At 41.3% G+C, this 72,089-nt stretch overlaps 2 protein-coding genes across 4 annotated transcripts in view; one reads left to right on the top strand and one right to left on the bottom strand.

The window, feature by feature from the left end:
• Positions 1–4,561, bottom strand: part of LOC119698605 — a 10,481-nt gene extending 5,920 nt beyond the window's left edge. The window contains exons 1-8 of the mRNA XM_038130708.1: positions 4,474–4,561; positions 3,524–3,651; positions 2,715–2,858; positions 2,039–2,122; positions 1,329–1,496; positions 1,163–1,259; positions 849–1,072; positions 1–112 (exon numbers count right to left, since the gene is read on the bottom strand). The exon at positions 1–112 is cut by the window's left edge and continues 42 nt beyond it. Coding sequence (XP_037986636.1) covers positions 1–112; positions 849–1,072; positions 1,163–1,259; positions 1,329–1,496; positions 2,039–2,122; positions 2,715–2,858; positions 3,524–3,651; positions 4,474–4,561 — 1,045 coding nt within the window. The remainder of the gene's footprint in view (positions 113–848; positions 1,073–1,162; positions 1,260–1,328; positions 1,497–2,038; positions 2,123–2,714; positions 2,859–3,523; positions 3,652–4,473) is intronic.
• A 19,869-nt stretch (positions 4,562–24,430) lies between these two features.
• Positions 24,431–51,734, top strand: KCNS3 (potassium voltage-gated channel modifier subfamily S member 3). Of its 3 annotated transcripts, none has more exons than XM_038133630.1 (2): positions 24,431–24,582; positions 42,474–51,734. In XM_038133630.1, the coding sequence occupies exon 2, from the start codon at positions 42,523–42,525 to the stop codon at positions 44,002–44,004; it is 1,482 nt and encodes a 493-aa protein (XP_037989558.1). In that variant the 5' UTR covers positions 24,431–24,582; positions 42,474–42,522; the 3' UTR covers positions 44,005–51,734. The 3 variants fall into 3 exon arrangements, with proteins under 3 accessions (XP_037989558.1, XP_037989557.1, XP_037989556.1); XM_038133629.1 differs by lacking the exon at positions 24,431–24,582 and adding an exon at positions 24,593–24,851; XM_038133628.1 differs by lacking the exon at positions 24,431–24,582 and adding an exon at positions 24,593–25,077.
• Positions 51,735–72,089: the final 20,355 nt, after the last annotated feature.

The following is a 72,089-nucleotide window of genomic DNA, read 5'->3' as shown; positions in this document are numbered from 1 at the left end:
TTTCCTTGACGATAATTTGTTTGGTTAGTCCCCATTTGTTGTCTTCCCACTGGTGTTCCAAGAACACGTTGATGGTGTATTTTACCCCAAGCTGTCCATTGCTCACAGAAGTCTAGAATTCAAATCAGTACCCTTTAGTATGGCTTGATTTTGCATTAAAGTTATGTTGGAGCATCTCAAGGTCAGCTAAATCTACAGCCCCAACCAACTGCCCTTTTTGCTCAGGAATCCTGAACTCTTGTTCTGCTTAGATTATCTCAGAATGCTCAGAAGACTTCCTTTGGAAAATGATCTCCCATGCCCTAAGATTCAAAGCATCGGGGGACTATTTCACTGTGAATAGGGTTGCTTATGCAACCTCACCAGAAGCTTAGTTGCTACATTTGCCCAGGACGCAATTCACCCCAAGCAGCTAAATTTAGACGTGTAGTCCCAGTGCATCCCAAGAGCACATGGTCTGCTGGACTAATGGGTTATTCCCATTCTCTTAAGTGGTTTGTGTAAAATACAACAGAACCCATCAATGCTTTACAATCCAGTTAGAACCATCTCAGAGGAGTATGACATCAGGAGTAAGAGGTGAAAGCTCCACGTTAACCTCAGTAATTAATGAATCAATAGTTCTTGCAAGCACAGGTAGACAGAATCCTACACAGAAAACAAATCCTTCATAAAGTGGTGATTACAAATGCTATCTTTGGTCAAGGCTTCTGAAGTCAACAAATCCTTTGTTCTCCCTCACTCCCATCTTTCATTTGAAAGGCACAAGATGAAGAATTATTCCTCATCAGAAAACAAACATACATCCCAGAATATTGCTTGCCTGGCGCCTAATATAAGTCACCAACCTTGTAATAACCACCTTCTGCACCTATTGGAATCTTCATTGTAATTGCTGTTAACTCATTCAATAACACATATTTCCTGGAAGCCATTTCCTTGGCAGAGAGTTTGTGTAGATCCACACCAGCTTCCACAAGCACATCCTTAAAGCTAGTCATTCCAGCAGAGAGTGGTGGAACATACTTTGGAACAGTCCAGGTGATTGTTTTGTTCGTGTAGTCCACACCATCTTCAGGACAAGACATGAAAGCTGTCAGCTCACTAGTTGTGAGTCTGTCCCTGTGCATGTTGGGATTGGAGCATGGTACACACTCCTTACCTACAGGACATGCCACAGCAGTATCCACCATCAGGATCACCCACTGGTATTTGTAAAATGTACTTGATCTCAGCACAGAAAAGGTAATTCCCTCATCCTGTAAGGAAAGCATCTGGTTAGAACTGCACAGCCTGGCAGCCTGTTGGGCCAGAAGGAGCACACCAACCTCGACCAGCTGAACTTGGGCAGCAGTGTATGGCACTCGCAGCAGAACCCTGGAATCTGTGGTGTTGAGTCCATAGCCTGCACTCCAAGCATTGCTCACAAGCAGAGCCCTTTTTTCTTCTGGCTGATGAAATACTATTTGCCATATTGAGGCTTCTTCTGCCTTTGCCTACCCAGAGAAATTCATCAATAGTTTAAACATGATGTTCAAAGTAACAGGTTTATTGCATTGAATGATTTACTGTGTTGAATTGCCCAGAAGTTTTGTTGCCTTACTTTGAATTTTACTAGTGGGATATCCCTCCAGCATTCCCCACCTCATGCATACAGAAAACTTTCCATGTTAAGGCCAACAGAGAATAACTAATGGCACTAACTGCACTGCTGCAGACTCTGCACATACAGAGTCCAAAAGAAAAAAAACCTCTTCACAGTTTTTTTCAGGGCCATGGGATTTTAAAGAGGTTTTTGTTTGTTTTGTTTTTTGTTTGCTTGTTTTTTTGCCTGGGGAAGACTTGATTTCTTCCTTGGAGACACAGCCTACAACTGTCTGTACTTCTAATCTATAAAAATATACCAACACCACTTGCTACAGAAGTTCTGTTATTGTTATTTAAGTACTTTTGAAAGTACTGCGTGGTTAATGAAAAGAAAGATGGTTGTGTCAGAGGTAGCCCTGACTTTTGCTAGAAAGAAAACCTGTAGTTTTACTTCTGGAAATTCAAGAGTCCAGTCCTCAGGTTCATCTTGAACAAAGTCTTCTATAGTCTGTGGAACCTCCCTCCTGACAGAAACCTGAGGAGAAAAAACATCTGTAAGGGGTTTGCTGATAGCATTTATTTCCTTGTCTTCAACACCCTACAAGCCTTTTGCAAGGGAAACCAGAATTTCCTAGACAGAGATGCCATCATGCCTGGTGATTCACCTATAGTCTGCTTCATTGCAGCTTCTTTTTGTTTTCCACCTATCTTCTACTTTCTATTTCTACTTAAGACCAGAGATTGTTCTTGATTCTAACGTCCTCTTCCAAGAGAAGTCCATTTCCCCTTCTGCATTCCTCCCCAGCAGGGAAACTTCCTTCAGGAGGTATACATTCTCTCTTGTCTCAAATAAGAGTTATTGGGGCAACATTCAGTGAGTTCAATCTAAAAGCTTAACCTTTTAAATACGATTTTACAGCTTTATTAGCTATTACTGCTAATATAGGTCATACACAATATAAATGTATCACTTATTTCAAGATGCATATTGCGCACTCACTAACAAGCTGCTCAAGATGGGGCAGTCTGAAGGTGACAAAATTCTAGGACTATGCATTGGAAGCACAATCTAAGAGCATCTTGCAGTACCTACCTCTTTATTTCTAGCACTTTCCATAAGTACTTACCTCCATGTAGTTATTTTCACATATTATCTCTCTGGGACTCCATGGACCATAATGGCAACTTGCACTTTTCAGATGAGTTGCAGCATTGCTCATATCAGGAGTATGAGAAGCTTTGATTTGTATAGTTACTGTGAACACATCTTTCTGCATGGGCAAATGGAACATTTGCTTGTTAGACTGTTTTCCCTAGCTGGGTACCACCTATCCTTGTGACCTTAAATTAAATTACAAAACACACCCACCAGCCTCTGCACAGAAGAGCAACTCCATACTGAAGCACTATCACTTTCAGCTTCATTAACTGCACAAGATATATGCACATAAGTGTATAGCTACACAGCAACATAAATATTTTGGGCAGCAGGTTTTGCACAGCCCCAGAATTGGACAATAAGAAAACAAACAAACCTAAGAGATAGCTGATTTTGTGTTTTATGACATAGTAGCAGTGAGCCAGCAAGCAAAGTTTTAGTTTTTACTGTGACATGTCTCAAGACACTTAATGTTGTTAGGGCAGAGTGCAACACAGCTGCCGGATGCAATTCCCTATTGTAATCCACAAGAAAATAGATGCTCTTTAAGGACACATGTGATATACTTCATGTGTTCATCTGTAGGGCCTCCAAATGGCAGTACCATGGAATGCTCTCAGACCTCTGGATACATTTGAAGAAAATTATATTATTCTCTGCTAACAGATACTCAACACATTCTGACACCTCAGTTAATGCCCATTAATAATTCAGTAATTTCTCACATAAAGTTAGTGTACAAGAGCACTGTAGTCAAAGTGTCTGTAACAGGCTTACCTCTAAGTGAGAATGGCAGCTCAGGGCAGAAGCACAGAGCTGAATGCCCCTCCAGGTGGTGTAAGTTACTGTATAGCCACACTGTGCTGCCATGGCCTCATCAAGCTCCCAGGCTGTGCCAGACTGATCTACAGGCAAATAGAGAGCAAAGAACTGTATTAGCAAGTGTAACCCCTGCTCTGCTAACTCCTTGAGAAACCTGCTCTGGCATAAGAGTGTTTTTGATTATGAGTGAAGATGTCTGAACAAAGAACACATTTTCAGTTGGTTTTGACGCAAAACCCACTTTTAGAAAAACGGATGGCATGGAAAGCTTTTTCAAGGTCAAATTTACATTTATACATATAATCTTAAAGCAGGTGTTTATATCCCAAAAGTATTGTCACTGTGCCCTTCCAGGGCATTCTGTGATGCTTTTCACAGAAATGTACCACTTGCTGACTACTAAGTCCCTAGCTAGAGGGCTCAACTAATTTTTCTTAAACTTCATTAAGTATACGCCTCCACCAAGCTGAAGCCACTAGTACAAAAATAATGTTGTGCCAGCTTCAGCTAGTAAATTTTCAGAACAGTATGTGTTGTTACTAAAAAAAAATAAAATTCTTCTCACAAAGAAAATCCATGAGATTTTTTGCGAGATACAGCTTTAACATGCCTAGAAACTACCATGTGCATTTCAATTTGAGCCCAAAATCAAGTCTGATCATGGCTAAACTATCAAAAAAACAAGTCAACAATATAGATTACTCAGAAATCAAGGCAGCAATTGGGTTTACTTACAATGAGATCCAGCCTACTAAGCTCTATATTAGTAGAATAATCTAGTATTATATCTAGGTAATTCTAGTATATAAAGTATCAAGGGAATTCTAGTGTTACAAGCACCTCAGAAAATTTTAAACATTTCACCATATGCAATTCTCTCACCAAATTCTTCTACATCAACTTACCAACAACAAAAAGAGATAAGTATTTGTCTTCAAAGTATTCTGCACTCAGTGTTATCCTCAGAAGGCTCCCCAAGCATTCTGAACTCATGGGTCCTGTGTTGGATGTATTGAAAAGCTGGTAAGATGGGAATTCAAAATAAGATACAAATAAATCTGCTATTTCCCAGATTGCTTTATAAAGTCAGTGTTGTGACAGTCATACATCTCTGGTCAGGAGAGGTGAGAGGTTGTGTTTATACTGGCAGTAATTCCAGGAGAAAAGCTAGCTCCAAAATTAGTATCCTGTTAGTAATGGTGTTTGATGATTTGGCAATGCTGCCCGCAACAGCCGGTCATGGAAATAGGATTTTGGGACATGGTCATAAAGGTACTGCATTGGCTGCCCCAACCTGAACACCTTAGATGAAATAAAACAGAATGTCAAAGTCACACATGTCCTGAAAATAGAAAAAAACCCCAACCTCTAAACCAAAAAAATCCCAACCAACAAAACCTTACAAACCAACCACAAAATAACCAGAAACTTCCACCTGTACCTCTTTATTCATAAGGGCCAAAAGCCAGTTTGGGTGGAGAGCAGCCACATAAGCTGTGTCCTTCCATGAGCCTACCTTGGTCACTTGCCCAAGTACCAGTACCAGAAGCCAGCTGGCTCATACTGGGAAAGGACCACACAGGAACAGAGAAAATGGCTTGAGAAGCTCCAGTCCCAAGCTATCACCACAGCATAAACTAGGCCATGGCTCCCAAACCTCTTCCAGGCAGGAGGCAGGTACACACTGTCTTAAGTGCAGGACTAGAGACCAGAGAAGGTTTCTCATTTGACATGCACATCTAATAAATGAGGATTTGTTGCTTCAACAGGAGTTTCTATGGCATCATGAGCTATCACCAGCTAGACCTTTTACAATAATGGTGCATTTTAGGAGAGGATTCTTTTTCCTTGAGACTTCAGCACCATAGGCTGAAATTTACTAGTGATGCAATTGCCACGTCAGAGATGGTCACACTAAGGAGCAGCAGACAGATGCTGGTGAACACGACCCTGTTACACCCACAATCCAAGCTATCAGCTGGATTCAGTGCAGAAGCTACATAATTACCCCAAGCTGGATAAAACCTTCTCCAGTTTCTATTTACTTTGATCTTTGGGGATGGCCAATGTGTTTTATACAGCACCCACAGTGAGTAGGGTAGACAGTCCTAGAAACAGTTCTCTGCATCTGCTGCTCCAGGACCAGCTCTGTTTTGTAAGGAAAGACTTTTGGCTAAGAAAACGGTTTCCTCTGAGACGAATCACAGCTATCTTTATAATATTTTATCTTGATTTTGTCTGGGATAGAGTTCATTTTCTTCCTAGTAGCTGGTACAGAGCTGTATTTTGGGTTCAGTGCAAGAATTATGCTGATAACACACCAAAGTTTTGGTTGCTGCTGAGCAGTGCTTAGCACCAAGCCAAAGACCTTTTAAAGGGCTCGTGCTGTGTCAGGGAGGAGGTACACAAGAAGCCAGGAGGTAGCACTGTCAGGACAACTGATCTGAACTGACTAAATGTATATTCTATACAATAGACTGCCATGACCTTTCTATACAATAGACTATCATGACCTATATATAAACTGGGGGCAATTGGCTGGAGGCACCAATCACTGCTCAGGGACAGACTGGACATCAGTTGTAATCAGCAATTGTTGTGCATCACAATTTTTTCTTAGGTTTTATAATGTTAAAAATTAAAATTATGATTATAGTTAATATTGTCATATTTTACTTGGTTCCAATTATTAAAATACTGTTTTCAATCCACAAGGCTTTTCCTGAGTTCTCCTGGGGTGGGAGGGGACTAGGAATGAGCAAACAGCTGCCTGGTACACAGCTAGGTTAAACTATGATAAAAGACCTTACATACTATATGGAGACTAACAACAACTACACTCAAAAGAACAAAAATAAATTCCTTTTTAATTCATCAGTGCTTGTTACCAGAGCGAGGGAAGGTAGAAACATTTGCTTAGTATAGTGACACATGAAACTAAAGAATGTAGTTTCCAGCAAATCCTTGTACATTTAAAGCTTCACAGAAGAACATGCAAGTAAGGCTGCCACAAGAGCTTCAGACTCTTCTGAAACACACACATAAGCCTAGATAACACCTATGGAGAAGCCTGCAAACTGATGTGAAATCACTTCGTAGCAGCATTACCTGGTGTCTCTTGAGTCCATACCCCAGAGAAAAATATCACCATTAGTAACAACCTGTAAGAGAAGACAGGGATTAGCAGCAGTTTCAGCTGTGACAAGTTGATAACAAATTTCTTGCTCAGAAAGTTCTCCTCAGAATATTAAATTCGCTTTAAGTTTAGGCCAAGAGTTCTAGACTAGGTAATTGGAAAAATGAATTTTCCTTAGTCATCACTAGAAAATTAGGGAAGATAAACCAGAAGAGTTAATACATTTAATGGCTTAAGTAAGATCACTTATGTTTAGTAGCTACAGAGTTCTCACCTCTGCACCAAGCTCAGCTTCATTGTTCATTTGCTCAGCCCCTATGTGTGGGGGCTTTATAGCACCACACCAAAAAAAAACCCAAAAAAACCTCCTTCCTCAGTTTTATATAAAAATGAAAGCCTTTGTGGGTTTTCAGTCTTAGGTTAAATAGAAAGGCTGCCACATTTATATTGATGAGACCCTTTTTCAGCTGTTTATCCTCCTAATTATGAACCTGTAATTCACATCACCTGATTATTTGGTTTACTGATTAAATCTGCTCCTACTTGGTTCACAGGTCTCTCTATTTTTATGTCTGTCAGCGCCTAAGTATCAGGTTCTCAAGACTAATTTGGTTAGAGCAGGTTGCTAATAATGCCCAAATTGTGGGTTTGGTTCTCCTATGGGCCATTCACCTAAGAGTTGGACTTGATGATCTTTGTGGTGCCCTTCCTACTCAGAGTTATTCTGTGATCTTGTGAAAGTGGTGCTGCTCTGATAAAGCATGAGTGGTCCATCATTTTGCAGCTACTGTGCTCTTGTGTGGTGGGTTGACCTTGGCTGGATGCCAAGTGTCCTCCTCAGCTAGACAGGGGAGAGAAAATATAAGGAAAGGCTTGTGGACTGAGGTAAGGACAGGGAGAGATCAGTCACCAGTGACTATCTTGGGAAAAAAATTGACTTGGGGAAATTAGTGTAGTTTACTGCCAATCAAATCAATGTACGATAAAAAATAAAAACTAGATCTTAAAAGTACTTTCCCCTTACCCATGCCTTTTTTCTCCACTCTTCTTCCAAATTTACTCCCTCTTCCCCACCAGCAGCACAGGACAACAGACAATGGTGGCTGTGGCCACCCCTTCCTCCTCAGGGGAGGACTAAGAATCCCAGAATCACCAGGTGGGAAGGGACCTTCAAGATCATTGAGCCCAACCCAGCCATAACACCTCGACTAAGCCATGGCAACAAGTACCACATCCAGTCTTTTTTTTAAATGCATCCAGACATGGTGACTCCACCACCTCCCTGGGCAAATCACTCCAGTACTTTATCACTCTTTCTGTAAAAACTTTTCCCTAACCAAATTTCCCGTGGCACAGTTTAAGACTGTGTCCTCTGGTTCTGTCAGTTGCTGCCTAGAGAAAGAGACCAACCCCCACCTGACTACAACCACCTTTCAGGAAGTTGTAGAGAGTGATAAGGTCACCCCTGAGTCTCCTTTTCTCCAGGCTAAACACCCCAGCTCCCTCAGTCGTTCCTCACAGGGCTTGTGTTCCAAGCCCCTCACCAGCCTTGTTGCCCTTCTCTCGATGCACTCAAGCATCTCAATGTCCTTCCTAAACTGGACTCCTCACAATCTTCCCCCCCTGCTCCAGTGTCCCTCCCATAGAAAACTATCCTACATGAACTTTTCCGATGTGAGTCCTTCCCATAGGTTGCAGTTCTTTGCAAACAGCTCCAATGTGATGCCTCCCATGAGATGCAGTCCTTCAGGAAGAAACTGTCCCCCACAGTGACACAAGTCCTGCCAGCAAACCTGCTCCAGCATGGGCTCCTCTCTCCACGGGCCACAGGTCCTGCCAGGAGTCTGCTCCAGCAGGGGCTTCCCACAGGGTCACAGCTTCCTTCAGACACCCACCAGCTCTGGTGGGATCCTCCTGCAGGTGGATCTATGTGATCCCAAGGATCTCCAGGGGCACAGCTGCCTCACCATGGGCTGCACCAGGGACTGCAGGGGAATCTCTGCTCTGGCACCTGGAGCACCTCCTGCCCCTCCAGCACTGACCTTGGGTCTGCAGGGCTGTTGCTCTCACATGTTCACTCCTCTTTCCTGGCTGCAGTGGCATAGGGCTTTCTTTCCCCTTCTTAACTCTGTTATCCTAGAGATGCTGTCATCATCCCTGATGTGCTTGGCCTTGGCCAGCACATGTGTCCTGGAACTGGCTGGAACTGGATGTTGGAAATGAGGGAAGCTTCTGGCAACTTCTCACAGAAGCCTCCCTTGTAGTCCCTATGCTATGAAAAGGTTGCTACCCAAAGCCAATTCTTCCTGTCTCCTCTGTGGAGGATTTTGCATAGCCTTCCCTGGCCAGCTGAAGTCTGCCAGAAGCAAATGTATGAAATGCAGTTTTAAGGCAATTGGGTTAACAAAATAGGAAGAAACTGTTGACCTCTAAAACAAGAGGTCAAAACCAACAGTAAAAGGGAACATAGCTAGAGGGTGATGGGTGTCACAAACTAAATGAATAAACTATCTTATTGGGGGATGTGTAGAACACCTAGAGCAGAAGTGATCCTCAAATTTGGAGAAAAATTAACCCAACAGAGAAATTAATCTGAGCAGAAACAGATCTGAGAAAAGGACCATGCCTTTGCTGCATGTTGAAGACAGAGAAGTTACACCTTGAGCCTTGAGTCCGGGTGAGTGACAGTATCCCGCCATGTGAGCAGGAGTGCACTGTGGTGACTTGATGTGACCAGGTGAGTGATGTGTGTGAGCAGGATGCTCCTGGCGCCGCTGAGCTGAGCTGCTGATGCTCGGAGCATGGCCAGGTCACATAGTGAGCAGAGGGGTTACTGTGGTGTCTGCTCACGTTGTCTGTAAGTGCTGAGCACTCCTGGTGCTCAGCAGTGTTTCCTTCGGAGTGCTCAGAATTGTCTGCATCCCTCTCTCACTGCGTTTCGGATCGGAATGAACCTTATACTGGGGACACTCCTGTCCTAGGCTTATGCCTGTGGACATTCGGGGTTTGCTCCTCCCTTTGCTGATGAGAAGGCTGCAGGAGCTGCAGAGCTGGAGGATTTATTTGTAATTAAGCCCGATGTCCTGGAGAGGGAGCCGGAGGATCGCCCGGCTGCTCCCTCCGCTCCCGGCACCTCCCCGGGAGCGCAGCCCGGGAGGCGGGCGCTGCTCAGGGTCCGCTCTTGATCCTAGCAAAGATTGGACAGGATCGTTTCAAACTAGCGTGGTTTTGTGCTGCTGTCACGGGTATCCTCACTGAACCTCTCCCACATCTTCCAAGAGTATAATAAAAATTAATTGAATGTGATACCTAAAGTTTCCCGTGCTCCAGAAACAAATGTTATTCCCAACTGGTTTGTGTTGCAGTTGTTTCCTTCTGAAATTCCCTATGTGATAGATTTTTAACTTTAGAAGGTGTTTTCCTCAGAAGCACTATCTACCAAGTATATAATATAAATAATGAGTTCCAATAATAAATAAGCCCGTGACCAGGCAGTCAGGTCTTAAATATTGGACAGTATGACCCTGTTTATAATTGTTAGAGCTGAGACCATTTGACTTATGGATTTATTTCACTGCACAGTGTGCTTTTACAATATTATGGAAGGGTTATTCTATTTTTCCCAAACTTGATCTTAGGTACCAGCAAGGAACACCTGAGATTTTATCTAGTTTGCATGAACTCCACTGGACATTTGAAGATCAGCACTGTTGACAAGCACATCACAAGTCATGGTAACCTTGGCTCAGGGCAGTGTCCAGGTTGCTTGGTTCCAGCCAGGTTTCCTTTAATTCTTCAACCTGCCTTCAATTCTTCAATTCTTCACATGTAGGCTGAGGTTATAGGGCAAAATGGCATTCTAGAGGTGTCTTATTCACTCCTTGCAGTTTAAACAGTATCACAATAACTAACAACCATTTACCAGAATGGAAGAAGACTTGCAGTAGGTCTGCTACAGCACAACCTTATTCATGTGTTCCTGAAAACATCATGCAAGCTAGTTTATCCACACGGTCACTCTCAGTCACTCTTTTTTTTTTTTTTTTTTTTTTTTTTAACTCATCAACTGTAGATTAATTTCTGCACACTTTTATGTTTCTGAGTTGTGGAAGAAAGCAAGAAGTCTTGTCTGTCACAGTTTTAACTGCTAAAGATCAAGAGAAATCTGGAAGGCTTTACTCAAACTGTATGGTCAAAATGTCCAGTATAACAGAAAAGGCCTTTTGGCCTTTTGGCCTTTCAGTCTGCATCAGGACAAGAAGAGGGAGAAAGGATGTGGTGTTATGCACACTCTCAATGCTAACAACTATGTACAGCATACATCTCTCAATGCTAACAACTATGTACTATCTTAAAATTACCAGCCTTTCAGCTGATAACTGGCAGCTCTCCCACAGCAAGCAGGTGAGCAAGAAGGAAAAAAGCTGGTCCATACCGTTTGGCTGTTAAATAGACCTTCAAAGTTATTCTAACTGCATGCAAAAATGCACACTAAATTAACACCAAAGATGATTCTGTGTTAATAGGAATAGTAAAAGTGAGAGGTCTTTTGCAATCTCACCCTTATAAAGTGACCCTTGTAAAATGTGCACCAGGAAACACATCACTCATTTTCTTCATAGGGTTGCAATGCAAAATAATATATTCAAACTACTACTCCATCTGTCTCTCTCTAACTCCTCCTCCCACAATTCTGTTCCTAGACATTGTGTTTATGTGCTAGCCATTTAAATGTTTTCCATGTAAAAAAAATGGGGAGACAGAAAACACACAGTTCATGTGCAAGCAAAATCTCTAAGAGCAGACACATTAGATAGACTCAGGCCATTAACTAAAACTCAGCAACTTATGCTGGGCTGTCTCTGCTGCAAGATATGCCTCCTCTGGGGATACAAATTATTTCATAAATCATCACTGACTTGATTTGCAGTGAAGCATAGTCCTGCTGTGGGAGTGCAGTAGTTCTAAGACCTCAGAGAGTCAGGAAAGTGCCTGTGTCAGAGTTATGAGTGGTTTTCTTAGAGCTCCCCTGTAGCCCAGGGCAATAGGTGTGATGATTGACAGAATTTAAAAGGACAGTGGTTCTGAGTTAAAGCTTTAGAAGGCAGGCTATGGCAGTCCTTTCTTCTCTGAACAGGGAACAGCAGGACCTTTGAAGCAAGCTTCCTCCCAGGAGTGTTGGTCACGACCATATAGTTCACACAAAGCACACATGAAGCCATGGCATCACCCCTCCTCCTTCCGACTCGTGCTTTCTTCCCCTCCAACATGGAGCAGTGGATGCCCTCCCCAGAGCCAGCACCATAACCTAAGTCATGTACAATGAGAACACGAGTTCTCAATGTTTGTCTGCATCAATAAAACTGAGGCAAATTAAGCCAAGGAGTTATACCAGGAAGTAATTTGGCCCTTGAAGCCTAGATGGTATTTGAGAATAGGAATTTATGTGTGGAGGAAAGCAGTGTGTAGAAATGCCTGGAACCAAATGCAAAGCAATTTAGATTACTGTGATAGCACAAAAGCGCTTTGTGTAGACGATTTAAGACATCTGCCCATGGTCCAGACATCTGTGTGCAATGAATACCAGTTCTGAGCTAGCTCTTTATTTATCATTCAGTAATGTCCATTAATAATTGCTGCCCCCACACAACCCTCTCTTTGTCTATATGTAGTTATATATGGTTACTTGATGAGTGTAATAAACAAGGAAAGAATGACTCGTTCTTAAATTGAAAATACAATCTATGATCTAGTTCCATTTCAAATATAGACAAACACATTTTACTCTTCCCTCCCATTCTCTCTCTTTGTCTATATTTAAAGATGCTATTGCACATTTATATCCCTCAAAGTAATGGACACATAAAGTAGCTCCTGTCATACAGATGGGTCACACAGAGAGAATCTTTTAGTATTTTTAGCTCATCTTCAATCCTCCTCCTCTTCAGACAGATTTCCTTGGTGACTATCAATACCTCTCTGGATTTATACTCATATTTCACTGATTTGGAAACTTGTCTTTATTTATGTAGAGTCTTGGAGACCTTGTAATATCTTTTAGTTCTCTAGTAAGTCTTTGGTGCTGTAAGAAAGTAGAAAATTTTCTCTGGTGCGCAACCATACACCACTACTAGTTAGACTTTGTAGCAACAGAGACAGAGTGAAAATAGTGTGTAATTATCTGCAAATAAACAGATTTGATCCATCTGTTCCAGTAATTCCATTTCTTCTTAGCAATTCAAATGAAAATATACATAAGCAAGTGAAGAGTAATCCTCCTAGAGTGTCTTCATAAAATGTAACTTGTAAGTCTAACTGTAATTTATTTAAATACACTTTTGTGCTTATTTGTTGAAGTCTTATGTTTGATGCTAAGTCTTGAATGAAAAACAATCTGATCCTCTTTGATTTTGGTGACTTTCAGATTAGGGTCCCAAAATATGGAGGATGTGTTCCTAGCACACCGTAATCAGTGAAAAACTTGGGTTTAATGGTTGATTTCTTTTGAAAATTTGAATAATTTGAATAACTGTCTTCAATGTCATCAGTGTTTATCTGTATTGCATTGCTTACAGAGCTCCATATTGCTTGTGGGGAGAACAGAATTCTAAATTTAGATGATGCATCTCCTGTCCCTGGAACTGGCAGCTGTTCAGGGTTAAGTTAAAGGTTTCACTGCGTTTTCTCATGATGGTTAGGAAACAATTCTGTCTTTTTGTCAGATTTCCTTCTTCTGTGGAAAGAGACTTTAATAATAAAAGCCAAATGATGAATAACCTGTATGCAGGACCATGAAACACATGGATAAGGTGTGGGAATATCCCCATCTTGTCCAATGGAAACTGTGAGGAACCAGTCTGATATATGAAGTGTCGTAATACGACACGAAAAGACGACACGGACACTGCTGCTCTCTAGGTGAACAAAAAGAGGGACCTTTATTTTCTGACTCCAACATTTATAGTTTTCCAAAAGTGACAGTGGATTGGAGGGTGACGGTGCCACCTCTCCAATGACACTGGACAGACCAAGAGTCCATCAATTCTCTCCTCCTCCATGAAAGAATGCAAAACATAAGTTGTTTACAGAACTGTGTGTGAGAAAGTTCGTTACAAGAATGCAAACATCAGAAGGCTTAGCAAAGTCTTAGAAAATCAGGGTGACATATGAAGACCACTTTATGAATAAGGCCAAAATGGTAAAATGGTCTTAACCTCCAACTGAACTCTACAGAATGTGGGAAATACTGTGCTAATCAAAAGCTTGTTGGGTCTTCTAAACTCTTCTTCCATTTTTTTTCCTCTCTTCATCTTGAGCAGTAAGACAAACCAGGAGTCCATGTGCTGAACTAGAACATTATGAACTAGAACACTGAGATTTGGGCATTCTGTTTCAGATTTTCTAAGTGATCTTGGAAGTCTCATTAGACACCAGTATCTACATTCCCCATTTACAAGACAGGGATAATAATGGTTCACACTACTGCTAAGCAAGATACAAAAAGAGTTTGTGAACTGCTCTTACACGACGGAATACATGCATCAAAATGGCCAGGTAAGAATGGAAGATCATTTGTGATCTACAGCAGCATCAATATTTTAAATTGAACAATCTGGATTTACACTGTATTTGAGTGAATACAGGGGAAATGTGCTCTAGATTATGTATTTTACAGGAAAAAGTTTGTGACCTAATGAGATACTGGTCACATCTGTTCTGTGTTTCATATACTCTATGGATTCCACAATAAATGTCATTGAATGTTCATTAGTTTCAGTCAAAAAATGGCATTATGTCCTGGTAATAAGTTTGACATTTGTTTTACTCAAAAACAGAGACAGAGAGAAGAAACAATGAAATACTCAGCAGAAGAGAAAGTTCAAAAGGACTGAACTTCAGGCTAGAGAGAAAAAGAATTTAGAAGAAATTCAATCTAGAAGAATCTAGGGGTTTGTTTTCAGGTTGCTTAGATGTTGGGCCAAAATCTCTGAGTTTCTGGATATAATTTGGAGATTATAGACTAAATGTCTTTAGGATTGGACTTGCTGATTGTAAAGGTCTTTTCCAATCTAAATGATTCTATGATTCTGTGATCTCACATCTCTCCATAGCAGGCCAGATTCCCTTGCCAGACTTCCCCAGCTGCAATGGGCTGTGATGTCTTGATGAGTAACAGTCTGTCCTACATCCTGGAAGTTGTTGCATGGCATGAGACTCCTCTCCATGGAGAGAAACTGAAGAAATTCAGCAACTGAACCACGGCTTCCACAGGGTACCATGGTTCGTGATGACAGAATGCCAATACCAATAATTTCAGAATTCCATGGACCCTTAGTAGTTTTGCAGTGTCCTGGTTCTGGCCAGGACAGAGCTAATTTTTGCAGTAGCCAGGAGGGAGCATGGCAAGGACTTGGAGGTTATTCTACCATCTCAGGTCACTGCTGGGAGCAGGGAAAGGGAGTCTCTTCCTGGGAGAAGGGGTTCCTTCTGGTAGAGCAAATGTAGCGGGGGAAGCTGTGGGGTAATGCCAGTTCTGAGGTGGAAGGAGCAGCCGGGCTGGCATGGCTGCAGTTGAGTCAGACTGAAGGGAAATGGGGAGGCTCCAGAACACTTGCAGTGAATTGACCACACCATCATATGGGGCAACACTACAAAAGAACTTTTTGAGAAAGGGGAGAAGATAATCCAGAGTCTCCTGAAGGCTGGTATTGCAATAAAACAAAGTAAGGTCAAGGGACCTCCTGACGAGATTCAGTTTTTAGGAGTAAAATGGCAAGACTGGATATTGCCAGACTCCAAAGGACATGATCAATGAAATAGCAACTATGTCGTCGCCAATCAAAAAACAGGAAACACAAGTTTTCCTAGGCACTGAGGGTTTTTGGAGGATGCAGGTTCCAGAGTCAGATTGTAAACCCGCTCCATCATGTGGAATGGGAGAAAAATTTTAAGTGGGGTCCTGAACAACAATAAACTTTTGAAAAAATTAAACAGGAGGTTGTTCATGTAGTAGCCCTGCTGGGGTTTCACCCCAGCCAGCAAACAAGCCCCTTGCAGCTGCTTGCTCACTCCCCCATCAGTGAGATTGGGGAATCAGAAGGGTAAAAGCTGGAAAACTTGTGGATTGAGATAAAAACCAGTTTGATAGGGAAAGAAAAAATCCATGCCCACAAACAAAACAGAACAAGGAATTAATTCACTGCTTCCCATGGTTGGGCAAGTGTTTGGCCATCTCCAGGGGAGGAAGGCCCCATCAAGGTAACAGTGACTTGTGAAGACAAACTCCATCACTTCAAACATCTCTTGTCCTTCTTCCCCCACTTTATATACTGAACATGATGCCATATGGTCTGGAATATCCCTTTGGTCATTTTGGGTCACCTGTCCTGGCCGTGTCTCCTCCCACCCTCCCAGGTATCCCTCACACCCTTGACAGCATGGCAGTACAAGAAGCAGGAAAGGCCTTGGGTCTGTTTAAGCCCTGCTCAGCAATAACAAAAATAGATTTATGTTATCAACCCTGTGTTCAGCATGAATCCAAAACACAGCCCCATACCAGACACTGTGAAGAAAATTAACTCTACTCCAGCCCAAACCAGCACATTCCACCTCTTATTCCATACCATTTGCATCATGCCCAGGTCCCACACTGTTCAATGAAACTTCATTACACACCCCCATCTCATCCTTTGAGTGTCACAGTCTCCTTCAGGTCAAGTTCCCACTGGAGTTCCAGCCTGCCCAGTACAGCAGAACTAAAGAGCAGCAATGCCCTGCCCAGAGAGGGTCTCCAGCTGGGGAGTACTGGCTTGATGTTTTCATGGTACCATTGCCATGCCCTAAACAATATAAAAATATGCTATTCTGCATTTTATACGTACTAGAGACAAGACTACTACAATAAAACAAAATCATTTTACAGTTGGTGATATAACTTAATATTACATAAGGTGAAATCCCTATCTAGTACCATGGTTAAATTAAAGAGCAGCACTCTGACATCTGTATCAGAGTAAGGATGGAGCTTTCAAAACTATCCATCAGCCTGATAATATTGCATGTTAATCCAAATGATATCCCAGATTTTAGAGTTTCTGTGTGTAGCAACTGAATCCTGTGTTTGCAAAGCAGTTTGCTTTAAACTCCCTTGCCATCTCTTTACAGCTCAGCATTGGGAAGCAGCACTGATGTTTACTTTCTTTCAATGTGCTTTGAATATCTTCATCCCCTTAAGGTGATAAGTGTTGGGGTTTTTTTTTAATCTCATGAAGTCAATGAGCAGTGGCTGGTGTTCAAGTAAGTATTAATAAAATAACAGACTCTGCTGCAACTATTTTAACTCAGACACCTGGGAAAATCCAAATGTTATAGGAAAAATATTTTTCACACACTTGTAGGGTATGAAAGCTCATGTTTTGATACTGTATTAGAACCTTCATAATTCATTCAGATAAATATTTCACTGAGTTCTGTACTATTTATTGCATTTGTACAGGAGGGTGCTACAGTGCCATTAAACCCAAGCTCACTGTGGGATTAATCTATCTTTCCATTAAGGAATCAGGTTGCTCCATAGCTGATTTATTGTTGGCCTGCCTGGTTTGACTTTGGTAAGACCAGTCTCATCAGATGTATTGCTTGCATCTACGTTTATCTAGTGCTTTCACACTCAAACTGGGCATATAAATAGATGCTTGTTGCTGAAGGAAGCAGTTCTTAAAGTACCTGATTTTAACCAGGACAAGAAATTGGATACAGCATTAAAAGCACTTTTGATCATGTTGACAAATCACTTCCTTTGTGCAAATGTTAAATGCTGCTACTTTAGATTGGAGATTTTCCACATTTGCTTGCAGTGGTATCCTTAAAAATCTCAGAAGTTTATGAATCCATAAATCCCTCTACTTAGTACCCCAATATTCTAGGCAATCCCCATGACAATCATTTTCACCAGGTTCAAAAAACCCACTCAAAAAAACCATCAAAGTTTTCTCCTCCCCCAAACTCTCTAATGAAAGAATGTTCCAGACCTTTATTTCATTGGGATTTGGAAATGTTGTCATTTTTATCTAGACTGGGTTCTTGAGCAGTTTATATTGATTCATTCTTGTACCAGTACAATTTGTGAGTCCAATTTACTCTTATTCGCCTCCTGATTTTTGCCCCATTTTCAAAAGGAGAACTCATATTGCTACTCTTCATTTTGTGGACTGAAGCAGACTAATTTTTCACATCCTGTTTTACACTTGATTCTCCATTCATCTGAACATCCTAGTAGCATGTTTCTCTGTAATAGAGTTCACTAGAACACAGATGAGGTTTTACCAGAAGAGCGCATAATGATAGGAAAGTTTATCTCTGCTGAAGATAGCCTGGGATTTTTATGGTCATGTTCTGTTCATGGCTCATAGCCATGGGGTGACCAGTTACCCTCATGACACCTTTCTCTACTCTTTCAAGTCTAAACTCTGAGCAGAAGGGTTCCTTAAAAGGCCTTTCCACTCACTGCATTTGAACTGCTGCATGCCAATTAGTTCCCACCTTGAAGCAGAACAAAACTGTAACAAACATTTTATATGCTGTGCTAAACATAAAGCTATATGAAATGTAGCTTGTTTACACAAAAAGGGACAGAGAGGCTCCACAAAAAAAAAAATGTGCACTATGAAAAGTAAGCCATAAGTACTTTTGACCACCAGCCTGTGCCCTGCTTATTCTTTGGTGGGAATTCGACCTGAGTTTAAAGCTGGGGTTTCAGAGATGTTCATGTCCTGGGTTCAGGGAGATTTCTGGGGAGGCTGTAAAGCATAATGCAACAGATTATATTGTTGTTTGATGAAAAATTAGATAGCAGCCAAAGGAGACTGGCAAAGCAGAGTAAGACACCCCATTTAATCCACTTTCTCCACTCAACATCTACATTTTTACCCTGTTTGTAGATACAGTGATGAGGGTGGTTATCAATTCTTTTGAGGGCAGAACAAGCATTCCCTTTTGAATGCCAGTGTTTCTTTTTTTGTCATCAAGAACGTGTTACTGTCTCATCTGCAATGAGCTGTGCAATCATTTTGTTGATTTTGCCTTTTTGGAGAGTGCTTCTTGTGCAACTACTTCATCACAAAAAAAAAGTCATATAAATATCTTTTGTCTAAACCAGAAAAAGATTTCCCTGTTTTTTAATCACATAGAACGTGATTTCCTCTACGTTACTTTTAATGCTTTGATTCTAAGCTCCTAGTCCAAGCCATTAGGTTAAAGCTTGTCCTGTACTCAATCACACGAAGATGAGAATCCCCCAAAAAAACAATTCTTCTTATCAGGGGCATGTTTAAGATACATAGAATACATCAAACCACTTATCACTGACAAAAATAAGGTCCTATTTATCTTAGGTTGAAGACCTAGCCTTTGAAGGGATACAAATAGGAGAACTTCTTATCATTTCACTAAAATGCAGTGTCTCTAGAACTGAAAGACTTCTGTATCAAACCTCTTTGGAATTTCTATAGTAGTGGTGTCAATGGTCTGCATCCACAGATTCTTCAGAATATAAACTTTCCAAAATGGGGACAAAATTCTTACCTTTTAGTGCTCTATTTTTTTTACCAGAACACAATAAGTGAACAAAGGATGGAAATGAAAATGTAGTAGTCCCTTCATGTTCTCCAAAGATTTTTTTGGCTAGCCCATCCTCACAAGAATGGCATGATTTCTTTCATTATTCATGAGAAGAGCAAGGTAGAATGCTTTCAGATGTAAATACCCTTACTATGCCAGTATAGCAATATTGATTTCTGGCCCATTTTTCTCTGAAGTACTGAAGAAAATCTTTGCAATCCTATTTTTCACCCATACAGGTGGTGACAGAAAGTCGGAGAAATGGGCATGTCAAGGACATTGGAGCTGAGCATAAATGCAAAATAATGAAAAATCCCCAAAAGAAATGAAAAGAAACTAGAACTAGAAGAAAAAGTAGTATAGATTTGAAGAGAAATAAAAGAAAATAATTAAGGAAAATTGAGGCACTGCTATCGCTTTACTATTGTTCTATTCATTTTAGCATTATCTTGCCTTCCAAACCCTGATCTTTAGTTTCTTCTATGGCCCTGTCTTATTCAATCTTCAGAATCTCTTCCTTTGTACTTGACTGTATCCCAACTATCCAAATGAAATTATGTGCCTGGGCTGAGGTTCCTGAGGGACTGCCTTAGTAATACCGAATAGTAATGGAGTTGAAAATGGAGAAGAAAGACAGCAAAGGAGAAAAGAAAAAATAAGAGAAAAAAGGTTGACAAAAGAAGGCCCCACCTTCTGCTGCAGCTTCCTAAGCACACACACCTACTCCTTCTCCTGCCATAAACTTGTAATAGAAATTAAAAGATTACATACAAGCCATTTTCACCATTCTTTATAGACATCCTTTTCCCCTTGAAATACCTTGTCGTCTTTGACCTCAGGAACTATGTTTTCCCATTATTTTTCAAAAAGGCACAGCTCTGTAAACCCCAGTGTATTTGTTGTAAACAAGAATTCAACTGTGACAGGCAAGCCAGGATACACATCTGAAGTGTAATTACTGTATTGGTAGCCTGTGTAATGACAGCTGCTGCATTCAACATTTCCACAGGAGTTGTTTATACATTGTGCTCACTTTAGACACATCCTGCTACAGGTCACATTGTAATTTGAGATTGCTTTGAGTTAGAAAATGTACCAGGAATTTCCTACCTACTTTGCTGAGTAGTGATTCAGTAATTTACTGTTCATCTTTTGTTAAACAAGGTTCTGTGTTAATATGTTTTCATAATTAATGGAAAAAATAATTTTCAGAAAGGCAATATGTTTAATGCCCATGTATAATTTGACTTATCTTTCTAAGAACTGTGTCAATAGCCTGGTAACCAGTGAGCTGACACTGATAAATTTCTTACCGTCTGCTTAATTGAAGATCTGTTGTGGTTTACATATTCCTAGCAACACTTGCAGATGCTTTTAAATTCAAATGCAGTGTTCTGCTCTGACTATTCATACTTTACTAACAATTTCAGCATTAAAAAATAGTAAAAAAACCTCCAGAGCTCTAAGTTCTGTTCCTGGCACTGCAGCAGATGCAGTTTTTCCTCAAGTTACTGGATCATGCTGCCTCACAAACCATTTAAAACCCTTTGACTTTCTTCTGGTAATACTTTTTTATTATTAGAAATATTCTATTTGATGAATTGAAGGCACTAGGTTGCATTATATAAAGTTATTTTCTCAGGATAATTAAGGAGAGGCCCTTCCATTCACAGATAAAGTTTATCTTCTTGAACTGAATAAAATGAATTGAAAATTCCCACTGACTTTCTTAAATCAAAACAGCATAAGACAGTCCCCAGGTCTGGAATACAAAAGCAAATACAAAAGGGTTCAGTTTACCTCTGTTTACCTGTGACAATGCAAAAACAAAATACTGCAACAGTAGTAACTCTGATTTGCATGAGAGGCAGGACTGAGCTTTTGGAGATAGTGCAAACCCCATGTACAACTCCATTGAATGAGATAGTTTTAATCCAGACAGAGTGCAAATCAAACCCAGAGTTCTGCACTGAGGCACATGTAAGTCAATGGGAGTGTGAAAGGCTGTGATTTGTATCTGGTTTTGTGCAGCAAGTGGAAACCCCTGTGCTGGCTGCTGTGGTGGCCGTGGATGGTCACCAGCAGGCACTGCAGGGGCTGCAAGTGGTGCTGCAGTCCCTGTCCCATGTGTCCAGAGCAGGTTGGAAAGGAGGGGATTGCAGCAGGCAGAGTAGAGCAGATTCAGCTCTCACTGACTGAGGGTTGCCATTCTAATCACCATTTTTTTCCTTTTCCCCCCAAGAAAGTACCTAAGGCAGAGTCACTCTAAATTTGTCCCACAGCTGTGCAGCTTAAATTATGAGTATTTCTTCAGGAAGAACATTGAGTCCATTTGTCTTTAATCGAGTCCCCCTGGTGTAACTGCTGACATATTTTGGTTGGATGAAGGCAATTCAGGGAAGAAAACAAATAGGGGGGGGATAATGGCCAGTCCCTAGGGATGGAAATGTTACACAAACACAACAAACACATGCACAACAGTGCCCAGGCAGGGCACTGCTGTTTCCAGTTTAGATTAGCCAGTGGCAGCTTGACTTTGGATAGGCCCACTGTGTGCTTTAAAGAGCCATAAAAAGGATGTAAGCTATTTTATGGGGGGGTCACAATCCCTTCCGATGTAGCCATATGTTCACTCCTCACTCCATTCACTCCACTGGTGAAAATCTTCTTAAGAGAAATTTAAAACAACAAATTTTGTCTTGAGTTAACTTATTACTAGCAACTTTGAAGGAGTTAATATTTTTAAAGACTAATCTGGGCATTTTGTAATTATTTGTTCCTGAATAATATTTCTGGTTGACCCTTGGCTAGAGCACAAGATACTACGAGCCAGCCTTGTGTATGCCACTTTCCTTAAGAGTCTCTGTCTCACAATCCTTTTAAGCTGGTGAGCAACAGTTAACACCATTTTGCAATATTATAAACCACTGCAGGGCAAGGAAGATGATGGTGTTATAGCTTAGATTTCCTTTCAATTCTTTTTCTCACTGCCAGGAACTAGGCTCATGCCCACCATAAAAAGCTGCCAATAAGTTTTTCTGCATCAGGAAGACAGAACTCTCTCCTTCTCCAGATGATTGAGTCAAGCAAATTCCAGGGCATATTTTAATATGAAGTTGCTAAAACCTGCCAAGAACCCACAAGTCAGCCCTCCATGTAAAAGCATGATCACAGCTCTGGGCAGTTGCTGTGTTTTAGAGGAAGCACATGAAAAACTGCTTTGAAAGGGAAGATGTTTCTTCAGACATCTCAGTGCTCAGACACTGCTTATGTAAAAAGAAACCATGATGCATCAAATACAAAAATAAATGCAATTCCTATGTTTTGTGGTATTTCTTGATGCAGATAAAATAGAGAAGATGCCTGGGTCTGCAGAACACTGGCAGGAACTGGCTTTTCTAAATGTGCTGCCCTCAGGGGATTGGGTCTGTTGTTTAGAAAAGAGCAGTGCAGGATGATGCTGATGTAAGGAGCTCTAAGTTATGATAATGCAGATTGCAGCTTGACAGGCTTGATGAGCAGCCAAGACAGCATGTTTCTGCCCTCCTGCCAGGCAGAGCAGCACCATGGGACATATCCAGTGCCAACACAGGCACTGAGCACAGAGTCACCAGTGTCACCAGCCGTGTTGACACAGGCAATAAACCTACCTTTTCCCCCTCTACAGATGGCACTGTGTGTTAGAAATGTGCGTGTCCTTGCTGCCCAGGCAGCTGAAGCTCACCTTCCTGGGCAATTTTCGGCACCTCACATTCTTGCCTGTGATCACTTGAGGTTGTGTAACCATCTGATGAGCTGCAGTGCTGCAGTATCATTTCCAAAAGTCAGTAACAATATTTCTGCAGGATCTTTCAAATTTTATGCTGAAATCTCCAAATGACCCACTAAGATGACCTCATTCATCTTCAGGAAGTATTCTGTTCACATTCTTGTATTTGAACAGTTCTGAGGAACTCACTTTGCACTCAGGGCATGGCTTTCTCACGAACTTTTTGTAACTAAATGTCATTCTGTACTCCTGGTTAATTATGGTTTTTGAAAAAATGAGTAGCATAAATGTATATTGCTGTGCACAACATTGAAGGGTTGATGTAATATCTGGACAAGACATATTCTGCAGTGATTAAAACTTCTGTGATTAATGAAAGAGAAATGTGATAAAAATTTAATTTATTAATGCTATTATACACCATAACATGTAATAAAATGAATCCTCTCTGCAGAGCAATAGTATCATAAGGGAATGAGAGTGAACACAGAGAGAAATGTATTCTCATAGGATCCTTCCTCTCCTCAGTCTTCACAACTGAGGACTCTTATAAGACTGAAAAATTATTACCACAACAAGAAGACATCAGCATAGTAAGTATTTGCATTGCCTCTAAAAAATAGGTTGTTAATGATTCTCCTTAAAATATGCAATGAATTCTAAAAACACCCACCACAATGAAATCTCCCACAAAAACAGAGGATAATTATATACAATATTTGTGCAAGATTTTTTTCAAGCTAAAATTGATTAGGAAAATAATTGGCAGAAATAGTTATGAAACAGATTTTTCCCCCTAATCTTGCAGTTAATGATGATGATGATGAGGATGATGAGGATGATGATGATGTTTTGGAATACTTTTTCTAAGTGAAAAGTTTTGAAAAGTTTGGCGAAAGTGCAGAAAATACTTTACACTGTGTCAAAATTTGTAATGAATGGATAAACTTCCCCGTTCATTATCGGCAATTTTCAAAAAGACGCCACTGAAACAGACAAAATGTTTAATCGTGGAACGCTGGTGCAGTCGTGCTTTCGAGTTACACTGGGAGCTGCCCTCGCTTCCCATTGCCCTCTGACTTTAACCCGGGCAGAACTGAGCCCTGACACAAGCAGACACCTACTCTGGGGCACAGCACGGAAAACAAATTACTTTCCCCGGCAGCGTGCGGAGGACACTCCGCATCTCAGGCTGCACCGCCAGCTAATCAAGCCGCCTATGTGCCGCTTCAGCACAGCGGCGCTGGGAATCGATGGCAGATCAATCCCTGGGCGCTGACAGCTCAGCGCGCAGCGCCGCACAAAAGCGGGACGGGGCGAGCCCCGCAGCCCAGAGCGCGGCACGGGCGGCGGGGCCGGCGCTCGCTCCGCGGCGCTGCCGCAGCCCCGGGCGGGAGGCGGCCGGCCCAGCTCCGCCTCGGCAGCATCGCCCCTCCGCACGGGCTGCCCCCTCCCGAGCGGCGGAGAGCGGGGACAGCCGGGGCGTGCCTGGTAGGTGGCTCCGCGAGGCGGCGGCGCAGCCGGGCCCGCAGGCGGGCTCCGGGCACGGGGGCCGGGCGGGTGCGGGAATCCCCAGGGGAACCGAGCGGGACCGACGGGCAAAGTGCGGGGACGCTCCGGGAGAGAAGAGGAAACCGTGGGGGTGGGACTCCGCCACAGAGCGGGATCCCCGGGGCGTGGAGCGGCACTTCAGGGGAACACCGACCCGGGCGTGAGCGGACCGGGACCCCCCGGAGGCAAAGCGGCACCGCTCGGGCACGGTGCGGAGCCACGGGAGCGGAGCGCGGCCCCCGAGGGCGCTGCGGGACCCCAGGGGCACAGGCAGCGCCCGGCCCGCTGCGCGCCGCGACGGGAGCGGGGCCGGGGGATGCCCGGGCCGGGGAGGGGACTGGGCTGAGCCCGCCTGCCGCCGCCTGCGCTCCCCTCCCACCTCGGGCGGCCCCGCGGAGCCGGCGGAGCGCGGCGGGGCGGCGGCCGCGGCTCCAGGTAGGCAGCGCTGCCCCGGCTGCGGCGGGGCGGCCCCGGGGCGGCGGCTGCGGCTCGGAGGGGACAGCGCGGAGTCCGGAGCGGTTTCTTCGCCTTGCGTTTCGCGAGGCAAACAGTCGGGGAGGAGGAGGAGGAGGAGGAGAAGGGGTTCACAGGAAGCCCCCTGGGGAGGGGGAGCCTCTGCGCGTTCGCTGCCCCGCCGGAGTCTTGCCCTGTCCCGTCGGGCTCGGGACGCGCAGCCCCTCTGCAGGGAGGCGGCTCCGGAGCGGGAGCGCGGGCACCGCTCTGGCCTCGGAGGGGACGCGTCCTGCCGGGATCTCCGCGGCTGCTTTGTAATGGCCTGTGCGGGAGAGGGTGAATAGCGATGCCTCTTGAGTCCTTTCGCATTGCACAGCTCTGCCTTGTCCTTTAGAAACTCGTTTAAGTTAAAAAGTAAACTGGATTTAAGCAGCCGTGAATGGCTACAGTAGCCTCTGTGGGAAAGGAGATGTGGAAGAAGTTTCTTCACTGTGCGCGTCCTGTTTAAAGTAGACTTTACTAAGTTGGGGATAGTCAACGAGATTTTAGAACTAAGTGGATTTTGAAGGAACTTTCTCTTTTTATGAATGACTTTTTAACTGTTCATGTGTAGGACAGTGAAAATTCTCTGTGCTTATTTTCTGGATTTTCTTGCCTGCGAGATCGCTGTGTACTGTTTATCATTTGCCTAATGCAAAGCACAGCTGCTGGTTATTCTGGGAGCTGAACTCAGTGTGTCTGCTGGGCAAGGTAGACCTCAAGATCTGAGCAGCGGCAGTGTATTGATTCCATTAGCGGAATTTACAGATCTGCCGACAGATTCCTTTTAACACAGTGGCTTTCCCAGAATTAAAGTTCTCCTCCGAGCGCCTGTCACTGGTCTAGGCCAATAGATGGCATAAGGCACTCAAGCTATCGTCCTGGGGGGACGGAGGGAGCAGGCATGCCTTTTGTAGGGGAGCCAGGAGTTTCAGAGGGGATGTATGAGTCAAGTTCTGGGTGTCTGACTTGGGATACCTAGGGCAGACCTCATTTTCAGAGACATGTCCTGGACCACTCATTTTTACTTTCCTCAGTCAAAAATTGCAGCCTTTCCCAAATTCTTTCTCTCCTATAATCAGTTAGGATTAAATAACCTACAGTTTTGGTAGAGTTCAATTGGTCTGAGTTCATATCCTAAGCCATGAAGTAGAGGTGGCTTTTCAACTTTGCATGATGTATTTAATATCTGCTGCTGGGGGGGAAGCTGCCCATAGCAGCAGTGGTGAAACCAGTAGTCATTTGTGGGAATGAAAGACGATTATAAGGCTTGTAAGGAAGAAAATTTTTAGTTTCTGTATCTAAATTTCTGCTGAGAGAGCACTGTGGGTAGACAAAAATGATTTTATGTTTTGAAATTGTGTAAATTATTTAAATACAGATAGGTAGCTAAATGGTGATAAAAGAACTTTAACTGATAGTAGTCATACCTAGCTTTTACAAGGGTGCTTCTTAGCTGTAGATTTCAAAACAGTTTTCTTTAAAAAGAGGCATAGTATCATTAGTTTTTTATTTCAATTTCAGGAATTAAAGTATGGGGACTGTTCAGAAATAATATCAGATTTTCTAAATCATGGTTCTTTATTTGCCTGTTAGATCTACTTTATACTGTCTGGACAGATTTAGGAGGGTCTTGCAATTAAAAAAAGAGTAAATCTATATGTATTCATAGCAGAGGACATTAAAGCTCTTTTAAAATAGACCTTCTTCCTTGTCTGTAAATGTCTATGTCTTGTTACCTGTCTCAGCACTAAGGCAACCCGCAGAAGTTTTAGCAGCCTTTCAACTTCCTATTTGTGAGTGTGGGCAAAAAAAAATCAATAATCAGCTTTCAGCTGAGCTGATACAAACTGCAGTGTGACCCCTAGAATTGTTCCTGGGACAAGTGAGGTCAGATGTTTTACTAGAATGTCCTTTGTAGAAACAGAGAGGTCCTGAAAGTGGAGCAGTTCTTTGCTCACCCTCTCTACAACTTAGCAACTTTCCCAGGGCAAGAAGAATAAAACCACCTTAAAGCTGAAAAGATGATAAATAGCTGTTTGGCCACCAGTATCACCTTAGCTGTGCAATTACAGCCGCAGGCAGGATAAAATCAACTACTAACACTCAGTGCCAAGACCATTCAGCCTCAGTGCAAAACAAGGTTCTGCAGTGACTGAGCCAAGCTGCAGAGGCACCTTAAACTTGCCTGGAGAGTGAGGCAGCTGAGCTTTCTGCACTCAGCCCTGGTGCCTCTGCCAGAGGTGTGCTTTTTGTTCTGGCTGGGCCCCCGGCCAGGCTGGTGTTGGACACGTGTCCTGCCTGTCCTGCCTCGCTGCTGGGATCGCTCCAGAGACCACTGCCACCGCTCCCATGGCTGCCTGCTGTTGGCATCCCCGTGAGCCCACATGCTCTCAGGTGAAAAAAGTGCTGATTACCAAGGAGGGTGTGTGACAGGCAGGGTCTGGTGTGAGCTGTGAGTTGGTCAGAGGCAGTCTGTGTCCTGTTGGGCAGTATCTGTATGAGCAGCCTGACCTTCAGCTTGGTTACTTGAAAACAGGTTGAGACCATGCTTTTGGTCTTAGCTCCTGAAGTCCCTGTCTAAGCCCATTTGTTTGCAGCATGTCTCCTGTCCAAAGACTCTTGATTTAAGGAACTTGTTTACTTCCTATTGGGGCACATATATTAAAAAGATCTGCCCAAGGCTAATGACTAGAAACAAGGCTCAAGTCTCTAAACTCGCATCAATATCTGCCTTGCAAATTTTCAGTTGTGGGACAGCTGCCAAGGACACATAATAAAACAGAGATCATGAATAAATAAAATGTACTCCACTAATCCGTGGATATTTTCTTTTTATTTTGCCTTTGCCCCATCCCTTTGTTTTTATTTATTGTTCTTCATCTATTTTTTTTTTATTTCTGTTAAGCCTTGCCTTTTAATTTATGGCATCATCTTATTTTCTTCCTGTGATGCCTCTTCACTTTCTGAGAGGGAAGGCACCCCAAGGAAACCATGCAGGATGCTGTCATTGCCATTGCCTGGTTCTGTGTGGAGGACAAAATCCTCAGCTGACAGAAACTGTCCTTGACCTGACATTGTTCCAGACAATGGTTCTGCACCAGTTAATGCCAGGGGATCGTCTTCTTCAATATACTACCTCAGTATGTTGCTCCATTCTTTACCATTTTTTCTTTTTTATACCTCATTTCCTTCTGGTCTTTTTCATTTTCTCGTATTTTGCTGATGATTCTTTCCTTATTACTGTACTTTCCATTTTATGTGAATGTGTTCTGCTCATCTTGTCTCTTTCATATTGTACCTGATGTCCAACAGCAGCGTGTTAAACTGCTGTCATCTGTCATTTGTGGATAACTGGCTCGTTTTTCTTGCAAGGGTGTTCTGTATGTGACAGTTGCTTGTAATGGTTTTCTTTTGTTTTTTCATTCTATTTTAAAGGAGATGACTTCTAAAGTATTTATCTCTCTTGCAGAGGGAGATGATGTTGACTGTGTTAGTGCTTAGTTTCTGAGGGAGGCTATTCCACACTAATTTTCAAGAGACATCTGTTCTGGCAAGATGAGCTTTATGATTTGTATTAGAAGGTCCCATTGTGGTCACTGTTCTTGTTCTGTTTACTGTGCTGCACATTTGGGGCCATTTGCTATGCTACAGGTAAAGCCTGAGACCTTGATTTTCATGCACTGTTCAGCAAGGAGCTCAGGTAAGTCTGGAGTAAACATGTTGGTCTCTGTGTGCTGGTAATGTTGATAAAAGGGTGTGGAATGGTTCACTCATTTTGCCCTCTCTAAATTATTTCTGTCACTGCTGTCTGTCTGCTGGGTATTCCTGATGTCCCTAATCATAGCGTGAATTTCAGTTTTCCTTTCTTTTATCCATAAACTCTCCAGCTCATCTTTTTGCCCTTCACGCTAAGGTGTCTTACCCATTTTGCCTTCCCATCCCTGACAGGTAAGTGGGGACTGAGGTGAGGAGTCTTGTGTACCAGCTCTCACAGCTGCTGAGGAATTTCTGAGAGGGGGCTCCAAGACAGGCCACTATGGCTCAGCCCTTCAGAATCCCTTTTGTTCAGAGCAGCCACCTGCCCTGGCTGCAGATACCAGCCTGACTTTGGCTTGCTCGGTGTCTGTTGCCATCTCCTCCTGGCAAATTTATGTCTTAAAGGTTGATCTTGGGCAGGCAGAGCTGCTGGACTGTGAATCCAGAATCAATCTGCGAGCCGACGGTGGCAGATGGGCAGCCTGGCACCATCCTCACCTGTGCCAGCAGCAGCAAGAAATGCAGTTGTCCCTTCTTGCCCTGTGAGGTGTTGCGGTGCTCCTGTGCAGCTGGAGCTGTGTATGCTCTGAACAGGGAAAAAGCTAAGAAATTAACTTCTCTTTTTTCCATTTTTTTTGAAATTTTTTGGTCTTACCAGCCTGTTGGTAAAAACCAGCAAAAGTCACACGGACAAAATGGAATGTGGAAGGTTTAAGGAGGACAGGTTATTTATGATCTGAGGCAGAATTTTGCTTCCTCCTTTTTCTTTCTTTTTTACATTTTTGTCCTTTGTTCATCAGCTTAGACAAGCAGTTTAGATGCCAACTGATATCTTAAAAACTGGTTGATTCTTCCATGTGTTTAATCATTCTAGCCCAGTGCTACTCTAATGACAGGCTCAGAGCTCAGCTTGGGCAGAGGATTGCTTGTTTATTCCTCAAAGCAATGGCAGACTTCTTGGACTTGGGAATGTTGAAGTAGAACATGTTGATCTGCTACATGACATTGAGAAGGTCACATCTCAAGTCTCAGGTTCAGCTTCCAAAGCATGGAGCTCAAGGCATCTGCCTCACAGCACTTAATAAAGTGTCATGAGATTTATGGACAAAAACTATCTTGTACATCAATCTTGTAAAACTTAGTTTTGGCAATTTTGTGCCCCATATAGAGTTTCGTATTTCTCTGTTTTTTGTTGTTTGAGCCTAACAAATTGACTGTTGATGTTCATATAAATACAGGCAGGTTACCTGTGGGAGGCAGATAATCAACTCAGGAAAAATCTATAACAGCTTTGGTTTGCATGGAGGATTTACAACACAGCCTGGGTAGTTTCATAAAAATTGTAAGCACTTCTGATTGCTCTGCCATGCTCCTTGGTTCTCTTCTGCCTCCTCTCCTTCAGCAAACAAGAGGTGTTGCTGCTTCCAGTGGTGTTAACTGCTGTGGAGGCTTCAGCTCTAAAACCTTTTTGGTACCATGGTGGTGTGTGTTATGGGGAGCAAGGGGGTTCTCACTCCTGGCTTCAGTGAGAGAAGAATCACCCTCCTAGTTTGTGAGATGCAATTATAAATCTACAATATTAATTTTGTGGACAATTGTTGTCAATCAGTATGTTTAAAACAGGGGTGGTGGAAGACTGGGTATGTCCCAAAGAGGACTCCTTTTTATTGAAGGCTTTATCTTTACATATATATATATATATATATATATATATATATAATATAAACATATTATATTTATATTTTTATATATAATATATATTATATATGTATATATTTATATAAATATATAAAATTCTTCAGTTACTTCAATCAGTTACTGCTGATTTAATTAGGTTACGATTCCAAAGCTGCTTGGTAATTTTATGAACTCCATTTATTGCCCATTGAGAGAAGAGCAAATAGAGCCATAAGTTAGGTTTTCATTTTGAAAACACCTCACTCATTACTGCAGCGCAAATGTAAATCAGTCCTCCATGGTTTAGCTGTAGCTAGTGACAAGCATTGAGTGATGGTTTCAGCATGACATTTTAGGGGCAGACACCTTTTCCCTCGAATAAGCTGCTGAAAATGATGCAGCCTTGTATATTCTTCTTAAGCTGAGAAGATCTGTGTGTCTTCCTGTCCAGTGCAATGTTTGCTCTGAAAAGGGCAGCCAGCATAGATCAATACTGCTCTTTTAATTCACCCATGAAAGTGGTAAAAGCTTGGTCTGGACAAGGGGGATAGAATGAGTTCTTGGTGGTATTTTAGCTCAGTGCTATTAGTCTGAAAACAGTAATGGTATTTATGTTCTCATAGTAAGCTGTTATTTTCAGGGAGTCATGATTTTGTTTTACAGTTTGCTGGATATTAGGCCAGGCAGAGAGAAGTTTTTCCCACTTACTTTGATTAATTTGTTACGATGACAGAAAAGAACCAAACAAAGGGAAAATCAGCTCATAGCATGTTTGGTGCTCAAAGAAGAGTTATTGTGGATTCACATTGAAACCTGTGAATCTTGAAAGTGAGAAAAGCTTAATCTGCAAGCACTTGCTGCTAGGCGAAGTGCTTGTTCCTGGCTCTCTCTCCATCTATTTCCTGACCATGAAGCCAGTCTTTTCTGAGGTCTTCTGTAACTGCTAGAGGCAGGAGATGTGTTTCAGTCTTCTTAGGCTATCACTTATCCTTGGAGCTGAGCAGAAGCCCTGGTTTGAAGCAATACTCAAGAACAGTTTTATTCATTAGCTTGTGAGAGGTCCAACGTGACTTGAAAAGTCTCCCTTTGCTTGTGTGTATTCAACTCTATCTGAAAACTTTGGACCAAGTCTCTGAAAACTTTGGACTCAGCTGGCACCTTTAAAAGCTCCTGGCCCTGAGTCTTGGGTCTTAGGCAATCAGACATGTTCTCTTAGATAAGTACTACTGATTTCAGATGATATCAAGGGTTTATATATTCAGATACAAAGTCTGAGGACTGTGGTAAAACTGCCTCACAAATGAAGTGAGAGGCAGAAGTTGTCATTTTTCTCTCCAGAGTTTTACTGAGCACATACTGAAGTACTTCATTCAAAAGCAGACAGAAAGAAAAAAAAATTTCAAGTATCGTCTTTTTCTTCTAGATTAGCACTGCCCTTAAGACCAAACAAGTTTTTGCTTACAGTGATGTTTAGTGGTGCTTTGCTTCAAGCAGCAGCTTATAAAGGGAAACTACCAACAACACCCAAATCTGTTTTGCTCTTAGTTTCTTCTAATGCACTGAAAATGCTTAATTAATTCTAATCCTTTTTTGGGAAATGTGTAGTTAGGATCTCAGATCTTCCTCTGGACCTCGTGGTGTATGGTGCCTTCAAAATCCTGGGGGCTTGTTGTGGGAGTTTATGAATCTATCTAACTGAAATTTAGCCCAGGCAAAAAAACTAAGAAATCCCTTGTCCTGTTAAAATCTTCCACAAAACATCTGCTAATTTTGTGGGATTAGGATTTATGCAGCCACACCCCTTCATTTTTCCTTTTCTGGACATTTGTGTGGGTCATCTTAAAAGTTAGAAAAATATATTTGTAAGAAAAAGGTGGGAGAATTAAGGAGAGAAAGGGCTGGATTCTGACTTCTGAAATTTCTTCTAATCTGGTTGGGCTTTATATCTGTTCCAAACTTTCTGTCATTGGAAGACAATAGTGAAAATGGCACCAGAGTAATTTTATAAGGTCTGCCTTTGAGTTGATTAAATGGCTGTATTGTTGTGGGCTGTGCAAACACATGTACTAGCCAGAATCCAGCCCACACACACAGCACCCCCAGTACCTTACGGATTGTGCCAATGTGTGATAGTACTTTGCATATGTAAATCCAGGTGATGGTGTCTACTCAACACTTCCTGAAAAAATAATGGGTAATAATACTGACAACTGCTGAAATGAATTGCACTGGTTGGAACTGATACTTATTTTGTGAAAAAACTTACTTGCTGGCTGTTCCTTTTTGTGTGCAATGACAATGCCTCAGCTTTTGTGAATATTCAGTTGAACAGTGGTGCAGCGATGCAGTTCTCATCTTAGCCTGTCACGTCCTCGCTTCACACATTTTCTGGCAAATGTCCTTTCTTGCTGAATGCTTTGTGGGCACCGCCTGGTTGAAATAAACAGGGAAGCACCTTTGTTTTATAAGGACTGAGATGACTAATAATACACTGCTTGACTGGTGGGATGCTGTTAAAAGGACAGTCAGCATCCTGGGTAAGCTCCATCTGGGATGAAGTAGTCCCATGCAGCAGTTTAGGGGGCTGGTTGAATGGAAAGCAGCTCTCCAGAGAAGGACATGGGCATTGGGTAGGCAGCATGCAGAACACAAGTGAGCACTGTGCCCTCCCAGTGAGAGCCAGCTGCCTCCTGGGCTTTGTCAGCAAGGCTGTAGCCAGCAGGTCCACAGAAAGAATCACTGAACCCAGATTGGAACAGAACAGTGTTTAACTAGGCTTTAGGAGAAATATTATCCCCATAAGGGGGGGTCTGACTGGACCAGGTTACCACAGAGTCTGGGAAATTTTGATGGTAGAAAAAAATCAATTGGCCCTGAACAGCCATCTTTCATTGAACCAGCTTTGACACTGGGTGGGACAAGATGACCTCCAAAGCATCTTTTCACTACAAATTAGTTTGTTATGCTACCTGGAAAGTCAAGAGGAGTGGTGTAATCAAATGATATCCAGCATAGGAGCAGTGAGCAAGTACCGAAATCTGAGTGCTCCAAGAAATGGAGGCCTCAGTTGGTGGGTAAGGTTTGTAGTGTGGCTCTTGCAGATATTTTTTCCAGCTGCCTCCACATATCCTTCCTTAGTCTGTGGCCTCAAGTCACGCATACCAGAACATTGTAAAAGTTACTTGGATGCTTTGAAAGTGAACGTTGAATCACAGCAGACTGCAGAACTTGTAAGTAAGTGAGATTTGGAGCTGTGCTTCAGAGTTGTCTGAGGTCAAGAGAATTTATATTGAACAGTACTGACTCCTTTAGTGAGATTAACATGCTGCAAACACAAGTGTTCTTACAGATTCAGTTGAAGGTTTCACTCAGAATATTCACAACAACAATTGCTTGTGTTCTTGTTGCCTAAGAGACTCTGAATATCTTCAAGAACTTCACTGTGGTCAAGAAAACCTTTGTTTATCTCTGAAATTAATAGAATTTTTTCAAAACATAAAAAAATAAATACAATGTAACTTTATCTACTTAGACTGCCGAGTAAAATTAAATATACAGCAAAGGAAGGAACTGACTTGTTGTGGAGAATTTGTAGATAGTTTGTTTCTGCTGTCCCTCCTCAGTGATTCCATTCCATTCCAAATCTGCTGGACATGTACACATCCATAGGCCTGGACTTCAGCACAGTGTGCTTAAATAGATGTTAGGAAAATAATGTTGGGAGAACAAGGGCATTCAAGCACTGGACCAGATTCCACAACCTCCCTGGAGAGGCTTTATCATGGGACATGAAATAAACATCTGCCAAAATTGTTCTAGAAGTAGCTGATCCTGCCTTGAGGAGGGGGAGAAACTGAATTATATTACTCTTCAAGGTTCATTCTAAGCCTGTTTTCTGTATTCAGTGGTATGTTACTAATGTAAGCATCTTACCTCTAAATAAATTAAAAAGACTCTAGCAAATGGGCTGAGGTACACCCAGAACAGTATTGCAGCGGGATAATTTTTTTTGTTCAAGCACCTTATCCCAAAGCCAGAACTTCTCAGAATGGATGGATTCAAAAGTCATGTGTGGCCAGGTGAGTGCTCTGCAGCTGAATTGCCCTTTTAGCTCTGCTGCTCCTGTGGCTGCTGCTAGTGAAGGTGTTGCTGGTAGCACAGACAAGACTGGTTTCAGGTCTCCTTACAGTTTTTACTGCTGTAATGTGTTGCAACATAATCCTGGTGTTTATGTTAATGTCTCTTCCCAGTTTAAGTAGGAAAAGTCCTACTTTATGTGGGGCACAGATTTTAGATTGTTCAGAACAACTTTTTCACCCAGTGAAACTGACTGTTGTGATTGGATTTGTGTCCTTTGAAAATACTACCTTGCTTCCAAAAATGAAAATAATAATAATAAAAAAGTAAAGCAATTAGGGGTGGGAAGAGATAATCTGGGAGCAGAAATGATCAAGAGCACTGCCATCTGTACTAGGAATAGGAGGACAGGTCCTCAGACTCCAAAGTAAGAAATGAGGATAACTGGTTTTACTTTGAAAATGTAGGATGGACAAACAAACAGAAGATTTTGACTATCAGATCAGTCTTCTTGGCAGTGAGCTAAATCCTAATTTTAACACTCTGTACCCCTTCCACAAGAGATAAGAATATTCTGAATTGCACCAAGGTCAGCATTCCTTTCCTAAACATGGAAGAGTTATGGCTCTGTGTGGGTATAATTTGCCACTGTGCTTGTGAACCATTAACACTCTCCTTAAAAACTCAGGAAGGTCTTCAATGGTTCATGGACCTGTGTATTAGAGAAAATATATCATGTCTAATTGTTCATCCCTTTATGTTAGGCAGGAAGGAGTTGTGGTGGGATAGATGGGGCAGTTTCTCACCTCTGCCATCATAGCCCCTTGATACAACCATGGACATTGAAACTGCACTGTAAATACGGCAATGGTATTTAGATTTTCTCTGCTAGATAAATGTTGTTGTTGTTGTTTTTTATTGGCTGCTATAGGGCTGAACTCTCAGAATGCATTTGACTGCTGGCTCAGGGCCCATATGTCTCAGGGTACCAGTACCTGGAGTGGTGTGTGATAGCTTTTGGGAGACTGTGAAGGAGGTAATGGTGTGAGAGGGATGTGGGCTTGTTTGTGGGCAGCTGATCTGGTGTGTCACTTCAGGGGCACTGCTCTCTGTGTCTGGGTATCTGCATTATTTTCCTTGCTTTCAAAATCAAACAACATTTATAAGTGAATTACAGTTTCACCGAGGATCTTCTTAGATTGTAGACTAATCAATGATTGAGAATGCAGAATTATTTTTAAGAAGTATATTGATATATTTTTATTCTGCGTCATTTTTTCCTATATGGAAGTATTTGACGTTGGGATCATATATCAAATATTTTTGACAACTAGTGGTACCACAAATTACCCCAGTAAGTGTAACAGTAGGATTTTATGTTCATTGTGATCACTGGAGGAGTACTTGAATGGAAAAAAATTGAGAACTCAGTGGAAAATGGAGTACAAAAAATAATTTGAGGAAGGGATCCATCGAAATTGTGCTCGTTACAGAGGTGCCCAGACCTACAAGTTGCAGTGTCCAGTTCAGATAGTACTTCATGTTTTGAAGCTGTGCTCTTGCTGGGTGCCATTAATACGACCTGTCAAACAAGATTATTGCCAAAATAACCTGGAGAGAAACAATCTATTTTACCATCAACACAGCAATGCTGATCTGTTTGTAACAATGCCTTTGGTATCCTCTCAAATATTTCTGTGAACTTCTGTCCTTGGGATGATAGAACACAAGGAACTGCTTAGGCTGGTCAGTTGTCTGTCTGAGCTGTCTGTGGAATAGGTTTGGTAACAGAAGCATTCTAACTGCTTCAGTGGTGGGGATCTGCAGGTTGGTTTTCAAGCCAGCACATTTTAATCTGTCACTTCCACTTAGTTGCGGATAATGATCTTTTAATTTATACGAACAGAATATAAATTGCAGAGCCTTTGGGAAAGGTGCAAGCCTTGTTAACTCTCATAATGTGTGTTATCTCCAGGGCCTTTTCAAGTCAGAGAAAGAATAACTTTAATTTTTTTTTCACTTTAATTTTACAAGGTGTCATTCTGATAACTGGGTGGTATTAGGTGTTGCTACTTGTTTTTATATATATATGAGAAAGCAGTTCAGATCACATACTGCATTCCCAAAGAAGCTTCTGTCATGTGCAGGCTACAGCTGGTGTGTTTTCCCTTGTCCCTTTCTCATATCCAACCCTTGGCATATTCTCTCATCTTCTTGGTGGAAGTAGCAGAGTTTCCCTTTGGGAGGATTCATTTTACATTGTATTAGTCCCATGGAAGTTACACACCTTATGGCACTACTCATAGAGGCTGCTTACCCAGCCATAGCAGAGGTGAGCCCCACCTCTGCTGATTCACCCCCCAAAACCTGTGCCTGGCTGAGTGGTGGGAACCATGGGCTGGAGGTGCATCTTCTTCTATTCTCGCTTGTGTTCTTTTACTCTCAGTTGTAACAGCTTCATTTCTTCCTTATCAGACTTTTGGAGGAGGTGATTTTTTTTTTAACCCCCTGTATTTGAAGACTGTTTTTTTTTGGCAGGCATGAATATTTAAATAAACTGGGAAGAATATTTAAATAATTTTGCATTTGAATGTCAGTAGTGCCTCTAACAGCTATAGTTGTTTACAAATGATGATCATCTCTTTCTGATCTGCACTGTATTGCAAAATTGCACCAACATTTGGCACATGCTCAGTTTCTGGAACAGCACAGTAGAATTGTACTGGGGTGAACATAGCCAAGCAGCTTCACATGGGAGTGGCATCAGAACAAAATTAAACTCAAACTTTATTTACCTGTGGTCTTCTGGGAGGTTGCACTGAATCAATTTTAAAAGGAATATAGTTGCATAATTTTATTATTTTCATGGCATTTTAATGCAGTATTCTGGATAAAGGATGATACTGCCAGTGGAATACAAAAAATAATTTATACCTGAGAAAATGATTTACCTGATTAATTTATCCTCTTTGCCTCATAGTGTGTCCATAACCACAGAGTGGTTTCTTCAGACGGTCTTGCTATTTGTGCTAGATGACTTTTTAAAGTTAACCTCTGCCTCCACAGTCTGTGAATGACTTTACAATTAACTGTGTCAAGTATTATAAAGGATTGAATGTTGCAGCTTATATCACAGTGAAAGAGGCTGTGCCAATATTACCTTACATTTTTTCCAGGCTTAATTAAGTGTGCTAAAGCAGTTATTACTGCCCAGCTGACAGACAACAGCTTAAGTCATGCTAACTGGATTTCAGTCCAAATCCCTAATTGTGATTGATCAAGTAAATTATACATGCATTTAAATGTTTTTCTCTGCTCAGTGAGTCAGAAAATGTAGACAGTACTTCTAGGTGGTGCATTAGACAAGTATTTGCCCTATGATGAGTGGAGAAATTCAAACACTTAAAAAATCAGTGAAATGTTGATCCTGAGCCGAAGGTTGTTATGGTTTGTTATCCACAGCATTTTAGAAGTACTTAGGTGTCAAAACCTGCACGTGTGTAGCTTGGATGATTGGTAGAAGCTCTTAACTGTCGGGGAATTAGCAGAAGTAACAGCCCAGGTGTTTGTCTGCATCATTAGGAGACAAAATCTGCTTCCTGGGCTGAGTGTCAAATTAAGATTCTTTAGAGGGAATTTATCACAGCTGAATTTCCTGAGTTTGGAACCCTAAAATGGAAGTCTACCAAGAGCATCAGATTCCTTGGGGAAAAATGACTTTGGGCTCTGGAAATACTTTGTAGAGTTACTGGGATTTGTGTGCCCTTTCAGATTCACGTCAGTGTTACACCCCTTGTGACTTCACTGTGAGCAGGACTAGGCCCTTTAATTAATGTTCCTTCAACTTGGAGGAAACCATGCTAAAATGTGAACTTAATCTTGAGAGATTTATGGAGTGTGACTGTGCAGGAAGGAGCAGGTGAGGCTAAGACAACATAGCCATGAAGGAAACTGGTAGAAAATCTGTAGGCATGTGCTCTCTTTGGGTATTTTAAGTAGCAGAGCACAACCGTTGTAAACCAGTTCAGCTTCCTTTCTATTGTGCCTGGATAATCACAGATTAATGCTTAAAAAAGATGAAACTGCCCCGATTTGGAGTACCTATGAGCCAAGGTGGTACCATGCTCAAAAATTCAACACATCAAAAAAAATGTTCTGAAGCTTGTGGTGTAGCACCTCACAGAGAATGAGGACTTCGTGTAGATACTATGCAAAACATAACTGAGAAAGAGGAACTTTGCTGACAAATAAATGTGCAGTATGGGGATCCACGTGGTCACTAAACATCTCTTAGTGGTTTGTTCCAGAAGAGGCTGGAAACCACAACACTTTGGGATGTGTTACACATCTGTGGCATAGCTGTCTCAAAGGGCCTGTATCTGCAAACTGTCTCTGTGACTCCCCTTTTGAGAGCTTTAGGGATTTCACAGCATGCTAAAAGCCCAGAAATTTGCAATTCCCCTTCCAAGACAGACAATGGGCCTGTGGCCTCACCAACAATGTGTGACTGCAGAAGCACTGGCTAGAGCCCATCTCCAAACTGGCCTGAGAAGAGTTAGATCCTGTCATTCTGTTTTTTATTCTAAAGTTTGTATCCTTTTCACACAGCTTTCCTTATGACTGGCTTTTATTTAGCCCTGAAGCTTAACATTTGGAACTTCTATTTGTTGGGTTTTTTTTTGTTATCTTGGAAAATAATGTTCATTCTTCCAGTTACTATCTTTCTTCTGTGTCTTGTTTCATTTTCTATCCTATATGAATTCTTAGCCAGTAGCTCCTTGAAACAGCTGCAGCAATTAAAGCAAACAAGTAACTAACATCTGGTACGTGTTTATTTGCTCTCTTATACTCTCTCCAGGGCAAGAATTGTGTGATTTGGAATGGTTTCCAGTTTATTATGTTATCTATATTTGAAGGTGATCAGAGAGGTTAATGTTGCACTTCAAGTTGAAATTTGCAAAGTTTATGGTAGTTCTGTGTTCTTAGGATGTTCATGACACAGGCCTTGGCACTCCAGGAAAATATCGTTTCCAGCTGAGCACAGTTTTATCCTTGAGGAAAAAAAGTTTCCTGAGTGAGTGAAGGGTTTCCTTGAGTAGACAGCACATTGTGCTGAGACAGAAGTTGTCATCTGTGGCAATGGCCCCGTGGCTTGAGTCACTTGTTAGAGTTGTTCTTATTGTAACTGGCTGAACAATGTCCTGGTCCATGGCTCAGGAGTCAGGGTCTCTGCAAGCTGAGCAAGACATTCTTCAGATGATCCATCTCCTCTTGACACAGTTATTGAGAATCTTTCCTGTACGTTCTTTCTGTAGTCTAAAAATCACTTTATAGTAGTAACACATTAGGCAGGTTCTGGACCATGGTCTTACTAAGCAAGATCCACTTTCTCTCTGTATCTTGCACAAATTATGACTACAGTACCCTCAAAATAAAGCAGTAAAATATTGTCCACTGAATTTATTATACAGAGCAATTTCATGGAGCCACCATTATGAATATAATCTGCATCACCAATATGGTTTTATATTGCTGTCTCAACTGTAAGTCAGTCTAGTGTACTGAGAATTTGCTAAGCACTAAGTTTGTGCTCTAGTTATTTCTGAGTAAAACTTGCTTTGTATTTGTCATTATTTGTCATGATTCAAAGTGCCCCCAGACAGCAAGGTAATGGCTTTAAGCTGATGGAGGGTAGATTTAGATTGGATATTAGGAAGGAGTTCTTTACTGTGAGGTTGGTGAGACACTGGCACAAGTTGCCCAGAGGAGCTGTGTATTTTTCATCCTACTTCATCCAGAATTGTTCAAGGTTAGGTTGGATGGACCTCTGAGCAACCTGGTCTAGTGGAAGGTGTCCCTGGCCCTGTCAGAGAGGGTGGGAATGAGATGATCTTTAAGGTCCCTTCTGACCCTCACCATTCTATTGGTCTATGACTCTATAATCTGAGATCTTGCCTGGTTTTTATAGTGCTCACTTACACTGCCAAGGTTCTCGTGTTAATGAGTTGCTAGAAGTGGATATTTTATCGACTAAAATGAATAAATAACTAGAGGTTTCTTGGGTCTGAATATACTTTGACTTCCAGTCACCCCAGTCCAGATTTATGGCTATTTTTATTACTTATAGTGCTATAAAACAGAGCTTGGCTCTAGATCATGTGTGAAGTGTGGTGATGTTTATCAGATGAGTCTTGCTGCCCTTCTTCTGTGAGGAGAGATCAATGGTCTTATGTGACCTCTTAATGATTCCTAAAAATTGAAGCCTTGGGAAATGCCTGGAGCAAATGTGTCTTACAACCACTCTATTTGCTAGCAAATAGCTGCCTTCAAACTAAATCTAAAGGTGCAAAATCATTTCTATGTTGCCGTGATTTAATCTCAACTGGCGGCTCAACCCCATGCTCACCCACGCCCTGTGGGATGGGGCAGGGAACTAGAGAGGTAAAAGGAGAAAACTTGTGGGTTGTGATAAAAAGCATTTAATAGGTAAAGAAAAAGTGAAGCAAAACAAGGAATTCATTGACCCCTTCCCATGGGCAGGCGGGTGTCCAGCCATCCCCAGGAAGGCAGGGCTCCATCCCATTTAATGGTGACTTGGGAAGACAAACATCATCACTCTTGAGTGTCACCTCTCTTTCCCTCTTCTTCCCCCAGCTCTACATGCTGAGCATGACATCATAAGGTGTCATCTCTTAGGACAGTAGAATTTTGATACTATGTAGTCACATTTAAAATGAATTGATTTCCATACTAAATTGAAATAAATTAGCTTATTGTACATCAATTAATGTTTAAGTGTCAGAGATCAAAAACATTTGCTCTCCTCATGATCTTAAGTTACATGTAATCTGATGGCAAGCGTAACAACTGCCAGTTTTGGCTTTACAACAGGTTCTCCTTGGAAGGAAAGCAAGAATTACTCACTAGTAGCTATAATTGCCTTTTGCATTCAGTTTCAGCTGAATTTATAGTAAAATACAGAAACATTTAAATGCCCTTCTGTCCATCTGCAGGTGTCCACAGTTAGTTGTTGAGGAAGAATTACTTTGATGTTCTGTCTCTGAAAGCTCCGTTTCCAGAGATGACATTTCCAACTTCTCAGCATTGCTGTAGTGGTTGTAGCTGTGCTGTGGCAGAATAGGAATTGCTTCTGGAACTGATCAAGGTTGTAAGAGGGTTGTGACACTTCAGGTGAGTAGGAAGGCAGATAGAAACATAACCTGAGGGAGTGCAAGATACCCAAACATGAACTACAGCATTCTGAAGTCAGGAACTGAAAATCTTCAAAAGCAGCTGTGATATGTTTTCAAGAGCGCAGAACGCTGGTGTGTGGATTACCCTAGAAGTAAATGAACTGTCAGCAAAAGTAATTGCTGTCAACATTCAAGCAAATAACATTGGAACTAGTGGATTATAAATTGCAACATCATATAAATTAATACAACTCAGCTGAAACTGTAATTGAGAGAAACCTGCTCAAAAGCTGTATCCTAAATGTTTTGATTGATTGGCAAGTTTTCTCTTTAAAGATTTTTTGCATAATTTTTGTATGATAGTAAAACAGAGACTGATTTGCAGATGAATTTGGCAGTCTTCCTTCACCCTGATAAAAAAACCAGAACCTACTGCTTTCAAATTTGCTAAAGCTGTAAACCAAACTAATTTAAAACTACACCTGTGAAATGCTGAATAAGGGTATTCATACTTTTATTTATTTTTTTGTTTGTTTTGTACAGCATTTCACAGTAACCAGAGGTGGAGAAAAGAATGTGTCACAAGAGCAAAACTGAATTAAATGCTCTAACAATATCTTATGTTCTTTTCAGGTTCCATGTAATTTCATTGGGCAACGGCAGTGGAACTCGTCTGTCCAAAATGGTTTATGGTGAATTTTTCCGCAGACCTGGCAAAGATGCAGAACTTATCAATTTGAATGTGGGTGGCTTTAAGCAGTCAGTGGATCAAAGCACCTTGCTCCGATTTCCCCATACCAGACTTGGAAAACTTCTCAAATGCCATTCAGAAGAGGCTATTCTAGAACTGTGTGATGATTATAGTGTGGCAGACAAGGAATATTACTTTGACAGGAATCCTTCCTTGTTCCGATATGTTCTGAACTTTTATTATACGGGCAAACTTCACGTTATGGAAGAACTTTGTGTCTTTTCCTTCTGCCAGGAAATAGAGTACTGGGGGATAAATGAGCTGTTTATTGATTCCTGCTGCAGCAATCGGTACCAAGAACGGAAAGAGGAAGGTCCTGAAAAAGACTGGGATCAGAAGAGCAACGACAGTATGGACTCTTCCAATGAAGAGTCATCCATATTTGACAAAGAGCTAGAAAAGTTTGATAATCTGTGTTTTGGTGAAATAAGAAAGAAAATCTGGGTCAGGATGGAAAATCCTGCATACTGCTTGTCTGCCAAGTTAATTGCCGTGTCATCCTTGAGTGTTGTTCTGGCATCAATTGTGGCCATGTGCATTCATAGCATGCCAGAATTTCAAAGGCTGGATGCCAATGACAGGGAGATTGGAGACCCTGTGCTGGAAGCTGTGGAGATTACATGCATCATCTGGTTTACTGCTGAGCTAGTGATCAGGCTCTTCACTGCTCCAAGTCAGAAGAAGTTCTGGAAGAAACCACTGAACATCATTGATTTTGTCTCTATTATCCCATTTTATGCCACACTGGCTGTGGACACGAAGGAAGAAGAAAGTGAAGATATTGAGAACATGGGGAAAGTGGTTCAGATCCTGCGGTTAATGAGGATATTTCGCATCCTGAAACTGGCCAGGCACTCCGTAGGACTGCGGTCTTTGGGCGCCACTTTGAGACACAGCTACCAAGAAGTTGGACTCCTGCTTTTGTTTCTGTCAGTTGGGATTTCTATTTTTTCAGTGCTTGTCTACTCAGTGGAGAAAGATGATGACTCATCAGAACTGCAGAGCATCCCTATTTGCTGGTGGTGGGCAACCATCAGCATGACCACTGTTGGTTATGGGGACACTTACCCGGTCACGCTTGCTGGAAAGCTGCTCGGCACCCTCTGCATTATCTGTGGGATTCTGGTGGTAGCACTTCCAATCACCATTATTTTCAATAAGTTTTCTAAGTACTACCAAAAGCAAAAAGCTATTGATAGAGACCAGTGCAACAATGATCGCAAAGAGAAAAGCAATGACCTACCCTATTTTAACATTAGGGATATTTATGCAAAAAAGATGCACTCCTTCATTTCTAGCCTTTCTTCAGTAGGAATTGTAGTCAGTGACCAAGAGTCAACAGATGCCTCCAGTATCCAAGATATGGAGGATGTTTATAACACAGTATCTTTAGAGAATGGTACAGGAAAATGAGTTGAATCACGTTTGCTTCTCTTTATTTCTCTTCTGATTCTTGGTAAATGTGGACTGACAAACTTCAGTGAAATCATTAAGAGCAGTTGATTCTCAGGGTACTTAACTCTCAGCCATATTTGGATGTTCTTTGCTCTGAGGATGCCATAAAAGCTTCATTGTTTATATGAGGCTTTAAAATATGCCTCATGTAGTGGTTTAGTTTTTACATAACTAGTGTTATGCATTTTTGGGGACAAAAAGTTGGGAAAAGAGTTTTACATGTGAGTTAAGTTGGTTTTTTTTTTGTTTTTATTTTTGTTTTATGGGTATTTTCATTTGATTTGTTCACTGTTTTTCCCCTGCAGCAGTCTAATGTCTTACACAGAATTTGCTTTTATAATTTGCTGCTCTTCAGGTAGAGATATATTAAAAATGTGTAAGAACTATTGCACAAGTTAGTGAAGTTTCCATCTGCAAATACATTAGATAAATTAAGGACTTGTGTACATGTAAAACTGTGGTTGCTAACACATTTATGTAATTTTAGAGTTGGGAACCCATTTCCTAAGTTGGGGCAGAAAATATATTGATACATATTGTTTTTACTCCATGGAAGCATAATATTAATAATTTCTTTCCAAAAGCACAATACATTTTTAGTTTGTTAAAATAAATTATTCCCATTGTGCCTGTATTTTTCCTAGGATCCAGCCATGGCCAAGCTCTATCAGGACCTGAAGGTTTTTAGTCATAAGTTCCAGGATGAAGTGTAAGCAGGATAGGAGCTTTTTGTTCCATTTAGCCACCTCTCCTGCTGTTATGACCTTGAGCAATTCTGGTGCCTGGAGGGGATCCTGCTATGGTAAAGGCCACCTCAGTGGCTTCCCCAAGGACTTAGATTTGTGGGCACTGAAGCAAACATCTGTGGTGGTCTTTGGAAGTCACTGCTCCCCAGTGCCAGCACAGCTGCCCCTTGCTGGGGGTTGCTGCCTCAGTGGTAGGAGCAGTGGGAGCAGCAGCTCGATGCTGTGCTGGGTCTCTGTCCAGGGCTGAAGGGCCGAGCAGTGGAGATGTGAGGACATGCTCTTCTCTGCCACATGTTGCCCATCAGAGATGTAGGGTGGGAATTGCACCTGGGCATCTGTATTGGAACTATTTCAGCTCATTTTTCTAAAGCTCATCTGCTGGTGGTGGCAGCTTTCCTGGTGTGTGCTGGAGCAGTGCTCATTGCTTGGCAGAGTCCTGCAGCTCTCTGCAGCTCTCTGCAGCTCTGTCCCTCCTCTCCAGGGATTTCTTAAGCAGCCAGCTAGCTCTGCTCTGTTTCAAGTAGTGCTGGAGAAGCTCAAGGACCTTAGAGTTTCATGTGGACTGTATAGTCCATAGTGTTTCTGAACACTCATTTTCTTTCATTTGTCTGGTGACTAAATTAGATGCTGGGCAACAGAGAATCGAAGACACTGTGATGTCAATATTTGCCTTGAAGAGAGGTTTGACTATTTTATTTTTTTAATATTATTGGGTCAAATATAGAAGCCTGTACTGAGCTTCTATTCAAGAAGATCAAACTCCATAGAAATTGACTTCAGAACTGAGTAAGATGCCAGAAAATGACAATTAATTTTGGCCTCTGCAGAAACTTGATTTTTCATGTATCTGCCAGATTTTCTATTGCAAAATGCATTAAGTAAGTAACTAAGGTGCACTTAAATTTGCTAAGGCACAGAGCTCTAACCTCTTTCTGAGATGGAGAAACAAGAAAACAGGATCAACCTATACATTGTAAAGATGTGTCTCTCAGGACTGCTGTGCATCAATATAGTGATGTGGAACTTAAAGAAAATATTTTGAGCTTTGGAGGAACCTCAGAATTCGGTTTGTTACTTGCTGACTGTTGTAAGGGTATGTGATGCTTCACAGACAATTAAAGATAATTATTCCCATAGTTCTTGTAGGAATAGCAAAAGGCAGAGTTAGCCTAAATGTGATTTGTTCTTGCTGAACAATTATTAAAAAGATGCAATGATACAAAATACTAAATATGTATGTGCATATGAACCTAATAGGAACCAGCAGAATAACAGCAAAAAAAGTTACTGTCCAAAGAAAATCTCTTGGTGGTGTCCATGTAAAGATATATTTATATATAAATTCCATTGCCACTGAAGATCAAAAGCAATGAAAAATACTGTAATGCAACAAAACCTGCAAGGAATGGTATTAAATAGTTGGAAAAGTGCTACTGAAAAATTTAGTTTTGTGTATCAGGCATTACTGAAGGATCACAGAATATACAACTTTGTGGATTAAATTCTGTGACTGGTAATTTGTCCTAAAATGGATAAGCTTTTGATTGATCTCATGAATCAGTCTTACGGCTGTTACACTTTTTAAGTGCCCTGACTTTATGCATTGATACAGCTTGCAGCAAATTGAGATATCTTTTGGAACACATCAGAAGGTGAAGTACATATCCATATATCATTTAGTGTACACTGTTTTGATTTCTATGATGAGATCTTGGCCTTTTTTGAATCAATGGTATCTTAAAAATGGCTTTCTTGTATTCTTACCCCTTGCTGGAATAAATCCAGCACCTTGGTTTCACACAGGTGTGACTGTGAGCAGGATGTGAGCTGTGCTTCATGCCAAAAAGTATTCCTCTCAAGGCAGAACTGCAGTGCTGGGACATGGACTGGTGCTAGACAGTGTCACAAGCCTCGAGTGCCAGAAGGAAGGAGAAGAGAGCAAAGACTGAGATACTGCACATTCTAGGAGACTGTTTCTTATTGAATTTGTCTTCTTCCTTGGCCCACAGTGGCATATTGTTGATTTGTGATATCAATGTCTACAGAAATATATTGGATATTGTTTTTCTTTTTTCCTGAACAACATTTTTTTTGCTTTAAAAAATGCTTCCTAAATTCTCACCACCCAGCTGCTGTTTCAAACACCAAAGCACAGAGAAGATTTCCATTTAGACACGCATCCCATTTTGTTTGCGAGTGATTTGTTCATTTTTATACAAAACAATTTACTGGCATGTTGTTGCTTTCTTTGTTTTGATGCCAAACTCTTCCCTTTTGATATCCAGTATTTCCACAGGAGCATCCACCTTTGCCTGGCTTTCCCTAGTGTGTAAAGGGAAGGCAGCAGTGCTCTGCATTGCAGCTCTCTTTGGGAGCCTTCCAGCTGGCAGGGGTATCGCCCACTGCCCACAGCTCCTGCCTTGGTGGGGGCAGGCTCTGGTATTGCCACTGGTTTTTGGGGTATGGTAGTAGAGGAAAAGAAATTCAGTGTAAAGGAATTAGAAAAGAGAAATGGGAGAAGGCAAGGACCAATCAGTCAATAGTCAATAGAGAAACATGAGAGGACCTCAGAAGAAGGGAAAAGAAGAAGTTGACAGAAAGAGTCCTCATATTTTTTCACTTATTTCCTGTTTTTTTGTTTTTTCACCAGTACTTTTTTCCCCTTTCCTTCCTTCTCCCTTCCATCCCCTCCTGCTCCTACCCTGGCCTCCCTTCCCAACCAGCCTGCAATCCAGCAGTCTGTTTATGCCCAAAAATGAGGGTCTTTCTGAATCCAGAAAGGCAAGTTCCATCCACCTGGCTAGCAGCAAGCAGAACCCAGCAGGGAAGTAATCAGTAAGCAGAGGCAGTGCTTTTTGTAAGAAGAGTCAGGGTGTTGCTCAGATTGTGGAACATAAATGTGGGGCAAATAAACATCACATTTGTGTCAGGCCTGTAAATGAAATACCTCTTATGCCTTAGGTAGAAATTCACAGTCCACAACCTGCTTCTGAAGGGGAAGGGCAGGTTCTGATCTCTTTACTCTGGCGACAGTGACAGGACCTGAGGGAATGGCCTGAAGTGGTGTCAGGGCAGGTTTAGGTTGGATATCAGGAAAAGGTTTTTCACCCAGAGTGTGGTTGGGCACTGAACAGGCTCCCCAGGGAAGTGGGCACAGCACCAATCCTGACACAGCTCAAGAAGCATTTGGGCAATGCTTTTGGGCACAGGGTGTGATAACTGGGGTGTCCTGTGCAGGGGTGGGAGTTGCACTTCATTATCTTTGTACGTCCCTTCCAGCTCAGCTGATTCTGTGATAATTTCAGATATTACCATTTAAAAGCAGACTTCTTGTTGATTTCCATGTGAATGGGTTGCTGTCAGGGACTGCTGAGAGTATCAGGCAGATTTGACTGGCAAATGCAGTCCACGGGCTCACAGCGTGCCAAGGGCTCCTGACAGGCTGCTGTGTATTAATACATTTATTCATTTACCCATATTCCTAACATCTAGAGCAAGTGACAAAAAACCACTAAGCTGTGGAGAGCTTCTCTAATATTTTCTGATTAGCTGACAGTGTTTGTGAAGCTGTTAATACTTCTTCATCCGGAAGAGGACATTTCTCAAATGAAATCACAATAACACTGGGTTGGATGTGCAGTTTGTGACTGATAGCAGTAGCTCGGTCGCAGTCAGTAAATAATGCTGTCTGGTGCTGTGTGGCTGCAATGCTGTTGCCTGTATTTCTGAAATGTTTATGCTCTGTCAATCAAGAGACAGCAGATGCCATTAAAACCATCTCGGCACTTTGCAGCTGCACAAGAATTGCAGCGTCTCTTCCAAGCACAGCAAAATGTCATGGCTTGCTGAGACCTTCTCTTTTAATTTTGTGCATAGTTATAGTTATTTTTTTCTAATGAGCCTATGGTCCAAGCAAAATCTAGCAGAAGAAAAGGTCACTGTGGGTCTCTAGACAAGTTACAAGATTTTACTGACTTTAACTCAGGGCAATGCCCTCACAGCTCACTGGCACAACTCAGGTGGTGCATAGAGGGGTAATTCACCATGGAATGGGCTGATGGCTGTTACAGGTGGGTAAGGAGTCAAGGCAGAGCTCCTTGGGGTGGATATAATTTATATGTAATTGTATCTGCCCTCTGGACAGAGCTCATTTAGGTATATATCAGATAAGGTATGACACTATTGCTGAGAAAACACCTACATCTTACATCTTTTTAATGAATATATTGCAGAGAGAAGCCTTTGCTCATGTTTTTATCAGGTCAAGGGCTGTGGCTCAAGGGTTCTTTAATCCGCACATCCATCCGTTTTCTCCAAATCACATATGCCATTGGGATGGAGAGACTTTGCAGCATCCCCAACAGACCCATGAACCTTTAGCCAAGGATTTGGGTTCTCAGGATGAGGGCTGGTGGTGGTGGGGAGCATTAAGTGAGGGAGAACCAATGCTGTGTGGTTTCATGTGATCTCATTTGGACTCCCCCCAAAAGCTAGCTGTCTGTTAAGAGTCAGTAATGACCTGCAAGTGGAATTTCCTCCTGCAGGAAATTACTGCAGCCTCCTGTAGTAATTTAAAAAAACATGTAATAAAATATGAGAGGGAGCAAACTGGTCCTGGCAAAGAGGCAGGCGCAATATGCTGACAGTACTTTTATAAAACAAATTTGCATTATTTCTTGGCTTGTAAGCCATATAAAATATTCTTACTTTGTCATGTGCTGTAAAATCTGCCACTGTGCATTAATACAAATAGAATAATGGAGCCAAGTCCTGGAATTGCATCATTAAAGATGGGAAAAAAAATCTTGGCTCAAGGAAATTGCAGAAATACTGTTTAGCTGCCACTGCTGTTTTATTGTTGCAGCTGCATCAGTGGTGAGAAGGAGCAAGGGACCATACACAAGCAGTGGTATGCAGGCTTCCCTTTCTTCCTTTGCCTGTTTAACACTGACCATACAGGCTCAGGCACCCCTGTAGCCTTGAGGGCTGCTCAGCAGACCCTTCCTGGGACCCAGTGTGAAGCCAGTTGTCCCTAGAGAGGAATGTGCTTGTGCAGGAAAATAATGAGGCCTGTATGAAATAGCCTTTGGAGAGGTAAAATAGTATCACTGAATTTTGACACCCTCCTATATCTCTATGAGACCTGGGAGAGAAAGCAGAAATAAGGAAGAAGTTGAAGGGTCAGATATTTAACAGCAGCCATTTGAAGGCTACTTTGTGTTATGTTAATCCAAGGGCTTTTAATGAATTATAGGTAATACAGAATTCTGTATTTAGCCTTGAACCCATTCCATGAGGTGGAATAATGTATTGTCTTCCCACAGGCTTTGAGTTACAGCTACAATATGTGCTTTTCTCTGAGCCAGTTTCTAGATGTGATGCTGTCACTGCCTTTCAGGCTGACTGGACTTTGGATCTTTCTGAAGCATTGCATGTGCCATAAATCATCCTTGCAGCTTCCACCCCATTTCCTAGAAACCTGGAAACTATAAGCATGAAAGAGTTCAAAGTAGTAGTTTCTCTGGCTCAGTGTTATTTTTTGACAGCATCAAATGACATGCATTTCATGAAAAGAGATTTTCCCTGCTCCTGAATTTTGTACTTCAGGACTTTGGGTATTTTTTAAAATAAAGTATTTGAAGAGCGGCTTAGGTCCTGAGACGTAATTTTATTCCAGGCAGCGTAACCTCAAGTACACAACTAAGTATTCATTTCTTCAGTTTACACAGTTGCAATTTTACATATTTGCATTGTGTATCTTTGGGGTGAAAAGTGCTGAATAAATAATTCCAGGTGCCAGAAAGCTCATTGAGAGAATTCCTTATGAACCAGAATGATCCTGGTGTCAGACAGCATGGCTTTTTAAGTCTCTTCTGTGGAAGGCAAAACACTTATTTCCTTAGTTCTCTAAATATTTTGGGAGGGATGGAAAAAAAGCCTTGCCGTTCTGATGGAGGGCATTGAAAGAAATGAAGGGCACAATGAATTTAAGGTGGTTAAATGGGAACATGAGTTTTTCGTAAATACCTCACTTCCCTTGGGACAGTAATTTTCATGTTGTTCCAAGTTTGTTTTTTTTTTTTTAAAGGCAAAACCACAGCTACCCAAAACTCCACACTGGTTTTCCTTGTTGGGTATTTTAAAGATTAAATTAGTTCCAGTTAGAGGTATAGAAAGAGCTAGCTGGTGGGTAGGATGGAGGGAGGGTATGTGTGTGTGGAGTTTTTATAATTTATTTTTATATTCTATGATTTTGCCTTTGGCATCACACACTTTTGCATTGGCATTTTTTTTTTGTATTGACTGAAGAATTGAAATAAATAATAGACAATCTTTATCTGTAGATTTCTTTTAGGCCACTGAATGTGAATGAAAAGTTAGATTTCAGCATTTCAATCTTGACAGTGAATTTAAAAATTCATCAGAAGCATTCCTAAGCAACATAAAAATTTACACATAAGTATGGCACATTTAACGTATCTCAAGCCACAAAACTAAAGTTCTGGCAGTGTTCAGTGAATGAAAGGTTAATAAAAATGCAGGTGTTAATCTGCTTTTGTTCTAGTTGCATATTCTGGTGCAGCAATGTACTCTTGGCTCTTAGGCTGCCTGTAAATGGGAGTCTAGTGCTTCTGGAATTCCATGTATCTAGCCTTATGCAGACTGACTGGACAGCTGTCAGAGCATTATTGTGCAGAGCATTATTGTGCTGACAGCTACCTGTCAGCAAAAGTAACCTCTGCTAATCTGCCCAGGAGCTGCTGCATTCCAGAGGTGTGCAGGGAGAACAGGCAAGTGGGACTGTGGGGCTTTGCCAAAGGCACTTGCAGCAGAATTGCTGGGTTTTGTTGGCCTGCTTTCATTGCCTTGTCACCTGCTGAAGACATTTCTGTTCTCCATTTAATGTACCAATTAATCCCAAGAGGATTTATGGTATCTGGAAAGGGTTTATAAAACACAAGTGTTCCTTGAAAGTTCCTGAGGCTGGAGAGGTGTCTCAAAATTCTTTTGCCCTGGCTTTTCTGCCTTGTCATGGGAGTAATGACTGGGCAAGAATGGGAATGGCATAACAAACTTTAGAGTTCTAAGAGCCTTCAGGGCCTGAGAGTCCCTATGAAAGTAAGCACTGAAGGAATCTGGGGATTGGGGTAGGGGATCTGTGTGCAGGATGTGCCACATGGCTGTTGTGTGCTCCAGGTGATGGGTGGGAAGAAGACATCTCTGCACCAGTGGGTTTCTGCTGCTGAGGTGGCACTGACTGCAGCCTTCTTTGCTCTCTCCACAACATCCTTCTCAGTCCAATGCCCATTTTTCCAAGTGTTAAAATGCTTCCTGAGACCTGAAAACAGACAAGAGATGTAATGAGGGCAACTGTAAGGTTGCTGAAGTATTAAAGAGGGGCTGATGGCAAGAGCCATGTCTGTAGAGAGGACACACTGTAAAGATGCTTTGTTGGAAAATCTTATCTTCCATGTCTTGAACCTTTTCCTTCAACTCCTATAGGGAATCAAACAGTGGTTTGGGTTGGAAGAGAACTTAAAGATCATCCAGTTCCCACTCTGTGCCATGAGCAGAGACAGCTTCCACTAAACCAGGTTGCTCAAAGCCCCATCCAATCTGTCTTTGAACTTTTCCAGAGATGAGACATCCACAGGTTCTCTGGGCAAATTGTGCTTATGTTTCACCACCCTCATAGTAAAGAATTTTTTCCTTACATTCGATCTTAATCAGTTTAAGTGTCAGTTTAAAACCATTCTCACTGGTTCTGTTACTGCATGCCCAGATAAAATGTCCCTCTCCAGCTCTCGCAGTTCCCCTTTGTCTATTCAAGGCCACAGTTAAGGTCACCTTTGAGCCTTCTTTGCTCCAGGTGCTCCAGCCCTCTGATGATCCTTGTAGACTTTTCTGGACCTGCTCCAGGTCCATGTCCTTCCTCTACTGGGGACCCCAGAGCTGGATGCAGCACTGCAGGTGGGGTCATGGGGTTTCATGAGCGTGAAGCAGAGCTTCCTCTCTGCTGCCTACAGTGCTTTGGATGCAGCCCAAGATGCCATTGGCTTTTTGGGCTGCAAGAGCACATTGCAGAGTCACGCTGAGCTTCTCATCCATCACCACCCCCAAGTCCTTCCCCTTGGGGTTATTCTAAATCCAGTCTCTGCCCAGCCTGCACTTGTGCTTGGAAATAAAAGGACTGTGTGTCTTAGCATAGCTTTTGCAAAGTGCTTTCTCCCTTCCTGTGGTCATTATGGAATAGATAAACCACTGTGGAATGTAACCTGGGAGATAAATTTGTCTTGGGAAGGGAACAGTCTAGCTCACTCTGTGGTCTTTGTTTTTCTTTTGCTTCTGTACTTCTTTGCATCCAAGTGGGCTTTGGCAACAAACACTCCCCTTCTGTGCATGCAGCATGTGCCAGGCTTTGTAATCATTCCCATGTTCCCAGTTATTCAGCAAACTAAAAGAAAGGGTGAAGGGAATAAGGTCAGAAGAAATGCTTTGTATTGCTAAAATCATGTTCTTCTGCATGTAATTTCAGTGTGCCATTCCTTTAAAATGCAGATGACTTCTCCGTCAAAATTCTAGTCCACCATACAAAAAAAAAAAAAAAAAAAAAAAAAAAGGAAAATTGGAATAGGCCTTACATGGGCTGGTTGTTTGTTTTTGTGTTTTTGGATGAAGATAAAAAAGAGAAGAAAAATGCTTGGCTTCTTCTTGGTGCAAAAAGGCAAGCAAAAATATTTGAATAGTAACTCTCATGGCCAAATAATTCCACAGTTATCAAAGTGATCATTGTTTGATGAAATCATCAAAAAAGAAGCTATGTAGACGTTTGAACATAAACATAAGGGAAAGTAAAAAAAAAATTGCTGACTTTTCTCTCTCTGACTCCTTTTGTGGAGATTGAGGTTCCTTTTTCTTGGCAAGTCGGATGATGAACCACTTTTTAATTAAGTGGTTGAAAGAGGAGTTTGGAGTATGAGACAGCTCAGCATGGAGGAAACCACCTCTGTGATCAATCTTGTCAGGTTTTGACACCTTAATTAAAAGTTGTCTTTGACAGTGCAAAGGCAGCTCAATTGCTGGAAAAGTGGACACTAAGCATTTGTTGTGGTCATTTGGGAACAAGAGTACTGAAGGGATCAGCAGCCAGTCCTGCTTCCATCAGGAAGATACCACAGTGGGCACTGCGCTACAGCAGGCTCGGAGCATTGGGACAGAGCCAGGCTCAGAGCATCGGGACAGAGCCGGGCTGGATCAGGGGTCGCTTCCCACGGTGAAACAGCTCAGGGCTACAAAACTTTGCAGCCCTGCCTGAAGTTCCATGTGATCCTGTGCCAGCCATTCTGACATCCCACACTTCTGGTCTCTGTCATGTCTTTTGCCTCTATTTCTGACATTTGAGCTACTTAGGGTGGCAGTGATCTCTCAGTCTGCGCACTCCGTCCCTACCAGGGGTGTGAGGTGGTCCAAAGTGGGGCAGTGAAGTCCTCATCACTGGGAAAACTCTGACTTAGGTGTAGAGAAGTGGAAAAAGTTGAGTACTTATTGGAAGAACTGATTTTTGCTTTGCCCAAGTTATTTAACATGATCTGTCTTTAATGAAATGCCTATGAGAAAAAAAGGAAGACATACAAGTTTGATGGGGAAAAAAAGTAATTGTCCCCCATGCTGTCTTGTCATAGTTATATAAAAAATAGTATAATTGATTACACCAAACAATAGATTTTTTTTCTTGGTTGCTGAACTAACTAATTAAAAAAAATTGTAATTTAAGACCCTTTGAGCTTTTTTACTTTGACTCAATGTTTCATTTGATTTGGAGAAGTTAATTCTTTTGCATCTAATTAAACTTAGACTGGTTCGACATTAAAAAAAAATGTTTCACAATGAAAATTTTTTTTTAGAATATGTTGAAATGCAAGATTTCAGCATCATTGGAAACAAGAAGCTCTCAGAAAATTTCACAATGAAATATGCACTGTTCCAAAATCCCTCCTGCCTTTTTTGTTTTGTTTTGTTCAGTTTGTTTGTTTTGTAGAATATTCCCACCAACTGTGGGCTGGATTCAGATATAAAGTTTCTCTGTCACAGCTTTTTTCAATGAATTTTCTATTCACAAAAAAAATTGTTCTCATCCGGTTTTAGATGTATTCTTTGGAAAATGCTTATTTTCCTTGGAGAAGTCAGAGAAAAAAAAAGTAAAATCTTTGTCCCTTCCATGATTGCTGTCATGGATCCATTGATGTGCGTGACACTTTACCAATCACTCAGGTTATTGGTAAATAGAAATGAATAATCTACTGTGTTCAAGACAGAAAATGAAAAGCAGTTACCAGAAAAGCACATCCTGGTAAAGGAAATGAGTCCATTTTAACAAGTTTATGAGGGAGAGCTTCATTACGAAGCATAAAAAAAGAAAACACATGAAAAGCCTGTTGGACCCCATCTGTTCATATGATTCCTTTGATGGGAATCTAACAGCGGGCTGATCAGAGAGAAATTAATTGTTTATTTTAAGTAATAATTACAAATGGGTATGTGTGTTCTGCAATAATTAGAAAGTATGTTTTGAATAGAGTACTCTTCAGAAAATAAACTTGCACCAACCAGTAACTGCTTAATGGCTGGTAAACTGTAGTGTTCTTAAATGGATGTGTCAGCTCAAGAGGGAATGTTATAATATTATTACTTAATATTCATGCTGTTTAGTCTAGAGAAGAGAAGGCTTGGGCAGTTAGAGTAATCTTGTCATATATGAAAGCCTTTTGCAAGAAAATTACAGGTTTGTGTTTTTTTCCTGTACTGTTTAGGGCACAAAGCTCAAGCCAAGTAGAATGAAGGCCTGGTGGTAGAAGTGGCTCAAGAATTCCTCTGGTTTGCCTTGGACCCCTTGCTCAGCCCCAGCTCCAGCTGCTCACTATCTCAGCCATGCTGATCCAAATCTGTGTAAAGGTAGAGCAGATTGCTTCAATGACCCAGGTTTAGAATAACAATAATTATTCTCTGCTGAGTGGGAGAAGGGAGGTGTGAGCCTGAGCAGTTGAAAAGGTGCTTGATCACTGTCTTCTTGATGGAGACCCAACTCTTTTTTCAGTGACTCCATACTTGTGGCAGCAGTCCAAATTACAGACTCACAAAATCAGTGAGGTTGGAAAACACCTCTGACCAGGTCCATTGAGTCTGACCTATGACTTGCATAATTTTTCAGTTTATTGGGGGTAGGAAAATGTGCTCCACTGAGGTTCTGACTCTGTGGCTTCAGTAAGGACTTTACCAGGCTACCTACCTGGGTCCAGAGGTGTTCCTGGCCTTGGAAGTTGGGTTGTGCCAAGGATAAAACAGCTGGATGATGGGACCCAGCATTGTACATTGCATTTCTGTTGTGACTCTGTCTTGTACTCAAAGGGAGAGGTTCATGTACTTGGTGGTATGAGCCAGTATTTTCCCATGGAAAAGGAAGAAGGACTTTTGAGGATAAAACTTGGAATACATGACAATAAAAAGTGCAATAATTTTTTACTCACTAAAACAGTCCTTGGGAGCATGATGGAGACACAGGGACAATCTGCCATGAGAGCAAATTCTACAGCTACTACCAGTCTTTGATGTATTTGCCTATTTTTTTTTGTATAGATGATTTTTGGTACGTGAGCACTACACACACATGATTTGTCTTGCCCTCAGCACAGTTGTAAGGAATCACTAATCCTATTTCCTCTCTGATTTTAATAGTCAAAGTGCAATCCCCTTCTTTTTGATCTGTTTAATTTATCATGCACATATTTGCATGTCGTACTGAGAATTTTTTTATAGTTTATTTGTTATCATATAGCTATTAACATTTTGATTATATAAATAGAGGTGAGCTGGACTACTGAAAGGCAGTCCTGCACCTTACCTGTACGTGTTTCATCTGCCAGAAGCAATGTATTTTTATGACTCTGAATTATTATTTTTTTCCCCTGGAAGCTTTCTTTCAGAGGAAATTTCCAAATCCTGCCCTTCCATTGTGATTGTGAATGGGTTTTGGTTTTGTTTCAATTTCCATGGCAACAGAAAAATTTGTTTTCTGACAGTGTTTGAATACAAAAGTCTAATTTCCCTGGGCTCTTTTGAATACGTCACTTTACATTTTTATCCCCTCAAGTGTTTTGAACCCCTGTCCTTTAACCCCTTGATTCCATTTAGTTCTATGAAGTCTCTTTTTCCTCTAGGATGGACAGGGTTTTTTCCCATACTTACTTTATTTTTCAGATACAGTTTGATTCAGTGTGCTGATAGCAGAAATATAAGCCACATTTTATACTTAGAAATTCAATTCTTTCCTTAGAGGAAATTATTACTTTTTAGATTACATCTAAGCACAGAACTTACTTCAAATCTAGTTTTAAGGTTGTGGAATATAACTATTTTAATTTTAAAGTCAGGACCTAACTTTCTTTGTTATGTTTTGTGTAAATTTATGTATCTTGCATTGTTTGACATGTTCATCAGCCAGTCCATGAGTGTACTTGAAGAGTGCCAGCTACATAATCATTAAACTTTGCACTGAGTCTCCTGTGATTTTCAGCAAAATACTTCAATTAATTCCTGAATAGATGCCAGACATCTGTGGTTTGCAGACCTTCATCCTTCACTGTATAAATGAGGATTGCATTTAACATCTGACGTCACCTGTGCCACCTAATTATCTTAAGTACTAGAAAGCTTCAAGATCCATGGTTTAAATTCAAGCAGCCTCTAAAATTTGAATGTGAAAGATGAATAGAAGGGACATGACAGTCTTACTCTTCTGTCCTTTGCCTACCTGTTTAGCTCCTTCCACATGCATCAGTGAAATAAGTTCCATCTCTGTGTCCTGCCAGCCAGTATTTAATCTGTGAATCCCCCTGTAAATGCTGTTGTTCCTCTCTGAGCCTGGCCAGTTTTCTTGCTCAGTTCATTTCCAGTTGAGCTGGAATACATGCATGGCTCCTTAATTGAAGGGGAAGATATTTCTAATAGGTCCCCAAGCCTTGCCCTACTCATTACCCCTTTTCTGTCAAACCAAATTAAGGCAGCACTCATAGCACCTGCCTGTGCAGATCTACTTCCTGCCTCACTTTGATAAAGGAGAAAAGAGCCAGCAACCCTGACATGTGAGTTACTGGTAACAGGATAAAGCCCAGAGAGAATTAATGGGGTAGTGCAAACCTTTGAACTCTGCTTTGTCACCACAGCAATCACAGAATTAAGGGAAAAACTGTAAAAATGGATCTGCTTGGAATACAGCTTCTGGGGATTGATTGCCTCTTCAGAGGACAGCTGATACCCCCAACAGGCATTTCCAGGTGCTTCCTAACTTTTAGAGAATGTTGTGCTGATAGAAGGTAACTTCCATTTCATTAAGGCAATAATAAGATTTAAGTGCCAGCATTGCCTATTTGGGCAGTTATATGCAGTCTTTTTTATTTATAGTCTTTTGCTATATTTATCCATGCCTTTGGTGTAGTTGCTTATTATTAATAGATATTTATATTATATAGACTTTGTTGATTCTAATACAAATGAGTTTTCTGTTAGTGTTGAGATCTGAGCTTAATAATGCACTCTGCACTACTGTTTGAAAGTCATGATAAAGCTTCTCTGCAATTTTATTTTTTGCTCTCAGTGAAATATAACCAGCTTGTATTCATAACCAGCATAGATATTTATAACTGTATCTGATTTGTTTTTCTTAGTTGTTAGATCTTTTATTGCTTTTCTTGCATGGATTATCTGAGAAAACTGCATAGGCTCTAAGCTGTGGGAAGAGTCCATCCTTATATCTTACTATGTGCCAAGCAAACCTATCATGTTGCTCAGCTGATTTGAGAGTTGTTTTTCTTTTAGATAAATGTTTTTTAAGTCTGTATCTATTTATGACTTTAGCCCCTTGTGAATGGTTACTGGAGGTCACGCGTTGTCGGTTCAGAAGTATCCGTTAATCATGCAGGAAAGGGAGCATGGGTGAAACGTAAGGATTTCTTCCTGTGGGAAAGTGAGCAATCATTTTTGTTCTAGGTTAGTTCACTAGAAACTGTGAAACTGTATTCCAGTCCATGCCTTTGTAAACATTTAAAATAACATTTCCAATTTCTGAAGGTGTAAAGAAACAACCATTTTTTCCAGCATCTATTCCTATTCAGTCATAAAACTTCTCCTTTAATGAATATTGGAAATATTTACAGTATAATGTTAAATGCCAGCAAAAAATATACTGCTTCTTTTGCTTAAGTATCTAATAATTTTTGATGCTTGATTTTTTATCTCTTGGCATATTGAGGTAGGTATGGCTCAAATAATTCTTAAACCCCTGAATTTTCCTTGTGTACCAAATGAATGTGCACTTTTAATAAATACTGAAGATGTTAGAATAATTAAGAATATATGAAAATATCTTAATTTTTTCCTGACCCTTCCATAAAAATATTCTAGCACACTAGCAAGCTGAAGCTGTGGTGGCTGTGAAGGACAGACAGATGTCCTGCTCTCAGCAACACAAGTCTATGGACTTCAAATGGACTTGGGCTGAAAGAAAAACAGAATCTACAGCCCAGTCTGAGCCCTCTGGCAGGATGAGGGGGAAGGACTTTTTCTCCCAGGCTGGGAATGAGCTGTGTGTTTGTTCTTTGGAGATCACTGGTGAACAAAGGCATCTCTGTAGCTCCCAGCCAGAGGAGGTCTCGCTTGAAAGCTGGTGGGTAGGTTTAGGAAGCCCAGAACAAAGCTTCTGCCAGGCTGAAGCTGAGAGGAGGGCAAGGTGCAAGGGCAGAGGTCCTGGAGTGAGGTGATGGAGAGAGTTGTTCAAGCACTTCTTCCTCTGTAAACTCTTCAGTGGCAAGAGTAGTCTGGAGCCAGAGAGTGACATCAGGAGTTAATTGTCCATGAACAAGAAAATCAATTTGTGATTATTTTACAAACTGCAGTGTTTTCAGAACTTTTCTTGTTGGCTGCCATCTACAGTAGAAAAACTGCTTGAATTTTACTGTTGGTACAAAGACCATCACAGATTTACAGATGAAACCAAGAGGGGTGAGGCGCCTTAGTCATAGCTTTGCTCATTTTAAGAATCCCTGTGCTACAGACCACTCCAGTCCTTCTGTTTCTGATCCCTCTGGATGGAAAGTGTTTGTAAATTTGGTATTGGAAAGGTCCTGTGTCCTAGGCCATCATGGTTCCTACATCTTCTCTCAACAGAGGACAATATTAAAGCTGTTCCAGAGGACACGTTGGTCTTTCCAGGGGAAAGGTGTCTGGGAAATACTGTGTAATACTGTCTGGGAAGCAAAACCAGATCTATTACTCTTCTGTATCCCTCTTTTAATGAAATTTGTCTCTAAATCCTTTTAATATTTTTTCCTGCCTATTTTTGGTGTTTGTTTGTTTGTTTGTTTAATTTTTTTTTTTTTTTAATTTCCTGAAGGAGTGCAGATAGCAGCACTCTATCAGCATTAGAAAAATACCATTTTTGTTTACTTTGTTGGTTTTTGACTGCTGGCTTTGACAAAACAATGGATTGATTTTTATCTGGTCAACAAATTATTTCTATTCATCTGCAGCCCCGGAAACCTGCTTGGATCTTGGAAATGCATCTGGTCCCAGTTTCATATTGAATTGTCCCATTTTTATTTGACATGAGTGAGCATGGACACTTAGATCATAATTTCATTTCTGTGCATCACAACCTACTCCTCCCAGTCCTCTTCCACTCCCAAAACAAACTTTGGTACTTCTCAAGTGTACTGTTGGTTCTAAATTTTCTGGACGATATTTATGGCACAGAATAACAGTTCAGGGAAACATTCAGTGAATTCCTATTTGTGTGCATAAGCTTTCTTTGGAAACACTGATGTTGGATTTAATTCCTGATATTATCAGTGAGCTTCTCTTTATGCCCAGTGACTGCCATTCTTTGCAGGGTTCTTTTGACTGCATTGGTAATCGTGGAGAATAAGAAGGTGCTGTACAAGAGTTTGCTATTTGGATCCTGCAGCCTTTTCCATTAGTTAACACTCATCTTTGTGAGCTTCCCAGTGACTCCCATTTTTAGGAACAAAATGGTCAAAATAAGTTGCTGATTAGGCAGTGGTTGGAACAGACCTCTAGTTGATGTCTCTGAACATCACAGATATTCTTGGTCACCTTCAGAAAGTCTGAAGGTTCGTGACTGGGATGCTTTCATTAGACACCATCGTTGTAGCCTAATTGATTGTAATTAACTTTTGCCCTCAAAACACAGGGCAGAGACCCCAGCTGAACTTCTCTGGAGGTCAGAGTTAATGAAGGCATGGAAAGAGCAGCTGGTAGCAGACAGCCACTAAACAAATGAAACCTTGTTCCTGGTCAGAGCCTGAGCTGTTATGATGTGGTGGCAGAGGAGGAGTCACTGACCCCCTCTGGGATCTTTGCATCCTGTCCTGAGCTTACCAGCATTTATCTGCTGTACTAGCTGCTACATTTCATTTCACTTCAAGACAAGGCATTTCCTTTAAGAACTATTTTGATGAGTGCAATTCCTGTTGGAATGGCTGAGTCTGAGTGCAGGGACTGCTAAACTGCTCTGGGAATGTCTCGTTAGCCTGAAGCACAGATGTGAGATTCAGCAGTAGCTAGTGGCAGTCCTCCTAACTCCTCACCCTTCAAACACCCAGCCTATGACTAAAGGAGATGGAGGGACTATGAGTTAAGAAACCTGGTGATTTTGGTAATTATGAACAAATCAGACTCTAATACATTTTTTGTTTTTCTTTGGTATTACTGATAGTAAATGGTGTGTCCATTGCTTATCAATATAAGCAGCAAGATATATTCTTACTAAAGGGTTTTGAAGCTCAGTGAAATGGATATTTGAAGTTTGTTAAACAGGTTTTCACTTAATAACCCTTACCTGATAGGATGGAGTAAATTTTTCTTTTCTCTATTTCCTTACATCTGCACTGCAGGACTGACAGACTGACCCTCTGCAGCCTGCCCAGTAAAGGGAAGTGGAGACTTGGTATACATTAGCTTTAAAGATTTTACAGATTAATGTGATTTCTGCAAGAGATTTTGGGCAGTGTTTTTCTACAGTCTCTAAAAAAAAGAACACAATTATTTTGAGAAAAAAAAAAAACCTGTTTCAAGAGGCTGGAGTGCTTGCTTTTCATCTGAGGCATCCAGACTTCTTATTAGTAGAACAAAATATTTTTAGGGGCACACACCCCTTCATGAAGCTGATTTCTAACTGATATGTCCAAGAATGTATGTTAACACCCTTCTCCAGAGGGTCACTCTGCACCATCAAGAAAAATGACCTCAATTATTTTAAGATTGGCTAATATGTCTCAAAGTCATAATGAATCTCTGACTGGATGTGAAAACCAAATACTTTCTTATATTTTCTTTTGGTTTGTTGGATAGGAGATCCGCTAGTTAAAAATTCTAAGCACTTTGTTTGAAAATAATGTTTTACAGTGATCTCTTGACTTCTGTGGCCATGAGAGAGATTTTTCTAAGCAGTCTGGTGCATTAGTGCTCATAACTCTAGTTTGTGCCTGTGATTATTTCTTGGTGCTGACTCAAGTGAAAGCTCATAAAATCAAGATCCAAAGCTTTTAGCTGTCCTGGTGACTAACTGGAAATCAACATCTTTACTGGATAGAGACTGGACTAAGTGACAAATGCATCTGACGAAAAATTGGATAAAATCTCCCAGAAGATGGCAGTGCACCTATGAGTAGTGTTCTGCCAACTTGGCAACCTTTATAATTTCTAGCTGGGCTTTTTGGGCTTTTTTTTTCCTCCATAGTGAGTGCAATAACAAAAAAAAAAAAATGGCATCAGCTACACTCTGTGTGTGTGTGTGTGGATACTGATGGTGCTTTTGATCCTGAAATCTGCAGTGAGGTACTAGTAATTCACAAAGGTCTGTCCTGAAGGGATGGTGATGGACTGGATGTGTTTGGGTAGGTTGACAAGTTGCTCAGCACTTTGTTACACTCAGCAACACCACGAAGATACCCTTTCCTTTGGAATACTTCAGATAATTCCCATGCAAAACCCACTGATTACAACCCACATTTAAAAGATGTCTGCGTTTTCAAAGTGTCATTCAGAGAAAAGGATATTGTAGGATAAGAGTTATTAATAACTGCAATAAATTATGAGTTTTAAAATCTAGCCATGTTACATCTTTGCTCCACTGCTTCTCATCAAAGAATTTCTTCATTCAGATATGGATCAAAAGCATATGTTCAAAATATCAAAAAAAGTACTACTTCTATATTCATAGTAGTCTAAGAGCAATCAGTAATTGCTGTAAGTTTAGGGAAATTTCCAATTCAGTTTCCTAAGCAGGAGTCTAAGTGTGGATTTTCAAATGTGACCAAACTTGTTTGAGTATTTAACTTTTCAAAAATTGATCCAGCACTTATTATTTTATTTATTTTAGAATTAGCCCTAGGGAATGGCAATATGTCTTTTTAAAAATTCATCTTAATTTATGGCTATAATTTGCAAACAAAACCCAGTACTTGTTCTGTAGTAATCATCTAATGAGCTGTTTGATATGCATATTTACATGAATAAGAAATTTTTGAATTTGTTTCTGTAATGCACCTGAATGAAGAGATGTTTTTAAGGAGTAGAGAAGGAAAACAGGAGGTTTTAGACACATAATAATGTTGACATCTAAATTTTGAAAGTAAACTTTACCATCTCCATCTGTCTTATCCAGAATTACTGCCAGAAAGCTAAAGAACATTTAAATATTTATTCTCTGCAGCTTAGTCTGAGAAAAAAGTTACATGATGGCTCATTTTTAACCATTTATTTGGTTTTCCAAACAGCAAAAATTCACTAGCACAAAAAAAAAAAAAAAAATTGCAGCTCTTTCTTTAACATAAAGAAAAGATGAAAATACAATTGTGTGCTCTTATTCTGTAGTCAGATGTAATTGCATATGCTTGTCCTACTGCTTAGACACTGTGGATACTAATTCTACTAAATTAATATAAGCTGCATCATTTCCTTTCCTTTGCACAAAGCATAAAAATAAGCAAGGAGGTAAAATTTAGTGCTTTTTTTGTTTGTTTTATTTTAATTTCAGTTTTCTCCTCCTCCAGTAAGTCATGGAAGCTGCAAGATACATTGGGTTCTTAATTCTTTAGATGTCAACTGTCCATTTTAAAAGTGTGTTTGTTTTGAATTTGTTTTGTCATAGAGCATCTTTAGTCACTTTTAGGGCCCACCTGTGATTGAACCTGTCATGACCAAAAACTGAGGCAAAATCTTCCTCAGCACCTGAAGAGACCCAGCAGCACCTTCCCATTCCAGTGGCCAGCAGAGCAGTGTAGCCCATCTTTGACGGCGAAAATTACAAGCCATAAATTGTGTGAGGAGGGCAGCAGTGATGGGTATGATTCATTCACCAGTAAAACCTGTTGCCAATACCCACTTCTCCATCTAATAATGCACCTTTCACTACTGGCAAGCATCCTTCTCCCTTGTCAGGAGAGGGCTCGCATGAAATCACAAATTCCCCCTGCCAGTCATCTTTTTAACATCACTTTCCTGGTGCTTGCACGACTCGCAGTGCTCATGTGACTGATGGAGCTTCTGGGTTCTTGCAGCTGCTCAAACTGTAACTGCTGCCATTTGCTGCTGCCTCGGTGTAATCTGGATGTGCTCTGACATGTAAATGATGCTGCTTGCTCTTTCCTTGTTCCTGCTGTTTAAAATCTCAATAAAACTGAAAAATGCCACTATACAAACTGCAAATGTCTCAGCTGACTATTCCACAATAAGGCAAGCTACCTCAGCACAAATAAAATGTTGTCTTTACTTTCTTTGTGTATTTTCCCCTATGGTTTTTAGGGAATAGTCCATCTTTAATGTCACTGCTGAGGTAAACCCAACCTTGTTATTTGGTCTACAACAGTGTTATTCTGGGCCAAATTCTGGAACCTTTATGAAAGCAATTCTATTTATATTAGGGACAATAAAGACAGTACTAAAAATGAAGGATCACAGTGTGGGATTTTCAGGAGGGTCAGTGACTCACAGAGCATTTTCTTTGTTTTGTGAACTGTGTGTGATTTATCAGTGAAGCTGCTGTACTAACTGTAATTAAACCATTAAAACTGTCTTCTGCCATAGGTTAATGGTGATTAAATTTTCCCAGTGTATGTACCTAAGATACTGGACTTCACCTGATACTTTCTTCCAGTAGTAGCTGTGTAGTGTTGTGTGTTTTGAGGGAGTTTGAAGTGATTTCATATCTAGCCACATTTTGTCTGCCTTGTAGCTAATATGGATCTGCCTGTCTTTCCCAAATGCTTGAAGTTCAGTTAATGGGACACCCTGAAACTGTGTGAACTGTATTAGAGTCTTTCTGACAGTTCAGTCACAGCTTGGTGGATAAGACAGGAAAATGGGGGAAGCTGGCTGCAGTCTTTCTGCAATATTGAACTGTAACTAATAGCCTGATGCTTCCAGTGCTCCCCTAGGAAGCAGAAAAGCCAAGTTTGACTTTCCCTTCAGCCACAGTGGTTTCAAAAATTAGCTCCCAGGCCAGCCCCCACCTGCAACACATCTTTCTGTTGAAAACTTGTCAACAGGCAGCAAAACAACCCACAATAAAAAGGATGCTTCAGTGGGACAGTAGGATCATGTAGGCATCTTGAAGGTGTCAAAGGTGACCAGCACTTGACCAGTTTGTATGGGCTTGTCCACAGTCCTGTTACAGTCCCGAGTTGTATTGTAGCCTCTCAGTCTGCTGTTCCTTCTCTCTCCTCCCACTGCCAACCAATTCTATGCAATCCACTGCATCCAGCTTCCTGCAAACCAGTTTTCTAATTACTGGTGGTGATAGCAGTTTAGGTGGCCTGAAGATCCTGGAAAGAAAACCAGATCCTCAGACAGCATTGTCACCCTTTTCAGCAAACAACAGGCTCATCCTGGAAACAATCTGGCCCAAACTGGCCTCCTTGATGCTCTTCAGTGACACTCTGGAATTGCACACATCTCTGTTATGATTCAAAGCCAGAACTCACAGAAAAAAGCTACTTTATGGTGCTAATTTGGCTGATGGCTGCAAGCAGAGTCAAGTGGGTACACAGGCTATATGAGGTGTTTTGAGTACACTCTCAGACTACAAGTACACGACCAAACTTCAACGAAACTCAAAGTGGATTTTGTCAGGGTACTGTTTCCAGAGGAACTGCCTGTGTTTAGAGCTCTCACAATGGTTCTGTCACTCTCTTTTTCATAAGCCCCTAATCTGTATTTTCATCTGAAGATCAGACAAGCCATGTAACCTTGGAAAATACTAATTTTTGTGAGTAGGTTCTACTCGATAGATAACTCATTTCCAGCAGAGTGCTGACTTTGGGCCTTTTCCTGTTGAGTTCTTGTCCCAGAAGATCAGTATTTCCATAAAGTTCTAAGTCTTCCCCCAGGGGCGTTTGGTGTACTGTAGAGGGAAGAGAAGGCTGGGACCCAGCCTACAACATTGCCTGCACCAATCTCTTGCAGATAGAGTGGCTGCCCTCCCAACCCAGTGATCCAGGCACAGGAGGAGTGGAAGAACTGCTTTCCTTCCCAAAACCATGTGTTTCTGCCTCTGAATAAAGTGTGTGGATAAAGGGTCTTCCAAACTCTGTGCTGCCACTTCCCAGAATGAGTGGTGAGAGAGTAAGTTGGCTTCATGCCTCCATGGTGTTTTCAGCATGGATGCTGGCGAATCTCCTAGAAAAGGTGTCTTGCAGGGCATCATCTTTGATGGACAGAAGAGTCAGGCAAGGAGATCAGGCTGGAAGGACCTTGGAAAGGCCTGTAAAAAAGGTGAGTTGACTAACTGATGAGTTCAAGCCTCCTGAAGGGCAGTGATGTGAATCAGACACAAATTCTCTAAAGCCAGGGATTTAACAATCTTAAGCCTAAACATGCACACCCAGTGAGAGGATTTAAACACAGGAACAAAGTCTCCTTGTGGAAAACCTTTTGAGAGGCTATGTCACAATACAGAGTTTATATCCAGCTACAGATATGTTCAGGAAGGGAGAACATTAGGAGAGTAGGGAGGGAAATAGAAGTTTCTCACAACTGAGTTTCTCACAATTGTTTGGGCAGCTCTTCTGCTATGCATGTCTGTTGTGGAGCAAATGCAAAGTAAAGCAATTCTTCTTTATCAAGGCCCTGAAATAGCCATGCACATCTTCCTCCCAGGCTGCATTATTTGATTCATTCTACCAAAAAAGAACTTACTAATTAATTACAGGCTGACATCTATGCACATACACACATTTCTCTAAGAATTGTGGAGCAAGGTGCTCAGATGATGTAGAAACAGTAAATTCTGTGAAGATTTTTTGTGCTAAATCATGAATCTTACTGGCTGAAAAATAAAACATACAGCTTGTCAGGTTAAATACAAGTAGTAGAGTAATAGTATTGATTTTGTGTATTAAGTATTAATTTTATTTTTAATCACAAGCTAGTTTTCTCTACAACACTATCAGGTGAATTATATAAGGAGGATCTGAATATTTAATATAGTTAGTCAAGTTCAAAGAATACACAATTAGGCCTATTGCAGACTTTCAATGCACTTACACGTCCTTGTTGTCACAGAGGGGATGTAGATAATTCCAGTTTAAGTGACTACAGTGCAGTTCTTTTGTATCTTTGTAGCTGAGTCCTTCAAATGACTGTTTTAGGTCCTTAAGATCTCTTTGGATTTGTCCCTATATCCTTAGGGTTATGAATAACTGTCAAGACATGGTGATTTTTTTCTCTTTTCCCAGTGAATCACCTTCAGGTTTCAGTAAATTGAAGAGCAGTTACACTGCAGGAGGAGGGAACAGTGTATTGTTGACGAAGCATTTTTAGTCTGGGCTTCTGCATGTGGGTCTGCATTAAATTACTGCTCTGACAAAGTACCAATCCCATCTCTGCAACCAAAGGTGCTGAATGAGCTTTTCAATTGAAAACAAATGCAATTCCATTTCACCTCTTTGAATTCAAAGTGGAGAGTTTAAGAAAGGCAGAGTATTATAGTGTTCTGATTGGAATACCCATCATGAAATAGAGGGGTGATTTTTATTTGTTGTATCTATTATATATTTGCATATCCTTATACATATACACATACATATATACAACATTTATGTATCTATTTTTGCATGAGTATGGTGTATTTAGTTGACTCAGTAAATGCATATAGAATAAGCTTCTACTCAAAAGAACCTTTTAAATAATTTCTCTGAAATTAAAGTAATTGGCTCGATGGAAGAGAGGTTTTAGAAAATTCTTCATTCAGTATGAACTGTAGAATTCTTCATGACCTAAAAGAAACTCTGCAGCAGAGCTGGAACTGAACTTGGTGAGGGTCAAGCAAACCAGTTTTATAGATCTTTTTTCCCCAACTGCTTTTTCTATTTTTTTAATATATATAGCATAATCTTTTCTATCATGGCTTTATATACCTTTGGATGTGAAGAGAAAGAAGTCCCTTACATTCATCAATGATGCCTCAATAGATGCCATTCTGTATTTGCAAGGAAAGTGTATCAATTGTTCAGAGTTGGTTTGATTAAAAAGAGTGGAGAAAGGTATGTGACAACCTTGAACAATGAACCCCATCTAAGTGGGCCATCAATAGAGACTTTGTCCCATGCTGGCCATGAACCAAAGCCACTATTTCTAAAGGTATTGGATTGACATCACCCCAGGAAACACTTTCTCTCTTCTTCACAGAGTCTTGGATCATATCAGCCAGTGACTCCCAGAAATGTTCAAAGGGTTTTGTAAGCATCCAAAGCTATTTTTATGGCTCCATTCTTGGAAGATGGAAAAATAGGGGAGGCGAAGTAGATGAGATCCTCTTCTGCCACTGAAACCCCTGTAGTATCCAGTTGCAGGAGGGAATCCTTATCTCTGAGAGGATTACTGGCTAACTCTTATCAAATATTCTCTGTGTGTGACCTTGGACTGAAGTTAGAAGACAAGGACCTGCTATTTTATGAGGTGAGACAAGTCAGATTTTCTGCCCTTTCCCTGCAAAGTTGCCTAAGAGAAGCTGTGGTGACAGCTAACAGCAGAAAATAAGCAAGTGATTGACTAGTGTTTTCAGGAATATCAGGAATGTAGAGATTGCTTTTCCTTTCATCTCCCAAATTCTGCTGGCATTCCTCAGTGGTAGCTGTAGAAAACTGCACAGAAGGGCAAATGGGGAATGAAACATATTAGCAGTGTCATCAAGGTGGTTTCTGTAAAGCAGTCCCTAAGTCCTGCCTGAAGATGTTCCAGCAGGTGTGAATGGATGCACCAGGCACATTGCCTGTAAGTTACATCAGACACATCACTAATATGCTGCCCAGCAGCTGAAGAACAATACCCAGTAACCAAAACTACTGAGGTGTGCAGCTCAAGCCTTTGGTACCTGCAGGCAGGGTTAAGAGGAAAATGTCTATTCCTGTTCTATCCCAAAAGCTGTTCCAGCCCAACACAACACACTGTGTATTTCCTGTGTACCTTCTTGAATGCCAACTACACGTTAACCAGTACTTTGAAATTCTTGCATAGGGTTTGAGATAAATGGTGTCTGATACATAATAACCATGGCAATAATCTTACTGCATCTTATTTAACTAGCACATTAGTTAGCAGGAGGGTTTCAACCACAGGACATACTGGGATGCAGGCATGTCTTTCACCCATTAGCACTTCCTGGGGAATTGCTTTCTCTGTTTCACAGGGCTCAGCTCCCTTTGTAACACATCTTGTCTCTGTTAGCACCACTCTTCACCTTGGTGTCAATGCACTTGGTTAAGACCAACTGTTAAGTGTCTGAAGCTGACTTTAATAAAGATGTTGCAAAAGAGACTGTAGAAGTGCCCTAAAAGTTAGTTCACATTCTTTAGGAAAAATGTTCTCCTACTGGTTAGCTCAGTGATCCAAAGTCATCACTGTCAGGTGCTATTTCTGACTCTCTTACATATCACTGCTTGAAAACAGTTCCAATACCTGCACAAAGCATGTGGCAAGTGAGTAGTGTTCAGTGAGCTGCTGAGGCAGCTGCTGGAGGCAGTACAGACTGCAGCATCACTGAAAAGAGGCACTGCTCAAATTATAAGAGGGAATCATAATATTTTCCTACCTCACTGGGGTGTCAGAAGAGAAAATTAATTAATTACTGCAAAAGATGTTGAGCTTTTCTGATTAAGAACTCAGTAAACAAGAAGTATAATTAATTAGCTTTTACAAAATGCTTGAAGTTCTAGGGTGATTCAGTGGTTGTATTTAAAATAATCTTTGCTGCCTTCTGAAAATAATGCCTCCAACTATGCAACCCTTCCTCAGATCTTTGTGCACATGCTTACTAGTAAGTACACGGGCAGTTCCTCTCAACTTATTTGGAATATTTATATTTGTGAAAAACAGAATTCCTCTTTGATATTTTACAAATACAGTCACTTGTATATATGTACTCATTAATCAGAATAATACAATTATATATTATATTTATTACTTGAAGCAAGCTACATTTTAAGAATGCTGTAAATTATTATGAACATCATCTCCCATTGCCTCATGCATACATCAATTTTTAACTGAATACTTTGGCATGGGAAGTGCAGACTACTCCAAGACATGAACATTTGTTTGTATTACAAAGGTTTTGGGAGTTCTTTTTTTAGAGACAAAACCTCTTTGCCCTAAGCAATTGTAAAGTCAGCACAAATTGCATTCTGTGCTCCTGAGTTAAGAATATGTTTTTTTAACTAGTGAAAAATAGGCAATAGGCTGAAATTCTGAAGGTGACTAGTAAAGAAGCTCAAGAGACTGAAAATATATCAGGTCTGATATATACCTTCAGTGATAAATTGCCATTGACCCTACTACTGGAAAGGCTTTAAATTTGGGAAGGAGTGAGCTCAGCACAGTTTTATGTTATGTTCAGGAGGATCCCCAAATCATGAATCCCTTCTGAAAAATCTTGATTTTGAGTATGTCCCTCTGGAAGGAGATGCAGGATGGGACACTATGTTTGTGTTGTACAGGAATGTGTGATATTGTGCCTGCAGCTACATCTGTGTGAGAACATGTGTGTGGGGTGATTCACTGTGATACCAGGACATCTTTTCCATCAGTGGTGTCTGCACCCATCGCTGGTCTCAGCCATGCACCCTGTCTAAGGTGCTGCAAAGCAGATTTGTGTATGGCTGTCCCTGAGGGCTTTAGAGTCACAGAATCCTATCGGGTGGAGAAGACCTCTGAGCCCTTCAAGTCCAGCTGTTAACCTGACGCTGCCAAGTCCACCACTAAACCATGTCCCTAAGTGCCGCATCTACACATCTTTTAAATATCCCCGGGGTGATGACTCTGCTTCCCTGGGCAGCCTGTTCCAATACTTAACTAACCTTTCAATGAAGGAATTTTTCCTAATATCCAATATAAACCTGTCCTGGGACAACTTTATGGTGTTTCCTCCTGTCTTATCACTTGTTATTTGGGAGAAGAGACTGACCCCCACCTACCACCAGCCTTCTTTCAAGCAGTTGTGGAGAGTGACAAGGTCATTCCTGAGCCTCTATTTCTCCAGGCTAAGCATCTCCAACTCCCTCCACTGCTCCTCACCAGATTTGTACTCCAGACCCTTCATCAATTTTTTTGCCTTTTTTCCATAAAATTTCAGGCTCGTGGAGAGCTGGGCTACACAAGGCCTTGGAGCGGCATTGCAAAGGAGTTCTCCGTAGCAGAGGAGTGAAATTTTGGTTCCCCTAGTGTGGGAGGCGGCCTGAAAGAAGAAAGTTCGGGGATGCCTTGGGAAACAACATGTGTGTTATGCAAGCTCCCATGTCAATCACCGTGTCAATCACCGTGTCAGTCACCCACTCCCCACTCCCCTGTTCTAGAAGGTTCCTTGGTTCCCTGTTCCCCATTGGTCCCTAGGTTGGAACCACTCCTACCTCCTTTCCCTATTGGCTCGTGTTGTGTTACCCCGCCCTAGCTCCTCCCCAAACCCCGCCTACCTCCCTGAGTTTATATAGCCGGACCCCTGTCAGCCTTTTTGCCTCTGCTCCCCTTCAGGGGAGGTTGTGTCCCTGCTACTCTGCATTTCCTCCCTCAAGAAACCTCTCTGGATTAAGCACGCAAGAAGCCCTCCTGCTCTTCATTCGGTGGTGAGGCATTTTTATATTACGACATCCGGGCTTGGGCGGAAGGTGGGCTGAGGGTGGTACCAGACGGTGCCGTGGAGGAGACTCTCCCGGAGTAAGAGGTAGCCTGGCGGCA

The sequence above is a fragment of the Motacilla alba genome, chromosome 3 (genome assembly GCF_015832195.1).
Source record: "Motacilla alba alba isolate MOTALB_02 chromosome 3, Motacilla_alba_V1.0_pri, whole genome shotgun sequence".
Taxonomy (NCBI): Eukaryota; Metazoa; Chordata; class Aves; order Passeriformes; family Motacillidae; genus Motacilla; species Motacilla alba.
Note: the sequence above shows the minus strand (reverse complement) of the source record. Positions and strands in the feature narration are given on the sequence as shown.

What these genes read in the sequence shown, in the direction of transcription:
- KCNS3 (XM_038133630.1), top strand. Translation starts at nt 42,523, where the DNA reads ATGGTTTATGGTGAATTTTTCCGCAGACCTGGCAAAGATGCAGAACTT.